Source organism: Rhinopithecus roxellana, chromosome 1 (genome assembly GCF_007565055.1).
Source record: "Rhinopithecus roxellana isolate Shanxi Qingling chromosome 1, ASM756505v1, whole genome shotgun sequence".
Taxonomy (NCBI): domain Eukaryota; kingdom Metazoa; phylum Chordata; class Mammalia; order Primates; family Cercopithecidae; genus Rhinopithecus; species Rhinopithecus roxellana.
The window spans coordinates 137413041-137485129 of NC_044549.1; the positions used below are offsets into that span (position 1 = coordinate 137413041).

Below are 72089 nucleotides of genomic sequence, written 5' to 3' on the forward strand. Positions count from 1 at the left end.
TTTTTAGTAGAGACGGGTTTCTCCATGTTGGTCAGGCTGCAGTCCCCCACATTTTGAACCTGAAGTTCCCAATAAATTCTGCCTTTACTCTAAAAATTTGCCAGTGGTCACAGTAATAATTACTTTCTATTTCTCTTGGATACCTACCACAGTTTATGTATAACTCTATTCTTATTATATCACACCGCATTGTAATTATCTATATGTTTTTCTCCGAAAGAAAAACAGAACTATGAAGTTTTTAAGGGTAGTGACAATTTTATTCATGTTCACATTTCCAGAACCTAATACAATTTCTGGTATAAAGTAGATTCGTAATAGTTACTTACCAAACTGTTGAAGGAATGCATATTTCTGACAGGAAAAATGCTAGAATGCGATGGCTAGGATTTGTTTTGGAAGACTGTGGCTACTGCAGAGAGTAGAATTCAATTTTCCTAAACCTGTTTATGTCATTATTCCTTATAATTTTAAATATTTATGAAACAGTGTCTGCTGCAGTTACCCAACTTTTTAGAATGAGGGATGATTGCCTCAAGCCCTTTCCCTACTGATGCCCTGAGGAAAGAACAGTGTACCATCAAAGATTTCTGCAAATTTCTAGGGAGCATGAGAACTGTTTCTCATGCTCACCTCTGAGTCTACATGTTCCTACAGAATTATATTTTAAAAAGTTAGGATGTCTTCTGCATGTTGTGCCTTTTCTTCTCTGTATCAACACAAACATGGCACTCAGTTATGGTCATTAGTTAAAATGTAAGCCAACAGCAGATGGCATGATCTTACATATAAAAAAAAAAAAAACCGAAAGACTCTACCAAAAAACACTTAGAACTCCATAAACAAGTTTAATAAAGTTTCAGGATACAAAATTAATATACAGAAGCATTTCTATATGCAAACAATGAACTAGCTGAAAAAGAAATTAAGAGGGCAATCTGATTTACAATAATTATAAAAAAATACTTACGAATAAATTTAACCAAGGAGGTAAAACACCTCTACAAGGAAAACTACAAAACACTGATTAAAGAAAATTGAAGAGGATACAAATAAATGGAAACAAAATCTCATGCTCATGGATCAGAATAATTAATACTGTTAATATGACAATATTACTCCAAGCAATCTACAGACTTAATGCAACCCCTATCAAAATACCAATAACATTTTTCACAGAAATAGAAAACAAATTCTAAAATTTCTATGGAACTGCAAAAGACCCTAAATAACCAAAGCATCCCTGAGCAGAGAACACAGTAGGTCACCTTACCAGACCTCCAAATACTATAATGCTGTCGTAACCAAAACATCATGGTACTAGCATAAAAACAGACACTTAGGCTAATGGAACAAAACAGAGAACCCAGAAATTAATCTATATGTCTATAGCCAACTGATACACTCATTGAGGAAAGGATAGCCTCTAATAAATGGTGCTGGGAAAACTGGATATGCAGAGGAATGAAACTAGACTTCCACCTCTCTCCATATACAAAAATCAACCCGAAAGAGCTTAAAGACCTAAATCTAAGACCTGAAACCCTAAACACTACTAGAAAAAAACATGGGAAACACGTCTAGACATTGATCTTGAAAAAGATGTTATGAATAGGACCTCAAAAACGTGGCCACAAAAGCAAAAACAGACATATGGGAGCATATCAAACTTAAAATCTTCTGAAAAACAAAGAAAATAATCAACAAAGTAAAAACACAACCTACAGAATGGGAGAAAATATTTGCAAACTACTCGTCTGACTATTAACATACAGAATATATAAGGAAATCTAACATCTCAACAGCATAAAAATGAACAATCCAATTTTAAATGGTCAAATGATCTGAACAGGCATTTCTCAAAAGACATACAAATGGCAGACAAATATAAGAAATAATACTGGGGGGGGGGGGTGGAAACCAATGCTGGCGAGTATGCAGAGAAAAGGAAACTCTTACACACTGTTAGCGGAAAGGTAAACTAGTACAGCCACTATGGGAAGAGTATGCAGGCTCCTCAAAAAACTACAAGTAGAATTACCATATTATCCAGGAATCCCACTACTGGGCATTTATCCAAAGGAGAGGAAATGAGTATACTGAAGAGACAGCTATACCCCCATGTTTATTGCAGGACTATTCACAAGACCCAAGATATGGAATCAGCCTAGGTGTCCAAAAACAGATAAATGCATTTAAAATTTTTGGTATATATACACAATGGAATACTATTCAGTCACAAAAAATTAAATTTTGTGGTTCAAGGCAACATGCATAGAATTGGAGGACATGATGTTAAGTGAAATAATCCAGAAACAAAACGTTCAATGTCAGATGTTCTCACTTATATGTGGAAACTAAAACAAGTGGATCTCATGGGAGTGAAAAATATAGAACAGAGGATACTAGAGGCTGGGAAGAATGGGGGAAGGAAAGGATAGGGAGAGATTTGTTAAAAGATACAAAATTATAGCTAGATAGAAGGAATAAATTCTAGTGTTCTATATTAATGTACAATCGATGAGTATAGGTAATAATAATATATGATATGGTTTCAAATAGCTAGAAATAGGATATGATAGGTGTAAAGAAAATGATAAATATCAATGAAATGATCAATTTTTGAGATGATGTATATGCAGAGTACCTAGATCTGATCCCTATACATTATATGTGTTGAAACATCACTAAACACTCCATGAATATGTATAATTATTTGTCAACAAAAAATAAATGAGAAATTACAAAAAGATGGAAGCCAATAAAGAAAGGCACTGACAGAAAGCTTTTATATCAATGTAAGTCATCATTAAATGTTAGAAATCAACATGGGATTTATATACACAAGGCCAAGAACTGAAAGTTGAACATTGGATTTTCCTGTTTCTGAGCCCTTTTGTTTAGCCTGCAACTGGGTTTTCACCAAATATGTGAACCCATGGAGCATCCAGTTTTGGTGATATTGCTGACTCTCTTCTCCCTAAGCCCTCATTTTTTTCCTCCTTTGCCCAATCCATCCTTCTCAGACTATTCCTAACTTCAGCTTCTCACTATAATATCCAGCTCTCTTTAGCTCCCACCTTAAGAACTCAGCCCCAGAAATATCTTTGAATATACAAAACCGATCCAAATGTTTAGATGAAGGAGCCCTATTAGATGCTCAGGATTAGCAATGATTTTTAGATTTTATTTTGGGGTTTCAGCTTGCTTAAAAGGAAGATGTGCTTTTCAATAATAAAATTTAGAAAAATCAGCAGGCAGCTGGTAATATTTATTTCCAAAAATTAGAATCTTTACTCAGAACATGGCCCTTAACAATCAGCCACTAAAAAACCAGACTGTTAACATTAATTCACATGGCACAATACATAAATAAAAACCCTAAGAAATATTAGAATAATCCATACATAAGAATAGTAGCTATTAGAACATTTATGTTTAATCTTTCCGTAAGCTAATCCGCATGTAAATGCCATGCATCCAAATAATTACAGAGGAAAAGTAAAAATCACATTATTAAGTCTTTAGTTGACCAAGATAATACTCTGGGATGCCAATATGCAGAGGAAGAATCAGAAGAGCCATTTTATTTATTCACAACATATATTCGTTGGTAATATTTTTCTGCCTAAAAATATAAAATAACATGCTTATTCTGCTAAACACTATAAAACAAAAATTTCATCAATGATATTTGCTTCAGTGTTTCAAATTTTGATACAGGTCGATCCTGTACATTGTTCTATAAAGCAAACCATTACTTAAATAAAATTTGGAATAAATATTTTCTGTATTTTTCACAATAAAAACTATTATAAAACAAGTGTTTGCTTTCTGTCCATGGATCATTTGCTATCTCTAGGGAAAATACCAAATGGCATATTATTTCGCTGCAGCACAGGGGAAAAGAAAGTTCAGCTAGCCTGTGCTTACAGGTCTTATATTTTTCCATCAAGCAGCAATTATTCTTATGTCTCCATTCCTCTTTCATCCTGTCCAGCCGCTCGAGAAAATTCTAGGACCCAGTGAAAGAATGATAATGGAGTGCCTATATTATTGTCTCTCTTTTCATACTATCTTCAATTTTGTGATATTCTTCACATTTGATAAACCCAGTTTCAACTAGTGCTTCTGAGAATTATACTTTGCATACATTATATGCATAGTAATAAAATTTCATTCTTATGAACACTGTTGCCTTCTATGACGTTGCATTGGGATTTGGCCATATTTTTATTTGTTTCATTCATTAAATTTGGGGGATCATTTTCAAGTAATTTTTTGTTAAATAATCAAGTAATTATCAATTAATTAATTGGTACTGGTTGATTTTTTTAATTGTAACATTACGCAAAACATAAACAAATCCTGGGCTGTTTTCCTTAATAAAGTCTATAAGTAAAACAATAGTTTATTTAGTGAGTGACAAATTAAATTCTAGAATTTAGAAAATAAAATATCATTTATTGTCATATCTATTTAACTATTCAACTATAGTTGTGACAATTTGTATCAGGTGAGTAGAAAATACATATTTTTATTCATCTTATGGTAACATAAACATATAGACAATTTATACAAACAAGTGAGTAGGCAATTAGTGGGATGAACATGGAGAGGATCTATTTAGTTGATCAGTTATAATGAATAGGCAATTAAAATGCAAAACTCTGGTCTACAATATGCACAAAATTAAGTATGAAGCAAGAATACATATCCACTTTATGCAAACAAACCAGATTTTGTTTTGAAAAAGATTTGTCAAGTATAACTAGCTAAAAGATGATGCTAAAAGATTTCTGGGATCTAGTAACTGAGAATAATTCAAATCTATCTTCTTTATATCATGCATGGTGAATCTTTTAGGATTCATATGTCAGAAAATAATACTGGTAACCACAAGTGGCAATTCATTGATTGTGATGGTAATAACCCATTTCATTTTATTTTCTTCATGTCTAGATATTCAGCCCCAAATAAGAAAATGTGTGAATCTTTAAATAGAAGGATGAACAACAAATGACATCGAAAATTTCTGGGAAAATATGTAATTGTGATTAAACAAACCAATTATGCTAACGATTCTATTTTATTAAGGTGAGTGTGAACAAATCTTCCTTGAAGGCTTTTTATAGATAGGTACCAATATTTGATTAGACTGATATTAAATTGAGAGCAAATGAGGATCTGCCAGAGAAGAACCAATCTGTTCACTAATAAAGCATCCAATGTAGAAAACAGCCCTGACCTACATAAGTAGAAACAACTCTTTTGCCCGAATTTGAAGTCAGTCATGTTTTAATCACATTCAAGTAATATTTTCTTCTTTAAAGGGTCTCAGGTTATTTTTTCAACTTCTAGATGCATACTTCTATTCTAGGTCCATAGGGAGTAAAAATATACCTTTTAAAATCACGCAAGGCAACTGGACTCATTTATTTCATTTTTCATGGAGAAACTCAATGTCTACCAGCTGCTTTTACCAACAACGCCTTCCAAATTCTTTCTTTCCATTACCATGATAGCTCTCTGTTAAGCAACAGGGTGTGTAGACCATATTCTAATAAATAAGTTGAATGCCACTACAGTCATCTCCTTTGTAAAGGAGACTTTATTCAGAGGCTGAATTCACTACTTGATAAGGTGTGGAGGAGTTTAGCAAGAATACAATTTGTGAAAGAATGAATTCTGGATTATATGTAAAGTTAATAAAATCTATTGGAGAGGTAGGATAAGGAACGTTGCACCATAGAACATTTGCATTTGCAAAAGCGGGATACTCTCAGCACATAGATTTTATGTAATAAAGAGGAAAGCCTGACTGAGCATGAAACGCTGGTGTTATCTTCCTAGTGACAATGGGGATCCTTATCCATTATAATGATAGCATGTTTGGATATTATAATGAGAAAAAACATATACAAATAGAAACAATGAATTCGAGGCCATAAAATACTTGGCTTCATAAACTTCTTCATGAAAGGTCGGAGGAAAGGTATAGAAGGGATCTGTGCCACAGGGAATAACATCATGAAAGGTAAGAATTTGGTGTATGTATAAAAGGGTTGAGGTGAGAGTTCAGCTCTGGGTACTGCTGACCTCCTGCTTTTTCCACTGATAGTGTCAAAATGGTATAGGAAATAAATTGTGAAGGTGTTTAGCTAACATGTCTGGTATATTCTACTCACCCAGTTGGCTGCCCAGGAATTGAGGACTGGGGGAAACAGCTGTTCACTTCCACCTCTGGCCCCCTGGGTAAGTCAGTCTGGGATAGTCACAGCTCTTGATATTGTTCTCAGTATTGTTCAGAAGGTGCATCCATAGGGGTAATCAAACATATGGTCAACAGAAAATAATTCAGAAAGTTATCTTTTCCAAATTAATTAAATGCTGAAATTTTTGCTGAGAATATGAAGTTTGATTTGTTTATCACCCAGACTCTCCTGAAGCACACAACTCTGACCACAGAGCTTTGCAGAGCATATGGCACCTATGAGGGACTCAGTCAAGGCATCTTACACAAAAGAATATCATTGTATTTCCCAAACTGTCACTGGCTTCCTATTGCTTATGAAATAAAATCAATGTGCTTTATCCCCGTGGATTAAATTAAGCACTAAATTGACTTTCGAACATTGTCTCTCTCACTTTTTGGTCTTGAAATTTTTTTCACAACTCTCCTAAAATAATGTTTAAAAGCCATGTATAACCTCATCCATTTTTAAGTTGGTATTGAACAAATTTTACTGTGGGTTTAAAAAGTTACAAAAATGTAATTCTAAATATTTATGACTTTAATAAACATGATAATAATTTACCATATTTTATATTACTTTATAAGTACCCAACGAAATTTAAATAGTATAGTAGTTTGATAACCACTATAACTTATTTTAAATGTTCTTAAACGTTTATTATCTTAACAGTCAGAATTTTTACATAACTCATTTTTCTTCTTCAACTCACATTTTCATTATTCTCCCTCCGAATTTTGTCTTAATGTAGTTTTCTACTTGAAAGTCTTTTATTGATCATTTCATATGCTTCTGAAACAACTATCCATCCAGATGTATTTTTCCCTGTGGTCACAAGAGAAAAAGCATTAAATATTAAAGTAGTCAATAATCTGAAATTTTTTGGCAAAAGTAAATGGCAATAATCTTCTAGAAGTTTGAGTAACTTTTCAGTGAAATAGAATAGGCTAAATTGCCTCTCATATGTGTTTCTTTTACTCAAATATGTAATAAGCTATTGGAAGTAAAGTTTCAGTTAGTTCTCCCTTTTTTTGAAATCATGTAAAATGTGTCCCTGAGATACAGAGAGAAACACAGGTGGCTGAAATCATCTACCAAGTTCTCAAGACAGATTGTCAAAAGTGTGAAGAAAGCACTTTAAAGAGACTGGTATTTACCAGCATGTTTCTTATGAATCTTAATTATTCTAACTCAAAAGTAGAGAAATATATTGAGCATTGTCATGACTTTTTTGTCTAGATAAAATAAGATGTCACAACTTTCAGTACTTCTTACCATCAGAACCAATCCTCAGGAGAAATGCAGTATTTAACAACATTTAAGATGAAAGAAGCTTGCTTATTAAACAAAATGTGCCATCACCAACTCTGTTGGCCAATTCCACAACATTTTTGAATTCCTATCATCTTCATCCAAGTCATAACATCCTGCTTCCAATGCCAAGCTTTGCCTCAACCCAAATATGTATAAGATGGGAAGAAGATATGGAGCCCAACCACAGACTGAAGATACCTTGATTACTGGAGGCTTTGCAGACTTTGGTTATTTCGAACATTTTTGTTTTCTGCTTGGTATCGCAGAATATTTTTACCCCAGGGCAGCATACTAGTAAATCAGAATGAAAGAGACGTGACCTTTCTTGTCAAAATGGAAGAAGGGTGATTGTTCAAGAGGAGGTAAGAAAGGAGAACCAACACATTTTCAGGCCAATTTCAGGAAAGACATTAAGTGTTAGGTATCTGAGAAATAATTCCATAAAATCTGTGGCTGTGAACCCTTGGAAAGCCTCAGTCTACAGCAGGAGCACATGTATTTCAGTTTAAAGGCCGTGACATAATCTATATTTGAGTGTATTTTTTGTTGTTGCTGTGTAACAATTTAATACATACTTAGAAGCTTACAACACCACCCACTTATTATCTCACAGCTTCTGTGGGTCAAGAGTCTGGTGGACACACTTTAGTTGAGTTTTCTTTTCAGGGTCTCTGGTCAGAGCTGCAGCTCATCTAAGATTCAGAGTCCTCTTTTGAATCCACATGGATATTGGCAGAACATATTTCCCCTCAGTTGAAATATTTATGGTGATTTGCTTTTCCTAGGTCAGCAAGAATGCTTCTGTACTGCTCTGTTTCAGATTGTTAGACCCACTTTTATGGGACTCACTTGATTAGGTAAGACCCACCCAGCATAATCTCTTTTGATTAACTAAAAGTGAACTAATTGGGGACCTTAATTATGCCTGCAAAAATCCCTTCACTCTCTCCATATAATAGAAACCAATCACAGAATGGCATCCATCATAGTTGCTAAGTCTCCGCCAATACTCAAGGGATAGGATTACATAGGGTATGAACCCTAGTAAGCAAAAATTTTGGTGCCCAGTTTGGAAATCTGTTTACCATGCACAACAAAACAGAACTTTCTAAACTCCAAAAATTTTCTCTTCATTTACAAACAGGTTTCACATATGCTCTCTTTAAGTAAGTGCCACTTTTCTATTTGCTTTTAGGACCTACTTCAAGTCCCTTCTTTACAAAGCATTGCAAAACTCTCTACCCAACACAGGGAGATAGAAGTCATTTTTCCCTTTTAGAAAATTAAAATACTAGTTTTGTTATTTGTATGACTATTTAATTTCATTTTTAAACAAGTAACTCCTTGAATCATGTCTAATTTATCTTTGCATTGTTTACAAGATCAATACATTGTCCTGACATAAAATGCACACAAATATTTGATTGAGTAAAGGGATAAATTAAAATGTGCCATTGTTTTAACTTGATGATGTTTCTAGCTTTGGCTTCTCAGCCTTTCTCTCTTCTTATATCCAGCTGTGCGTATGAGTAGGTTATAAATGAATAGAATATAGAGCCAGTGTCTTCTTTATCTTTTCTCAAACATTTTGTTACAAATCTCTACATGTATGCATGCTCATAACCAAACAGTCTTATCTCACTGGTACAAACTGACCCTAAGATCAACCAAGCATTTGTTTGGTGTAGTTTATGGTAACATGCTTTTTCATTGTTTCATTTTGAAATGGAGAAAACGCATACTGGTCAAGTTTCTGAAGGAAAAGTTAAAGGTGGCTGGGATTCCGTGTCTCTAATATTTAGTAAGTGTCTTTCCACTACCAGATTTTCAAGGGAAATCTGAATATCAGGCATGCTACTACAAAATATCATTCTCTGTGTTGCTGTGGCCACAAACCCTTCCCTAAATTTCCCAGCTCTGGTGAGATGGATCAAATCACTTGCAAGCGACAATAAAAATATTAGGCCTTTAGTCTAAAACCTAGAATAAAAGGAAAAAAAAAACCTTTCTTAAACACTTTATGACAGATCCACATCTTAATTTTGGCCCTCAAGATCTTGCCAATGGGATGGCCAAAAGTAATCCCCGGTGGGGGAAAGCATCAAAGGAAAGAAAGAATTTTCCCTTTGGGCTTAGAACAGAATTCACCTAATAAACACACTGCTGAGCCTTCCTAATGCAATAAGGTCCCCTCTTTTGGGGAGTAGCCCAAAATTTATATGTCATACAAAACGAGAAGCCAACAATCAGATCAAGTAATTCCAAAAGGAAGATTCCAAGGGGAACGAGTGATGCAGACATATATACTTTGAGACTCTTTTTCAGGAGAGAAAGGTAACCTACTTGCCCTGAATTTATGGGTTAATATAAACTTGAACTTGCCCCATAGCATACCTCACATTCTGAGGCAGAAAGCGGGTTTGAGGGACGTTTCTGAGAGGTCTCCTACTTGCCTACTGGCCTGGAATAGCAGGAAATCTTTCTAGCTACTTTGTGGATCATGCTTCATTAGAATACCTACTGATTTTGGTGATTGGTTCCCTCTCTTTTCTCTTTTCTGAAATACCTGTCAGATATACATAAAAAAGTGAATACATCTGGCATTTAAAAAGCCTAAATTGAGATGCTTTAAATTTAAAAGGCCACTCTGCTAAAGGAAGGAAGTTGCATTACAAGTAACACTCCTTGAGGAAAAAAAAAAAAAAGGCATGCATGCAGAATTTAATTTCCAGAGTCTAATTAGTTTTAGACTAGTGCTACAAAACTTAGAGAGGAGCAAAGATAAATATTTCAGCTAATTTCCCTATGTACTGTGAATAAAAGAGTGAAAATGATTCTCAAATTTGAATGTTATAAAGTTATTTGCAAAGTATATTAAGTCAGTTCTTCCATGTAATGAAGTGTCCTTTACAGTTTAAGAGACTTTCTAGGAGCTGACATTTCTGTCATAAAAAACAAGGCTCTTGTGGATTCATTATGACTTCTTGAAACAATCTGAACTATAGACCTTGCTGTCTGCCAGCTGAGGACACATCTACACATTAACTGTGTCTAAGAGCAGCACAGTGCACCAAGGCTCAAAGTTATTTCCACTGTCATGACCTAAATCTCTGACTAGGTGATACCATGTTGAAAAACCTCCTTGATAATACCTAATTTCTTTTTTCTCTTCACATTCACCTAAAGAATTGCATTTTTTTTTTTTTTAAAAAAGAGATCATATTGCATGATAGAAGGTCACTAGATATATGAATGTCATTATGAAACCAATCAATGTATCATTTTCCCTCCTTTGATCAGCTTGAATCCCTTCATGGGAAGCCCCATAACTCCTTCAAAAGTGGTCTCCTGTGCATGATTACTTTGATAGAATCTAGATGATGCTGTATTAGGGAGGTGAGAAAGAGCAAGTATCAAAACCAAAATTACTATGTGTAAGTTTCCAAATGAGTTGATGATGCCCGCTTTGCCACTTTCACTAAGAAGGGAAATATATTGATTTGGAGTTGCAGAGATTCTGTTGCTCCTACTTTTACTTTACTGGCTGGTAAATCTATCCAAAACATAATTTCATTTTAAATAATAGCTATTTTTTAAATTGGATCTTTATAGCTTTTATATTAGTTTGTAGGGTTTATCCCTATTTTTTTTTTTAGCAAAAAACTGTTTTCTCCTCTAATTCAAAAGGCATCCATGGTTTATTTTATCCTAGAATAATATGTTTGCTTCATAATGAAAGCATTTTTAAATTATGTATTTTTACATTAATCATTGGTTGAGACCATCTTTCTTCCAATGCACAATTCACTATTTTTGTCTGAAGAAGAAAACAGAAGCACCTCCTACTAGGCTACAAGTTCCTTGAGGGGCAGGAATCTAGTTCCTAGCACAGTGCTGGGACATAGCAAGATCTGAGTAAATTTTTGTGAATAAATAAGTGAATTAGTATAATAGAAATACTTAAGATAGCATATATGAATATATACACAATGTTAACAAAGTGAGTTTCTTCTACTTAGGAATTCACTACATAGATTAACACTGACAGTAAGTGACCCAAGATTAAGCCCTCATATATTTGGAAATACGAAATGCAGTTTAGAGACAATCATATGCTATTTTCTATGATTTTTTAAAAATAGAGAAAATGTTAAGAAAAATACGCATAACTTCCAATAATGGAAGTGTATAAAGTCATGGCATTTACTTCCTAATACATATACAATTTCATTTTTATAATTTCATACATATGGCTGTTTTAGACAAGTATTAATATAAAAATTACCATCAATCCTGAGATAATATAATTAAAAGATTTCATGTTAACAGCATTCATTCATTCATACAACATTTGTTTAAATTATATCAAATTGATTAAATCATATTAAAACAAGTTGTTTAGAACTGCCCTTCAATCTTGAGTGACTGTAATTCCAGGGTTCTGTGATTACTTTTCTCTCTGAAAGAGATTCTATCATAAAATAATGAACTTTTAAAGACCTGGAAACACATGTCATTCATCTTGGTCTTGTTTTCATCTTCCACCGAAATGTTTACGGAATGAAAAACTGTGAAATGTTAATTTCTAAGAATCAATAAAAGTACTCTAGCCTTGGGATATGAATGTGAAATTAGAATTTTTTTAGCAATTTGTAAATATGAAATCCATGTATCATTATTTATTGGTTACCCAGAGCAGTTATGGTAACCAATAAATAAGGGTTATGACCACTGTTATTTCATTGTTATGGAAACCATTCCATGGAAGGCAGCCTGTGGGTCAATGGGAAGAGTACTAGCATGGGGGCCTAGGGTCCTGCAATCTGGTTAGAGATTTGACAGTAACTGTGTGACTTTTGCTTTCTTGTAATCTTATCCACTTAATCTCTTTGAGCCTCTGTTTCCTCAAGTGAAGAATGATGAATTGAACAGATCCACGATTGTCAATATTTTAAAAATCACAGGTCGTTTTTGTTCAAACAAAATCTTTCTTGGAACTTACATAAGCAAAACAGGTAATGGCTGAGATTCTGCTGCTTAAACAGGGTGAGTGTTCTTTCACTTCTTCCAACTCACTCCATCTTTACTCATCCATCTTTCTCCTACCCCAACTTCCTATGGTAGCCCCTTGAGGAGTCAGGGATCTCAAGGAACCCTCATGAACCAAACATTAGACTAGTTCACTGAGTCACTAAAATTCTTCTTGTTCTAAAAGCCTGATTTTAGGAATTAGTGTTAATATTAGGATAGACTATATCTTCATTAAATAGAATACAGCCAATAATACTACCTGATTATCCAAGCAGTTTTTTTCTAAACCATTTATTCTTACACACTACATTTTGAGTGTTGTTAGTGGAATAATGAAGGAGTATTTAGTAGAGACAAGTGATAAAACTTAGTTTCCTTTTATTAATTCAATTCACTGGTCAGCAATGACTGAATATCTTCTCACTTTTACTATTGTAAGAATAGCTAAAACTCTCCAAGTCAGGTCACCATTAGCGGATGTTCTGTTGTAATAATAAGCAGAGTCTGGCATCCACACCAAGAAATAAGAGCACTGAAGCCAAAGGAATAAATAAGTATAACTGCAATAGTTCCAAGGTCCAAGGTGACAAGAGAGCAGGTCAAAGAGATCAATTAACTTTGTGAGACCAGAGGCTGAAATCCAAGAGTAAATTATGAAGGCAACATTCAGGACAATAGAGAAAGGAGTAAAACAAAATAATTCAGAAATAAAAGAATCAGAAGTTTTTGAGTTATTCCAAAGTCGTGATCTAGCATTTGTGTTACAGCAGACTGGGCATGCCTGAAAAGGACTGGTTTGAAGAACCAGGAATGGAAGAAACAGATTAATTTTTTTCTATGGCTAAAATGATTATCAAGGGATTCTAAGTGTCTTAATTTTCCCCTTTCCCTGTTCCCACTGATCCTCAAGAATTAGTACTCATTAAATATGCCAGTTTAAAGCTCAGCCAAAACGAAGCCATTACCAGCAGACTTACAAGTGGAAAAGGGGAGCCTGTGGCTTCAATGTTCTTTCAGAGGTCTTAAAAGGCAAAAACGCACATGGTTCTCTGGAAATTCTGTCTCTGGGATTTGGAGAACGAAAGTAGCTCAGTACTGATTCTAAATTAGGAAACGCAAAATCTGGATACTCTGAACTTTTGCAATGGATTCAAACCTAACTTTTCACTCTTTTGTTAATAATAACTCCATAAAATGCACATAGGACTTCACCACTCCTCAGACATCCCTTAACATTGCAGAAATTTGACCAGCTCTGTTAAAAGTGTATATTTTAGACTGGAATATATATTTCACCCCTCAAGTTATAATAATGTATTTGAGATTCAAAAGAAATAAAAGTGGATTGCACAAAATATAGCTCATTTCCCCAGAAGGTAAATGTTAAGGGATTTATTTTTTAAGCAGACCAAGTCGTCCTATATATATATATATATGCTCTGCAAGAGCTTTTAATCTCTTCAAGCCCGAATTTTCCTGGTTGAAAAATCCAAAATCAAAATTAAAGTAGTAAAATCTTTGCCTCAATAAGATGTGGAGGTTTCTGGCTTAATCTGGTACCAGGCTAGCATGATAACTGCCTTTGCCTGATTCAGTCTAGGCACACACCCACACACAGTCTGCGATGGTATCCAAATGCAGACACCTACAGGCAACCACCAGAGTCATTCTTTCCAAGAATAAGGCAAATGTCAATGGAGAAAAAAATTAGTGCCTATTTTCTTTTTTTTTTTTTAACTTTCTAAAAACAGAGCATTCTCATATTCCTGAAAGAAGGTAGAAAAAAACACCCATTTCTCTCTTCCTAGATAAAAAGTCCAAGGTCTCTCCTAGTGGCTCTCCATCCTAGCTACATATTGGAAGCCCATGGGGCTGACCTGAGGTCGATAGACTATTCTAAAATTGCCTCCCCCTCCACAACATTGCCATGCCTGGTCACCTGATCAAACATTAATCTACATACTACTGTGAAAGGATTTTGTAGATACAATTAAGGATAGTTACTAATCAACTAATTTCAAAGCAGAGTGATTATCCTGGATTATCCAGGTGTGCCAGTGTAATGACATGGGCCCTGAGAAGCAGAAGATTCAAAGATAATATGGTAGAAGAAAAGACAGGAGAAGTAGGGCAGAAAAGGAGGTCAAGGAAACCTGAAGCACTGGAAGAACTCAACCCATCATTGCTGGCTTTGGAGACCAAGTGGCCACGATCCAAGGAGGCCCCAGAAGTCAAATATGATTCTCAGCCACAGTCAGGAAAGAAACAGGGACCTCCCTTCTACAGCTGCATGAAAACGAATTCCACCAACAACCTGAATGAGCTTGGAAGCAGATTGCCTCTGAGAGCCTCCAGAAAAGAACACAGCACTGCCAACAATGTCATATGGACCTTGAGAATGAGCAGAGAAACCAGTTGAGTCCACTGGACTTCTTGACTTCCGACGGACAGAGACATGATATAATACATTTGTATAGTTTTAAGCCATTAAGTGTGTGGTAATATGTTACAGTAGCAATCCAACACTAATATGTAGCTTAACTAAAAAAAAAAAAAAAAAAACAACAACACCACCTTGGTATAAGGCCAGGCATCAATGTTTTTTCAAAAGTTCCCTAGGTCAGTGCTTATCAGATTAATGTGCATAAGAATCACATTAATTTGATAAGAATCTGCATCTCTGACATTTTGTGAAAATGCAGATTCTGATCAGCAGATCTGAGATGAGGCCTGAGAGTTCAAAGAAACTACAGGTGAATGCTGATGTTTCTTGTGGACAGACCACACACGAGTAGAAAGAAGCTAGATGATTGTAAATTAGCCAAGCTTCTCACTACTTTGTGAATATCACATTCGGAAGTGACCAAGGTACTATTATCGCAGTATTCCCATCTTTCTACATCCATGTCAAGACTGCAAGTTGATAGAGTGGATCTGAAAGCTGACTGATATAGAAAATGCAGACAGAATATACCTCAGTGGCTGTGGCTTCAACAAGCAAACCATAGCAGGTAGGACTTTAAAAACTGACTTATAGCAGGGTGCAGATAATTTTTTTTTATTTTTTAAGTCTATAAATTGGTATATAACATCACAGAAAGAGAGAGTAGAAGTTGTGAAAAAATCTCACCACTGCAGAGCAAGATAACAATAGACGAACAGTTAAATTCTTTAGATAATCAGCTGAAGACCTGAGAAATGGATTCAGGTAGCAGGTGCTTATGAGAACCACAGGAAATCTGCCTAACCTATCTGAGCAAACTGACTTTAGATGATTGTTGCCTCGTTTTCTCAAAACAAGGCAGGGTGGGAGCTGAGGCTATGATAAATTACAGATGAAAGAAAGAAAGGAAGAATCATGAAAATTTAGTAAAAGAGTATAACTCTGAAGAAAAGAGGCTGCAGGACTCTGGAGAAAATTCAGGAAAAATATTCTATATGCCCCCCAGGATATGATAGACATGGCACCTATATTTTTAAAAAATGATATAGGAAAATATTATGATATGTAAAACAATAAGGTAACTTTTGAGGGGAGCAGTGATTGGAAAGGAACATAAAGGGTGTTTCTGAAAGATGGTGATATTCTGAGTGTTGATTTCGGAGCTGATTACACAGGTGTGGGCAGAATATAAAAATTGATCAGAATGTATATTTTGATAAAAACACTTTTCTGTACTTATATTTTAGTTCAATATGAAAATACAAAGGGACAAAAATGACTAAAAGAGACAAAAATGAATCAGCAGACAAAAAATAATAGGGAGAGGTACACAGAGGACTCAATGTGGGAATGAAAAATTGCAATGACATGAACTACAACAGCAAAGATAAAACCTGAAAATAAAATATTGGATAGTAAAATTAATATTCAGAACTCTAGTGAGTTTTATAAAGTAATTTTTAGAGCCCTCTCAGAATGCAAAAACAAATGAAAACCTTACGGTTTCTACAAATTTTCTTAGGAAAACTGATACATAAAATAAAAACACACCTAAGGATCATAGGTTCTCTCAGGGAGAAAGTTTGAAAAATTTAGGCATAAGTAAAAAGCACAGATCAAAGCTGAAAATACATTTGCTTTTATCATTTTAAGCAAATGACCTCCACCTTACTCTAGGCAAAATTTATGAACAAATAGCTCAAACAAGTCATGTTCAAGAAGAAAATAAATATAATAATCAAATTTAAAATCATGTAAGCATTTAAGAGAAAAACAAATGTAACCCCTTGAGGACTGAAATGTTTGTATGTTTTTTTCCTTCCATGTCTCCAGTGACAAGATTAGAGCTTGGCCTAAGGCTTACACTAATCATTCAGTAAATGCTTGTTGAGTAAAAGTTATTGATTTGTTTTTTTAAGACCAGCCGAGCGGGCACAAAAGAACCAGCGAGTAGGCAAGGGTAGGAGCAAAACTGCAAATTTATTTTGGTCACCTAGCTTCAGGGGAAGAAGGTGGGTAGGGAGAGGTCTGTTGGCCTCCGGCAAAGGAGGCCGACCGAGTCCCCGGTGGGGCTCTGGGGCGGAGTTCCTAACACAGTCCCGACATCCCGACAGGAGTGGGGCTGGGAAGTCCGCGTGGCGCACGGGCCAGCAGCGGCTTTTCTAGGAGTGGGAGGGCAATAGGCGGGGAACGGGCGTGTCGGGGGGGGGGGGGGGGGGGGGGGGGGGGGCATTCCGCAGGTGCCACCAGGTAAATCTTGGTCTCTTCGGATTGACGTCACCTGGCGCATGCCCGGTTGGTCTGCACCTTCCCAGGTCGCCGGCTGCATTTGCGCGCGCGCGGGAAAAGTCGGTGAAGAAGAACCCAGAAGTGCACCATCTTGCCTCTGTTCCTCCAAACAGTTATATTTTAAAAATTGCCTATTATTTTTAAAAATCAAAAAGGAACAAAGCTTCCAATTTTTTCTTTGCATAATAAATATAGAAGAAAATAAAGTTATATATACTCATATTTGAAGGAGGGAATCTCTTTGCAAAGAATTTCATTTGCAGTTAAGTTTTTCATCATAGATGAAGTCAATAGAGACATACTTTCAGATGCAGAATGACTCAGGAAATAGATCACTCGACTCTTCTTGAAAAAAATTATTGAAGGTGTATTCAACTCACTGAAAGGTGATCAACATAAGAATGCGAGGCTATGTTTCTGTTCAAAAAGACTGTGATAAACACTCAAGCATGTTAAACATAGAGCTGAATCTAGTTACAATTTTAATATATGGTATAAAGCAAATATCAACGGATTTCTTAAAATAAAAGATGGGTAATATAAGAGTGATATTCTATGATAATTATCTGTGTCCTAATTATAACACATAAACATGTTATAAAGTGAAGCAAGGGAACCATCAGGAGAGGGATGGTAGAGAGAGGAAGAAGGAATTAAAGTAAAATAAATTTCTTGTTTTAATTATATAACATTTTTAAAAGTATCATTTAATTCTTGAGTTTGAGAATTTCAGAAATATAGGATATCTGTAATACCAAAAGGTGACTTGTTTCAAAATTATAAAACATGAAACTTACAAGTCAAAAATCACAAAAGAAAGTAAAACTATACAAAATGTAATCCATGTATAAAAAGAAAGTAATAAGGAAAGAATATAAATTATACAGCATTTAGAAAAATGAACAAATTAACCAAAATATCAGCTAGACAATAATGGTTGTGAGTCGACTGAACCACCTGTATAAGAGATAGAACTTTCCCCACTGGAAAAAAAATCAAAGCCTCTTACAAAATGATATGTAAAAATTAGAGTGAGAAAACAGAAGGAAGGCTGAACACGGTGGCTCACTCCTATAATCCCAACACTTTGGGAGGCCAAGGCGGGTGGATCACAAGGTCAGGAGTTCGAGACTAGCCTGACCAACATGGTGAAACCCCATTTCAACTAAAAATACAAAAAGTAGCTGGGCATGGTGGTGCACACCTATAATCCCAGGTACTCAGGAGGCTGAGGCAGGAGAATCGCTTGAACCCAGGAGGCGGAGGTTGCAGTGAGCCAAGATCGCACCACTACACTCCAGCCTGGGCGACAGAGCAAGACTCCATCACAAAAAAAAAAAAAAAAAAAAAAAGAGATAGAAGAAGAAATAATAAAATATTTATCAACAAACTTAGGAAAAAAAAAAAGGTATAGGGAGGAGATATTAATTGAGACAACATGCAATTCAAGACCAAAAGATAATTACATTTGAAAACAGATTTGATAAATACAGTAACTGTGAATATTTTAAAAGCAAATAAAATAGCAACAAATTTTATAATTTAGAAACTCAAGACCATGTTGAAAAGAAACAATTGTACCAAACATTAAGTTGAAAACAAGTAAAATAAATTTTGGTTTACTTTGCACACTACAAATTGAACTCAATCCCACACCAAATTTATGGTTGCTTATGGCCTAGATCTTAAAGCAAACTATCTCTCCACTTCAGACTGATAATTTGCCTTGAAACATGTTGCTATTACTGCCATAATGGGGTTTGACATTCTAGAACCTTCTTCAATGCATACTAATTTTAAGGCTGAATTTGCTACCCTTATTAATCATTGGACATTCATTGAGGGCCTGGCCTAAAACCCAGAGCTATGACACTTTCCTCAAACACGGTTCCCTTAGGGCTTTTCTTTCCTATTGGCTTATGCAGAGAGCTCCATTATATCTCCAGCCTGTGTCTGCCTGTGTCACAATCAAGATATAAGAGGCTAGGGTTGTATATTTCTCCAAAGCAGACATTGAAAGATGGGAAAAGCCAGTATAAGAATAAGTCTGAAGAGGTGCAGTTGCCTCAAAAAGAGAGTATACTTAACAAGAAGACACTAGAATTGCCAAAAATAAGTTTACTTATAACAACAACAAAATCTACTTCATATTGAATAAAACACAACTCCTACCCTCAAATAACTTCCAGGAGAAAAATAAAACCACTTAACCTTATCACTTAAGGTTTATAAAGCATTCTTTTTGTTTTTGTTTTTGTTCTTTCATTTATTTAGAAGTTGCCAGCACAGGAAACACTGGAAGATCTCAGAGTGTCTGTTATCATTATTTAATATTTTATCATAGCATTATTCTCAGTGAAGTGAAAAATATTTTTAGGAAACAGAATGCCAGTGAATTAATTGAAAGTAAGAACTATACCTAAGACTGCAGAGTTATATTTTAACTTCATTCCTTTAACTATTAATTTTAATTATTTCTCATCAGAATTTATATGTCATGTCTATGTACAAATTGTAGTATTGACCATTTTTCATCTTCCTTTCATCATTCTATATACCTCATTTTCATATGGCTCATAATAATTGTATATTATGTGTTCCATAATATAAAATAGGATACATTTACTATTATTACAATATTTACATTGAAATACCGTAGGAGAAACTACATCGCATTGTGTATGTCTCTGTTTCTTTCAAGTTACAAATTTCATTTCTGGGAACCATAAAGCATTCTTAAGTTCATGATAGGTAGGTCAATAGCTATTGTTGTTCCCATCTTATAGATGAGGAAAACTGAGGCGCATGATGGTCGAGCGACTTATTCTGATCATATAGCTAAGTGCAGAGACAAGAATTGAACTGAAGTCTTCCAAATCTAATTTCACTGCCGTTTTAATTTCTTCATGTTGCCTCCTAAAGTATACCTCAGGTACATTGGTTGCCTCATTCATTCCTCTTTGGTTTGCATTGTGGTGAATCAACTTTTGGAGGGAATTCAGTGTGGCTGCTGCAGATGATTGCTATAGCAGCAATTGGTCATAGACTGTTAGCTTTGTGACAGCTCAAGTCAATGACAGGCACAATACCATGAAATAATTTCCGCAATCTTTTAGAATAAGTAACCTTCCCCTGAACTTCAGGGACGACAAGGGATCCCCCAAAGATTCATTCCAGGTTGAGATTAGTCTGCTGGCCTCTGGAGCAGCAGAACCAATAGTTATTACCTGCCTCTCTGCTTCAGTTGAGAGGACTAGCTGTGCTTGTTGCTTGTTCTGTCTACTACCGTGACAGTAATATTAACTCCAGGTTACATTTCTGTCTCAATCCCCGGCTCTCAATCCAGCAGGAGTCTGGGCACATGAATACTGATTTTCAGAACACATTGGATTCTGAGTATTCTTAACTTTTTCAAATTAGAAATAATATTATAAATTTAAAATAATATATGTATCGGCGACTGAGCCACCCAGTGAGTCTGCAGCATGGAAAAAGGTAGAAATGGCAGATCTCTTGGAGACTTGATTCCCAATCAACATCAGTCAATCCTTTTAAGCAGTGACTCATTTATAAATATCACCAAAAGTGGAAACTGTTTAATTAACAGTTCTAGATAGAAGAGAAAGATTTGAAAGATGTAAGTCCCAGCCAGGTGTTTGAACCCAAATCAATGACTGCACTGTGTAAAGGTCCTAAGAAATAATGAACTGCCTTTAATCTTGCCTTTCAGGTTGTTGTCCTGAATATATCTTAAGTAAAAAAGGCATTTTAATTTTTTAATTTTTCTCTTTTCATAGTTCTTCAGAAGAGTAAAGTGGTTCAGTTTTTATATAAAGTCTCAGGGAATTTTGAAAGAGAGAAAATATCAATACATTCTTTGTTTTTATTCCTAAGCAAAGTAAGTTGCCTAGTTGATACACCTTTTAGATCAAGGGCATGAAAGTAGCTCAGATTAGCTAATAAAATATACCACAAAATATTTGTTTCCAAACTACTGTGTTAATTATCGGAAAAAAAAGAAACATTGATTGTTGAATATGATTTCTTTCTCCCAATATTCAAAGCAAATGTACTCACATTTGCTACAGGAATGTAATCTAGTGAACGAAGATGGCCAGATGGGACTAATCCTGCTGCTACATTAAAGGGGGCTTGGGTAAAATGGGAAGAACAATTATTCAAGATTCACTGTGATAAACATATGGTATTAATAAAGTATATGGAGTCAAAATAATCCTGTTAATATTCTTTTCCCTTTATACTTCAAGATGAGGCTTTGATCCAAGTGAGAGGGGCCCTTCTCAGGGTCCCACACTTCAGGGAGCACTGCGACATACAACAGAAATGTACTAACCTGTAACACTAAGGCTAAAGATCTGCTCCTGTAATGCTGCTCGGCCCCAGAGAATGCTTCTCTAGGGCTCTTCACCTTGGCCTCAAAACAAAAGCAACTGGGCTTAAATTCCATGAATGTTTGCTGTGAGGCAGAGGTAGGGAACAGACCCTGCTGGGGAATACCAGGAAGAGTTGAGTGGTGGCAGCACTCAGATAAAAGACAATAAAAATTCATTCTTCCCCTCAGATAATGTGAATAAAATAGATTCTGGTAGAATGTGAAATAGTTTCCAACTAGCGCCAAGTGTCATTTATCAATCTCTCATGTTTTTCTGAATCACGTTTCTGTAATTGCCATCAAATCATCATGGTATTTGCAACAGGTGCATATAGTGTCTGAGAAATAGTGAAATATTTTACAATATTAAATAATTTATATTTTTATAAATTTGTGAAAATATATGTATATAAAAACAAGTTACTAATTCTTTATATGGGCAAATAGAATTGCAGATAGTTTTATTTTATAAAAATATTTTATAAGGTTAAATTTTAAAATTCAGGTGTTAATCATTTTGACTTAAAATTCTAACATATATTAAATATGAATTTTATTTTACTTTAATGGAAATTTGAAATATTTTTGAAAGACCAATTTTGATAACAAGAAACTCCTTTTACAATTTCAACTTCTTGCATTTGCTTTAATTTACATTTTGAAGAATATATATTCACATTCTATATACTTTGAATGAAACCATATTACTATTTTCTAACTTTTGCGATCAATGTGAATTAATACATCGAATCATAATTGAAATAGAAAATACCTCTGAGCTGAGAGAAGGAAAAAAACTAAAAGGAAAATACTTAAAATCCCAAAGAAATTACCTGCTTAATTGTTTAAAAACTGAAAACAATAAATTTAAGAGGCTTCTGATGAACATAAATTATATAACATTTTAAAAGCAAAATATTACAAAATATTTTTAAATGAAAAATAAGGATCAAAATAATGACAGTGAGAAGGAATATTGTTTTCGTCAAACACAAAACTTGAATTGGTCATGTAATTTCTTTACTAAATGAAGATTTTGACTACTGAGCAAAACAGCAGGAATAAAGAAAAACATTATTCATATCCATTTCCCAACTCAGAAGCAACAAATACAACCATGGCCTGCCCATTAGGACAAACTGCATTCATGAAATCAGAAAATTTTACTTTTAAAAAACTTGGGATATTTACTATTTTTTTAGAATATTATCCCAGATAACTACCATTGCATCATTCTGATGATATGAACATTTTCTAGAAAAACACAATATGATTCACATCATTTATCTTGATTTTCTACTGGATGAACATTGCAGAAAATTTTGTTTGGCACTACCGTTTCTTCAAATGGAAAAAGAGACTATGAAAACTGCCCTTTCTCTTTCTTTTTTTTTTTGAATGACAACAAGATATGTATTCTTTTGGCTGCATACTAATACCATGGGAGCATAGTATTCCATGCTGTATATGTGCCACATTCTCTTTATCCAGTCTATCATTGATGTGCATTTAGCTTAATTCCATGTCTTTGCTATTGTGAATAGTGCTGCAACAAACATATGCATGCATGTGTCTTTATAATAGAATGATTCATATTCCTTTGGGTATGTAACCAGTAATGGGATTGTGGGGTCAAATGGTATTTCTGTACATGGATGGAGCTAGAGGTTATTATCCTTAGCAAACTAACACAGGAACAGAAAACCAAATACTGCATATTCTCACTTGGAAGTGGGAGCTACATGATGAGAACACATACAGAGGGGGAACAACACACACTGGGGCCTTTTGAGGGGTGAAGGTTGGGAGGAGGGAGAGGATCAGGAAAACTAACTAATGAGTACTAGGCTTAATACCTGGGTGATGGAATAACCTGTACAATAAACCCCCATGACACAAGCTACCCATGTAGCAAATCTGCACTTGTACCCCTGAACTTAAAAGTGTAAAATAAAATAAGATAAAATTGCCCTTTCGATTCTAATTTCACAAACAAAACATTTTGCTATTATTCTTATCCGCTTCACAACCAATCTTCTCAGATCGGTTTGGAACAATGTAATATTTGTGACTGAAAACATTTAGGTTGTTGATAATACAAACACACACACACACCACAAAAACATGAAACATCATTTGCATCATTTGCACATAAGTATTTGTGCAACTACTAGAATGGAAATATTTGAATAAATAGCAAACAATTGATAGTTTTAAATAAAAACAAGTAAATGCTGATATAGAACACTGAAATGATGTTTGAGGCATATTTTCGTGTCCCTTTTAGCACAACATGACATGAAATAGTGGAACATTTCTAGATTTTGTAAAAATTATTTCAAACAGTGATACTAGAATGGCCAAACACAGCAATGTAAGAAATAATGTAACAAATGTCACTACAGTTGCCCATGCCTATTGACGGAATTGGCTCAATTTATTTTCCTCCTCTAAGGCTCGCTATGAATTGTGGAAGTTAAGATATATACCTTTAAGATGTATCATTCAATAACAAACAACAAGTCATTATTCACAGTTCAATTATATAATTACTGTCTTTACAATAACTGTGAAATGTATTTTATGGAGGTAGAAATCAGCATATAGAATTTTGCAGTATATTTATCACACCTGGGAGGAAAACCCTGGAATATTTCAGTTCTTTATTTTAAAAGATATCAATTCACAAGACAGCTATAAAAATAACCTTTAAGCATATGAATAGATGTTCAACCTCACCAAGGATATGAGAAAAGAGAAATGCGAATTAAAACAAAACTGAGATGCCAACTCTCACCTACCAGATCAGTAAAAATTAAAAAGAATAACAATGCTCTTGCTAGACTGTGGAAACACAGGCACCCTCATATATTGCTGGTGGGAAAGAAAATTGGTGCAAACCTTAGGGGATAAAATTTGACAATATCCAAATGATTACATATATATTCACATTATGACCCAATGATCCCACTTTTAGGATTTTTTCTGAAGTTGCACATCCAATGCTATGAAGATACATACACACACACACACACACACGATCATTCATTGTCATCAAAACATATTAGAAGCAATGTAAATGCCCACTTATAAGACAGCAGTTGAATAAACTATGGTAGATCTACACAATGGACAGTCTTTCCTTTAACAGAATAAGGAAGTTATTTGTTGAATAATGTGGAGCAATTTCTAGGATATTGTGAAGCACAGTGTTGCGTTAGGCAATTAATAATGTTTGTGGTAGGTTTAAGCTTCTTTAAAATGTATAATTTGTGGTGATTACTTTTCTCACTCTTAGTAAATATTATTTTTTAAAAACTAATTTCATCTTCATAATTATGTTCTCTTTTTCTTAATAAAAAGAAAAAAAAAGGTTCCCTGATTGGTATAAACTTCTGGCTACACAAAACCTACACTTTCTTCAGAACTGTGGACTATGGTATGTAAATACATTATGTACTGTCTTCTATTTGATTTTTCTAATAGGTTTTCCACCAAAATTACTCTAAAATATTTTTCTTTTTTTTTTGAGACTGAGTCTTGCTCTGTCGCCCAGGCTGGAGTGCAGTGGCCGGATCTCAGCTCACTGCAAGCTCCGCCTCCCGGGTTCACGCCATTCTCCTGCCTCAGCCTCCGGAGTAGCTGGGACTACAGGCGCCCGCCACGTCGCCCCGCTAGTTTTTTGTATTTTTAGTAGAGACGAGGTTTCACCGTGTTAGCCAGGATGGTCTCGATCTACTGACCTCGTGATCCGCCCATCTCGGCCTCCCAAAGTGCTGGGATTACAGGCTTGAGCCACCGCGCCCGGCCTCTAAAATATTTTTCTAAAGCAGCAGTTCTCAAACGTAGCTAAGCATCAGAATCAGCTGTGGACCTTTACAAAAACAGAGATTCCTGGGCAATACTTCCGAAAGTCTGGGGTGCCGCCCAGAAATCACTGTCTTCCAAAAGCCCTGAAGTTGATTCTGAGCATCATCCAAGTTTGAAATCTCTACTGAGAGTAGGTTTGCAAAATAGGGAGAGAATAAAGTTATTATTATCTGCATTTTTTAAGAAATTTGTGATTATAATCAATAATTTCTTTCTTTCTTAAACTCTTCATGATTTGGGCAAGAGCATCTCATTCTGAAACTGGAAGAACTTTAAGGAAAACTAAACCTTAGGGAAGAATTCTACTTGTCTCATGAAACACAGTCTAGCAGGATAACATCTGGACTTGGAGCCATTCCACAGAAATCAGTTCCTGACTCCGATGTAACCACGGCCTGCAACTCAGCAAGGTTGTTAATGTTGGTACCTGGTTTCTCTTCTGTAAAATGTATATAGTTTGGTCTTTTTTCACAGAATCGTGGGGACGAATAAAGATACACAATGTAAAATGTTCTTACAGACTGCTAAGTGGTATAGTTCTGGACATAACTCTCAATATGTATTTAAAATCTAATTGTGTCTCCATTTACTATAATTTTTGAAGTTTTAATTCTATATTTAGGTGTTATTATTTTACATGTATTAACTATCTATCTATCTATCTATCTATCTATCTATCTATCTATCTATCTATCTATCTATTCAGCCATCCATGCCACTATTCTCTCTGTGAATTAACAGGAGACATAAACAACTTCAGTTATTTGGGAATATTATGGTCTTTTATTTTTAAGTAAGTTAATTTTAAGTTCTGGAATACACGTGCAGGACATGCAGGGTGTTACATAGGTAACATGTGCCATGGTGGTTTGCTGCGCCTATTAACCCACCATTTATGCATTAAGCCCTGCATGCATCAACTATTTATCCTGAAACTCTCCCTTCCCTGGCCCCTCGGACAGGCCCCAGTGTATGTTGTTCCCCTCTCTGTGTCCAAGTGTTTTCGTTGTTTAGTTCCCACTTATAATTAAGAACATAGGGTGTTTAGTTTTCTGTTCCTGTGTTAGTTTGCTGAGGATAATGGCTTCCAGCTCCATACATGTCCCTGCAAAGGACATGATCTTGTTCCCTTTTATGGCTGCGTAATATTCCATGGTGTACATGTATCGTGCTTTCTTTATCCAGTCTATCATTGATGAGCATTTGGGTCAATTCTATGTCTTTGCTATTATGAATAGTGCTTCAGTGAACATATGTATGCATGTATCTTTATAATGGAATGATTTATGTATATACCCAGTAATGGGATTGCTGGGTCAAATGGTACAGCATGATGCAAATCATAGAGGATTTGAAGTGGAGTCATACACAAAAATCTAAGACACTTTGGAAATCACTCTTCTGAGGAAGAACAGGAATTCCGTAATTCTTTAAAAGGCATACGAGAATTATATTCCATATGATCTAATATAAACATTTACATATGTTAAACATATATCTTTCATAAAATCTGGCAGAATCAAATACAGTTCACAAACAGTTATCATATAATTGCCTTATTTTCTGATACATATTGTGTGCTATCATTTCAGAAAACATACTAAGTAAAATTATGTTTATCCTAGATAAATACATCCTGTATATTTTCAAAAGAGTGATAGAAGTCATCACAATAATTTTAAAACTACATATGGTTGAGAAAAATGCCAAAGGGGGAGGAAATTAGTTTTGATTGGGGTAGTATGTTTCCTGAGTTGGAACAGAATCTTGAATTGCTGGTGGCATTCACACCTCTCCATTACTGCTGTTAGCAATTCTTTATCTACTTCTGAAATCTATAAAAGCTTAGTGTATCAAAGTGATGCCAAATTTATATATAACTCCTAATACAATGTTATGAAAATGATTCATGAGTAAGCAATACACAGACTTCTATGATGAAGCATGGAGTCCACATCAGTCTATAGAAGGCTGTTCTCAATCTTATTTTTAAGTATCTTAAAAGTAAAATCATGACTGTAGTACCTCTACACATTTTGAGCTGAGAGCATTATGTTAATTTACATATCATCCAACTAGATTCTATATTCTAGTTCTCTAGACAGGTGGCCTTTATACTTTTTAAATCAAGAACAGCTAGTATGTCTTGATTTAGTGCACATAACCCCTCTCTCCCACAAAAACACACAAACAGAAATACAATACTTAAAATAATACATATCCCTATTATTACAATTTTTACCTATTTTATTTTTTTCTATTCCATGTCTTTAAAAAATACTGGTCACCAAATTAGATTGATTTAATGTCCCACCAATGTGCATCTGAAAAAATTGCCTTATCAGTGATTTCAAAAATAATTTGGAGTCCTTGGCTTTGGCAGTATGTGTACTCAAATTGGAATGATATAAAGAAAGTTAGCATGGCACCTGTGCAAAAATGATATGCAAATTTGTGAAGTATTTCATAGTTTAAAAATGACTTGGGGAAGAGTAATCACTAGATAAATGGATAAATCACATGTGATCCATACATACAATGAAATATCATTCAGCCTTTAAAAGAAAGGAAATTCTGACACATGCTACAACATGGATGAACCTTGAATTCATGACGTTCAGTGAAATAAGCCAGTCACAAAAAGACAAATAATGTATGCTTCCACTTATATGAGGAACCAAGCATAGCTAAATTCATAGAAATGGAAAATAAAATAGTGGTCGTCAGTGGCTGGGGAGAGAGGTAAATAGAGAGTTATTGTGCAATGTAAATAGAGGTTCTGTTTTGCAAGGTAAGTGTTCTGGAAATGGATGGTAGTGGTTGCACAGCAATGAGAATTTACTTAACATTGACTGCACACTTAAAAATGGTTAAGATGGCAAATTTTGTGCTAAGTTATTTTACCATGATTACAGAGAATTTTTTAAATCACTTAGGGAAATACAAATTTTAGTAATGTACTTCAGATTTACTGAATCAGGAATGGGGACCTTAAATCTGGGATTATTTAAAAGTCTTGCAGGTAATCAAAACCACAATAAGATACCATCTCACACCAGTTAGAACAGCAATCATTAAAAAGTCAGGAAGACACTTTTCCTGCTCTGTTCTGTGCTGCAGGGGCTGACTCTTCAGCTACATTTCTGAGGCTTCTTTTTGCCCACTGGCTCTGAGCCACAAGAATGGTCATATCTTGAGCGCGAGCGACACAGAAGACCGGTGATTTCTGCATTTTCAACTGAGGTACTGGGGTCATCTCACTAGGGAGTGCCGGACAATCGGTGCTGGTCAGCTGCTGCAGCCTGACCAGCGAGAGCTGAAGCAGGGCGAGGCATCGCCTCACCTGGAAGCGCAAGGGGGAAGGGGATCCGTTTTCCTAGCCAGGGGAACTGAGACACACAACACCTGGAAAATCGGGTAACTCCCACCCCAATACTGCGCTGTAAACATACAGGCATTCCAGGAGAATATATCCCACACCTGGCCGGGAGGGTCCCACGCCCACGAAGCCTCCCTCACTGCTAACACAGCAGTCTGCCGCGATCTATCCGCAAGGCAGCAGCGAGGCTGGGGGAGGGGCGCCCGCCATTGCTGAGGCTTAAGTAGGTAAACAAAGCCGCTGGGAAGCTCGAACTGGGTGGAGCTCACAGCAGCTCAAGGAAGCCTGCCTGTCTCTGTAGTCTCCACCTCTGGGGACAGCGCACAGCTGAAGACCAACAGGGGAAGTAGCGGGAGCCGGTGCAGACGCGAACGACTCTGTCTGACAGCTTTGGGGAGAGCCGCGGATCTCCCAACGCGGAGGTTGAGATCTGAGAACGGACAGACTGCCTGCTCAGGTGTGTCCCTGACCCCTGAGTAGCCTAGCTGGGAGAAATCCCCCACTAGGGGCAGTCTGACACCCCACACCTCACAGGGTGGAGTACACCCCTGAGAGGACACTTCCAAAGGAAGAATCAGACAGGTACACTCGCTGTTCAGCAATATTCTATCTTCGGCAACCTCTGCTGCTGATACCCAGGCAAACAGGGTCTGGAGTGGACCTCAAGCAATCTCCAACAGACCAACAGAGAGTCCTTCTGACTGTCAGAAGGAAAACTATCAAACAGGAAGGACACCTATACCAAAACCCCATCAGTTCGTCACCACCATCAAAGACCAGAGACAGATAAAACCACAAAGATGGGGAAGAAGCAGGGCAGAAAAGCTGGAAATTCAAAAAATAAGAGCGCATCTCCCCCTGCAAAGGAGCGCAGCCCATCACCAGCAACGGATCAAAGCTGGTCAGAGAATGACTTGGACGAGAGGAGAGAAGAAGGCTTCAGTCCATCAAACTTATCAGAGCTAAAGGAGGAATTACGTACCCAGCGCAAAGAAACTAAAAATCTTGAAAAAAGAGTGGAAGAATTGACAGCTAGACTCATTAATGCAGAGAAGATCATAAACGAAATGACAGAGATGAAAACCATGACACGAGAAATACGTGACAAATGCACAAGCTTCAGTAACCGACTCGATCAACTGGAAGAAAGAGTATCAGCGATTGAAGATCAAATGAATGAAATGAAGCGAGAAGAGAAACCAAAAGAAAAAAGAAGAAAAAGAAATGAGCAAAGCCTGCAAGAAGTATGGGATTACGTAAAAAGACCAAATCTACGTCTGATTGGGGTGCCTGAAAGTGAGGGGGAAAATGGAACCAAGTTGGAAAACACTCTTCAGGATATCATCCAGGAGAACTTCCCCAACCTAGTAGGGCAGGCCAACATTCAAATTCAGGAAATACAGAGAACGCCACAAAGATACTCCTCCAGAAGAGCAACTCCAAGACACATAATTGCCAGATTCACCAAAATTGAAATGAAGGAAAAAATCTTAAGGGCAGCCAGAGAGAAAGGTCGGGTCACCCACAAAGGGAAGCCCATCAGACTAACAGCAGATCTCTCGGCAGAAACTCTACAAGCCAGAAGAGAGTGGGGGCCAATATTCAACGTTCTTAAAGAAAAGAATTTTAAACCCAGAATTTCATATCCAGCCAAACTAAGTTTCATAAGTGAAGGAGAAATAAAATCCTTTACAGATAAGCAAATGCTTAGAGATTTTGTCACCACCAGGCCTGCCTTACAAGAGACCCTGAAGGAAGCCCTAAACATGGAAAGGAACAACCGGTACCAGCCATCACAAAAACTTGGCAAAATGTAAAGACCATCGAGGCTAGGAAGAAACTGCATCAACTAACGAGCAAAATAACCAGTTAATATCATAATGGCAGGATCAAGTTCACACATAACAATATTAACCTTAAATGTTAATGGACTAAATGCTCCAATTAAAAGACACAGACTGGCAAACTGGATAAAGAGTCAAGACCCATCAGTCTGCTGTATTCAGGAGACCCATCTCACATGCAGAGACATACATAGGCTCAAAATAAAGGGATGGAGGAAGATCTACCAAGCAAATGGAGAACAAAAAAAAGCAGGGGTTGCAATCCTAGTCTCTGATAAAACAGACTTTAAACCATCAAAGATCAAAAGAGACAAAGAAGGCCATTACATAATGGTAAAGGGATCAATTCAACAGGAAGAGCTAACTCTCCTAAATATATATGCACCCAATACAGGAGCACCCAGATTCATAAAGCAAGTCCTTAGAGACTTACAAAGAGACTTAGACTCCCATACAATAATAATGGGGGACTTCAACACTCCGCTGTCAACATTAGACAGATCAACGAGACAGAAAGTTAACAAGGATATCCAGGAATTGAACTCATCTCTGCACCAAGCGGACCTAATAGACATCTATAGAACTCTCCACCCCAAATCAACAGAATATACATTCTTCTCAGCACCACATCGCACTTATTCCAAAATTGACCACATAATTGGAAGTAAAGTACTCCTCAGCAAATGTAAAAGAACAGAAATTATAACAAACTGTCTCTCAGACCACAGTGCAATCAAACTAGAACTCAGGACTAAGAAACTCAATCAAAACCGCTCAACTACATGGAAACTGAACAACCTGCTCCTGAATGACTACTGGGTACATAACGAAATGAAAGCGGAAATAAAGATGTTCTTTGAAACCAATGAGAACAAAGATACAACATACCAGAATCTCTGGGACACATTTAAAGCAGTGTGTAGAGGGAAATTTATAGCACTAAATGCCCACAAGAGAAAGCAGGAAAGATCTAAAATTGACACTCTAACATCACAATTAAAAGAACTAGAGAGGCAAGAGCAATCACATTCAAAAGCTAGCAGAAGGCAAGAAATAACTAAGATCAGAGCAGAACTGAAGGAGATAGAGACACAAAAAACCCTCCAAAAAATCAATGAATCCAGGAGTTGGTTTTTTGAAAAGATCAACAAAATTGACAGACCGCTAGCAAGGCTAATAAAGAAAAAAAGAGAGAGGAATCAAATAGATGCAATAAAAAATGATAAAGGGGATATCACCACTGACCCCACAGAAATACAAACTACCATCAGAGAATACTATAAACGCCTCTACGCAAATCAACTAGAAAATCTAGAAGAAATGGATAATTTCCTGGACACTTACACTCTCCCAAGGCTAAACCAGGAAGAAGTTGAATCCCTGAATAGACCAATAGCAGGCTCTGAAATTGAGGCAACAATTAATAGCCTACCCACCAAAAAAAGTCCAGGACCAGATGGATTCACAGCTGAATTCTACCAGAGGTACAAGGAGGAGCTGGTACCATTCCTTCTGAAACTATTCCAATCAATAGAAAAAGAGGGAATCCTCCCTAACTCATTTTATGAGGCCAACATCATCCTGATACCAAAGCCTGGCAGAGACAGAACAAAAAAAGAGAATTTTAGACCAATATCCCTGATGAACATTGATGCAAAAATCCTCAATAAAATACTGGCAAACCGGATTCAGCAGCACATCAAAAAGCTTATCCACCATGATCAAGTGGGCTTCATCCCTGGGATGCAAGGCTGGTTCAACATTCGCAAATCAATAAACGTAATCCAGCATATAAACAGAACCAAAGACAAGAACCACATGATTGTCTCAATAGATGCAGAAAAGGCTTTTGACAAAATTCAACAGCCCTTCATGCTAAAAACGCTCAATAAATTCGGTATTGATGGAACGTACCTCAAAATAATAAGAGCTATTTATGACAAACCCACAGCTAATATCATACTGAATGGGCAAAAACTGGAAAAATTCCCTTTGAAAACTGGCACAAGACAGGGATGCCCTCTCTCACCACTCCTATTCAACATAGTGTTGGAAGTTCTGGCTAGGGCAATCAGGCAAGAGAAAGAAATCAAGGGTATCCAGTTAGGAAAAGAAGAAGTCAAATTGTCCCTGTTTGCAGATGACATGATTGTATATTTAGAAAACCCCATCGTCTCAGCCCAAAATCTCCTTAAGCTGATAAGCAACTTCAGCAAAGTCTCAGGATACAAAATTAATGTGCAAAAATCACAAGCATTCTTATACACCAGCAACAGACAAGCAGAGAGCCAAATCAGGAATGAACTTCCATTCACAATTGCTTCAAAGAGAATAAAATACCTAGGAATCCAGCTTACAAGGGATGTAAAGGACCTCTTCAAGGAGAACTACAAACCACTGCTCAGTGAAATCAAAGAGGACACAAACAAATGGAAGAACATACCATGCTCATGGATAGGAAGAATCAATATCGTGAAAATGGCCATACTCCCCAAGGTTATTTATAGATTCAATGCCATCCCCATCAAGCTACCAATGACTTTCTTCACGGAATTGGAAAAAAACTGCTTTAAAGTTCATATGGAACCAAAAAAGAGCCCGCATTGCCAAGACAATCCTAAGTCAAAAGGACAAAGCTGGAGGCGTCACGCTACCTGACTTCAAACTATACTACAAGGCTACAGTAACCAAAACAGCATGGTACTGGTACCAAAACAGAGATATAGACCAATGGAACAGAACAGAGTCCTCAGAAATAATACCGCACATCTACAGCCATCTGATCTTTGACAAACCTGAGAGAAACAAGAAATGGGGAAAGGATTCCCTATTTAATAAATGGTGCTGGGAAAATTGGCTAGCCATAAGTAGAAAGCTGAAACTGGATCCTTTCCTTACCCCTTATACGAAGATTAATTCAAGATGGATTAGAGACTTAAATGTTAGACCTAATACCATAAAAACCCTAGAAGAAAATCTAGGTAGTACCATTCAGGACATAGGCATGGGCAAGGACTTCATGTCTAAAACACCAAAAGCAACGGCAGCAAAAGCCATAATTGACAAATGGGATCTAATTAAACTAAAGAGCTTTTGCACAGCAAAAGAAACTACCATCAGAGTGAACAGGCAACCTACAGAATGGGAGAAAATTTTTGCAACCTACTCATCTGACAAAGGGCTAATATCCAGAATCTACAAAGAACTCAAACAAATATACGAGAAAAAACAAACAACCCCATCAAAAAGTGGGGAAAGGATATGAACAGACATTTCTCAAAAGAAGATATTCATACAGCCAACAGACACATGAAAAAATGCTCATCATCACTGGCCATCAGAGAAATGCAAATCAAAACCACAATGAGATACCATCTCACACCAGTTAGAATGGCAATCATTAAGAAGTCAGGAAACAACAGGTGTTGGAGAGGATGTGGAGAAATAGGAACACTTTTACACTGTTGGTGGGATTGTAAACTAGTTCAACCATTATGGAAAACAGTATGGCAATTCCTCAAGGATCTAGAACTAGATGTACCATATGACCCAGCCATCCCACTACTGGGTATATACCCAAAGGATTATAAATTAGTCTACTACAAAGACACATGTACACGTATGTTTATTGCGGCACTATTCACAATAGCAAAGACTTGGAATCAACCCAAATGTCCATCTGTGACAGACTGGATTAAGAAAATGTGGCACATATACACCATGGAATACTATGCAGCCATAAAAAAGGATGAGTTTGCGTCCTTTGTAGGGACATGGATGCAGCTGGAAACCATCATTCTTAGCAAACTATCACAAGAAGAGAAAACCAAACACCGCATGTTCTCACTCATAGGTGGGAACTGAACAATGAGATCACTTGGACTCGGGAAGGGGAACATCACACACTGGGGTCTATCATGGGGAGGGGGGAGGGGGAGGAGGGAGGGATTGCATTGGGGAGTTATACATGATATAAATGATGAATTGATGGGTGCTGACGAGTTGATGGGTGCAGCACACCAACATGGCATAAGTATACATATGTAACAAACCTGCACGTTATGCACATGTACCCTAGAACTTAAAGTATAATAAAAAAAAAAAAAAAAAAAAAAAAAAAAAAAAAAAAAAGTCAGGAAACAACAGGTGTTGGAGAGGATGTGGAGAAATAGGAACACTTTTACACTGTTGGTGGGACTGTAAACTAGTTCAACCATTATGGAAAAACAGTATGGCAATTCCTCAAGGATCTAGAATTAGATGTACCATATGACCCAGCCATCCCACTACTGGGTGTATACCCAAAGGAGTATAAATTATTCTACTACAAAGACACATGCACACGTATGTTTATTGTGGCACTATTCACAATAGCAAAGTCTTGGAATCAACCCAAATGTCCATCTGTGACAGACTGGATTAAGAAAACGTGACACATATACACCATGGAATACTATGCAGCCATAAAAAAGGATGAGTTTGCGTCCTTTGTAGGGACATGGATGCAGCTGGAAACCATCATTCTTAGCAAACTATCACAAGAACAGAAAACCAAACACCACATGTTCTCACTCATAGGTGGGAACTGAACAATGAGATTACCTGGACTCGGGAAGGGGAACATCACACACTGGGGCCTATCATGGGGAGGGGGGAGGGGGAAGGGATTGCATTGGGGAGTTATACATGATATAAATGATGAATTGATGGGTGCTGACGAGTTGATGGGTGCAGCACACCACCATGGCACAAGTATACATATGTAACAAACCTGCACGTTATGCACATGTACCCTAGAACTTAAAGTATAAAAAAAAAAAAAAAAAAAAAAAGTCTTGCAGGAAATCTGATTCAAAGTGACTTAAGAACCACTGCTTTAAAATACAACTATGACTTTTCCTCCCAGCACCTAAATTCTTTTGCTACTTTGAAAGGAACAAAATTGTGAGACAAGAACTCACAGAAGCCTAGCCTTATCCTTAATCAGGATTTAAAAGAAAACAAAAATAGGCTAAGAACTTTTCAAGAGGGAAACTAGTCATACAATACATGTTTATGATATGGATATTGACTACAGAGAAAGAAACATTTCCAGATAGACACAAGATAATATTAAAACACATAAGGTCTAACACTGGTTCTCATACTTTTTTGTAGTCATATTCAGGGTCTTCTCTCAATTGAAAAAAAAAAAAAAGCTACCTTATTTTGCCTTTATATGCTAAGATCTTTGCAAATATTACTTCATCTAACATGGAAATGTCCCACTGAGGATTAATGTTTTTATTTTATTCATAAGGAAACCGAGGCTTATAAATGTCAATTCCTTGCCCAATGTCACGTAGCTCATATGTGGTGAAAACTACATCTACCTGACTCCAAAACCATTAGTCTTTCCAATGCTACCTTGCCTCTCTGAATGATTTCATTCCATTCTTACACAGCACACTGGAGTAGACCTCATTATTGTCATTTTAAAAATAAGAAAAGAACCTCAGGGAGATGACTTTATGAAGGTCACAGTAAGCCTTCCACATTTTGATTTGATTTTCATCCATAAAATAGAGCTATTTCACCTCTGAGAAATATATTGAAGAAACCAAATAAAATTGGATGCCATAAAAATAATGCAAGAAGGAGTAAAATCTTGATTAATAGAAAGTACCAAGCAGCTATGGTTAATTGAAGGTTAACTAGAGGCTTCTTTTTGTTTTAATCTTTAATGCTGAAAATCCTTTCAAAATAGGTTGAGCCACATCCTGGTTTATGTAAGTTTACTGTGATGAACACAATTAAATCTTTCTTTGAGAGTTTTTTTTTCTAACTTCTTTATATCCTTGTTGATGTAGATTATACAGGAAATTAATTTGAATTTTTATGGAGGCCAGGAAAAAACTTAAATGCAATTCTTTTGACCAAATCTTTAATAGGAGTTTGTATGGTCTCTTTCATTAAAATAATGCACCAAAAATAGTTCCAGGTCTGCTTTTATGACACGAATTCAAAGAGGCTGGATTGCAGAAGGTACAGATCAATATTTTATGCCCATCCTTCTCCAAGTGGGATTTTAGGCTGGAGAACTATTAGTATTTTTTGCTTTTAGTATTCACTTACATCAAGGAAGAAGATGTATTTATGACTTATATAGATTGTTCAAAAGTAATAAAGTCCCTAAACTTCCTCATTTATTAGGGAAATATGAAAAGTGCAGGTTCCTCAGAGGATCCAGTGAAATCCCCACTCTAAAGAGCTGACCTCAACCTACCTTTGCCCAGACTGTTACCTGCAAGCCTTCCTTTTATCCACCACTCATTACCTTCACTATTTTCAAAGACAGACATTTGCTGAAACAAAGAGATGAATAATTTGAAATGAGCATAAATCAAGGCATAATTTAAGGGATACATGCTAGAGGTGGCTACTACAAGTGCTTTAAGTATCTTTACTGGCCAGTCAACACCATAGCCTTTGTAGGTTAACAAAATATTAGAAATAGATTTCCATTGTTGAAATTAGTGATTAGTGATTTTTTCAAATAAGGGCAAAAACTATGTTAGAGGCATTTAGTCTGTTGTAAGACTATATTTTAAGAATCTAACTAGCCTTTCAAAATTTAGCTGTAAGATTTGCACCCTAGATTTGATTTCTATAGAGACCTCTGTCCAGACATTAGATTGGGGGATGGTTGGCCACCCAAGTCTAACTAGAACATCAGCTGAGTCCTACTGCTATAATCGTATTGCACTTGCTACATTTGCTTTCAGGGGAATCTACCATCCTTGGTACAGTCTTAGCACACACACACAAAAAAGTTAAAGCCGAGAATTGGTAGAGCTTACCAATAAAGCCAAGAATTGGTAGAACTTATGTTGTGTATACTTGCTATTAAATGTCTATATTTGAAGAAGAATTTTATTTTCAGTTACTTAGAAAGATGGTATAAGAGCAGGTAAAAACTATTGGCTATTAATTTCTACTCAAAGGAGGCTAATATTTTTACATCTAATTTTTTTAGGTCAGTTCACAACAGTAGATATCAAAATAGAGCTTTCATGGTCATTCCTAAAGGCTAGATGATCAATAAAAATCCCTTCCATTCTACAGACACAAACCTCTCCATATGAGCTCACATTTAGAACATTCCTAGAGAAGTAATCACTTATCCGGAACATTTTGATAATTAGAAATGACTTGCCAAGGAGAATTTGCTTGCTCCCACAGTCTTGGATTGATGATCCCTTTAGAGAATTGATTTGCTATAACTCAGGCAGAATGTATGTGAAACACAGAAGCTGTGATGATAACCCAAGCCCAGCATTTCACATGGCAGCTCTTGTAAGAAGAAAGTCCACCCGGCCAGGTGCGGTGGCTCAAGCCTGTAATCCCAGCACTTTGGGAGGCCGAGGCGGGCGAATCACGAGGTCAGGAGATCGAGACCATCCTGGCTAACATGGTGAAACCCCGTCTCTACTAAAAATATATAAAAAACAAAAACTAGCTGGGCGAGGTGGTGGGCTCCTGTAGTCCCAGCTACTCGGGAGGCTGAGGCAGGAGAATGGCGTAAACCCAGGAGGCGGAGCTTGCAGTGAGCCGAGATCGCGCCACTGCACTCCAGCCTGGGTGACAGAGCAAGACTGTCTCAAAAAAAAAAAAAAAAAGTCCACCCAATGAGGCAGTGATAGAGCATGTCTCCCTAAAGACAAGCTGAAGAGCTTCCCCAGGCAGGGTGAAAAGAGACCTGAAGTTCTGATGTATAAAACCCTTTTAGATAAGGAAATAAGTCTGACCTCATTTTGCCTCTTGACATTGCTCTCAGTCTCCCTGGCTGCCCTTTCAATATTTCTTCTTTCAGACTAAGTTCAACATTTACATGAATCTCTCATTTATAAGATTAAAAAATTGTGGATGAGATGCCAAATAATCTAGTAGAGATTCACAACAAGGCAACAAGTTCAAATAGGTTTGGCAGACATAGGATTCTCATTCCCAACACATTGTCTGGGAAACCAAGTGCCCTCCACGTCTAGTTGCAAAGAGTTAACAAATTCATGTAAAACTTAAAGCTTATCTTTTCCAGGAGAAAATCCAGCTCCATGTGTGAGTGTTATTCATGTTATTAAGAGGGCTAAATGTCACTTATATTTATTACCACATTTGTGGAGTTGAATATCAGATATCTTATTCTGCAAAACTGTCAAATTTTGTGGTTGAAGACATATTTTACCAAATCACCCCTTTCTCTAACACACGTGAAAGTGATGACAGAGAGAGAGAGGTTGCCTAACCTAATGGCAATTTCCCAAATTATTCTGCATCATATAAGTGAGGCTGAGTCAACACCTACCTTTCCTGTTGTCTTCCACCTGTTCTTCTTTGGCACTTGCCCTATTTGTAATTTTACTGATATGCTAGCTACCTACTACATTGTCCAAAATAGAAAGAAAATATTTTATATTTACATTTTAAATAAAATAGATTTAAGTAAGTAAAACTCAGTGTCTTTACAAGTTTATAGCTCTGGCTATATGAGGCACAGAGCCTTCCTCTACATTTTCCACTCACCATCTGGGCAGTCTTTCTTCTGGCAAGACTTTAAAAATGAAGGGGAGCAAAAGCTTTATGGGAGGAGTTGGGGGGGTAATTGGGCTAGAGAAACAGTGAAAACATGGTTTCAGAAGTTTGTTAAGCACCTGCCAAAGTACTGGCATTCACTTCAAGATTACTTTTCTTTAAAGATGTTGAAAGATGCAAAATATTGCTCTTTTCCTCAAAAAGGAAAGCCATATAATCTACAAAATGTTGACTTTTCTTGGGTCCATCAGAAAACTGAGATCGCAAGGTATCTTAAGTCCATTAGGACTGTTATAACAAAATACCATAGATTAGACAGCTTATAAAACAAGCATTTATTGTTCACAGGTCGGGAGGCAGATAAGTCCAAGACCAAGGTGCTGGCACATCCAGTCTACAGTGAGAATACTTTTCCCGGTTTGCATATGGCCCTCATTTCATTGTATCCTCATGTGGTGGAGAATAGAGGAAGAGCAAGGTGTCATGTCTCTTCATGTAAGGGCACTAATCCTACTCATGAGGACTACACCCTCATTACCTAATCACCTCCCAAAGTACTTACCTCTGATACCATCATGTTGAGGGTTAGGATTTCAAAGTATGAAATTTTGGGAGATGCCAACACTCAATTCATGATATAAGACAATCAAATAAATGCAATTCCAAAGAAGGGCAAGCCTTAAAAAAAACAAAACAAAACAAAAAGCAGATACACAAACTTACTCACCTACATCAGAGCAACAACATAAAGCAGATAAAAACAACTTAGCAAAAGCTTAATAAATTCGTCAATACCAAGTGTGATCAAGCATGTAAGTTTAGAAGAGCTGGTAGAATCAGATGTAGGGAAGCCAACACTCACACTGTCTATTCCACAGACTTCTATCAGATGCTTACAAGAAAGACTGGAGGATGAGTAAGTTACAGGGCAGGGTACCACTTAGTGGCACAGGCATAAAGGAGATGATTGGCAGTTACTAGTGACCAGGCCAGAGCTGTGCCTACTTCCCTGAACTGTTCTTTCCTACAAAACAAAAGCCTTACTATTCTAGAGAAGGGCAATGAATTCTCTCGCTCTCGGCTAATAGGTAAAGATGCATTGCTTCTGGTATAGGAGTAGAATAAAACCAACATTTTATTGGGAAAGGAGTAGAAAAGCTTATCATCCTTAGGATACAGCCTCCATTCTTGCTGAGATGGAAGTAAAAGAAAAAGTCCTTCCAGTTGGGTGCCATACACTGAACGTTTGTATCTCCTCAAAATTCGTATGTTGAAACTTAATCTTCAGCATGATGGTGCCTTTGGGAGATAATCAGATCATGAGCGTAAAGCACTCAGAAATGGAATTAGTGTCCTCATAATGAAACCCCAGAGAGATCACTCAACCCTTCTACAGTGTGGGGATGCAGAAAGGAGATGACCTTCTAGGAACTAGGAAGAGGACCCTCCCCAGACACTGAATCTGATGCGACCTTGATTTTGTACTTCCCAGCCTCCAGAACTGTGAGAAATAAATTGTTGTTTGTAAGTCACCCAGTCTATAGCATTCTGTTATAGCTCCCCAAACGGACTAAGATATTGGGGAAAGGCAAGAAATTGTCTTGAACCTAGCATCCTACACTCATAACAAAGAGATCTGTCATTACTGGAAGAAGAACAGGAAACTCCTGCCTAAGACCACCAAAAAATAACAAGCAGTGTTTGGCTGGGATGAAAAAGAGGAACAGGGATGTAGAGAAATCTCCACCCCTGAGGCTCAGGCACACAAATCCTGCCTAAAACTGACCAGGAAAGTAAAACAAAACAAAAATGCCATCATTTCATTACAAACCTAGCACTGACTAACATGCAACAGTGTCAAGAGCTAGGAGAGAAACTCCCTGTGTGGCACAGCCATGCAGGGTCGTTCTACCAAAACTGGAGAGTACAACTCAAGCCCTGAGAAAGATCCTCCAGGACCCCAGGCACCACACTAAGCACAAGCTAATGGAAGCCAGATGCTGGAAGATTTAAAGCCAGTGCTACATTAGGACAACATTACCAAGGAAAATAATCCAAGCCTAGATCAACAACTAACTATATTAAATCCACTCACCATGCTAAGAACTTCACCAAAGAAGACGCACATCCTTTTCCAGACATAAATACTATTAACCTCAGACCCTATAATTCCTTTTCACACAATGGAATCATTCAATTGAAACTGCAAGGCACACAAATGAAACCCAAAAAAAGCTATCAATTGTTAATAGTAAAAGCAATCCACAAAACCAAAGAAATGACCCAGATTTTAAAGCAATCAGATGAATAAAATAGCCATTATTAGTATGTTGAGGAATCTAGTAGGAAAGACAGATTATATATAGGAACAAATAGTAATTACAACAGATAGAAACTACCTTTAAAAAATCAAGTATAGGCCAGGTAGTGGTGTAATTCCAGCATTTTGGGAGGCCAAAGTGGAAAGATCGCTTGAAACCAGGAGTTTGAGACCAGCCTGGACAAGATAGTGAGACCTCGTTTCTACAAAAAATTAAAATAATTAGCCAGTCATACTGGCATGCACCTGTAGTCCGAGCTACTCAGGAGACTAAGGTGGGAAGATTGCTTGAGTTCAGGAGTTTGAGGCTACAGTGAGCTATGATTGTGCCACTGCACCCCAGCCTGGGAGGCAGTACATTCTTGCACTGCTATAAAGAAAAGAGGCTTGGCCGGGCGCGATGGCTCACGCTTGTAATCCCAGCACTTTGGGAGGCTGAGGCAGGCAGATCATGAGGTCAGGAGATCGAGACCATCCTGGCTAACACGGTGAAACCCTGTCTCTACTAAAAATACAGAAAAATTAGCCAGGCATGGTGGCAGGTGCCTGTAGTCCGAGCTACTTGGGAGGTTGAGGCAGGAGAATGGTGTGAACCCGGGAGGCGGAGCTTGCAGTGAGCGGAGATGGTTCCACTGCACTCCAGCCTGGGTGACAGACTGAGACTCTGTCTCAAAAAAAAAAAAAAAGAAAGAAAGAAAAAAAGAGGCTTAATTGGCTTACAATTCTGCAGGCTATACAGACTTCTGCTTCCGAGGAGGCCTCAGGAAAGTTATAATCATGGCAGAAGGGGAAGGAGTTGCATTTTTTTTTTTTTTTAAAGGAGTTTTGCTCTTTCACCCAGACTGGAGGGCAGTGGTGCGATCTTGGCTCACAGCAACCTCCACCTCCCGGGTTCAAGTAATTCTCCTGCCTCAACCTCCCAAGTAGCTGGGATTACAGGTGCCCGCTACCACACATGGCTAATTTGTGTATTTTTAGTAGAGACAGAGTTTTGCCACGTTGGCCAGGCTGGTCTCAAACACCAGACCTCAGGCAATCCACCTGCCTCAGCCTACCAAAGTGCTGGGATTACAGACGTGAGCCACCCTGCCCCACCAAGAGACACATCTTACATGGCAGAATCAGGAGTAAGAGAGTGAAGGGGGAGGTGCTTTACACTTTTAAACAACCAGATCTCCTGAGAACTCACTCACCATCATGAGAACAGCAAGGGGGAAATCAGCCCACATGATCCAATCACTTTCCTGCAGGCTCCTTCTCCAAAACTGGGGATTACAATTTGACGTGAGATTTGGGTGGGGACACAAATCCAAACTACATCACACAGTGAGACCTAGTATTTTTTTAAGTCAAATACACATGCTAGTAAAAGGAGAAAATGCTATCAAAGATGAAGATTTCCTTTACTGAGCTTACCAGCAGACCATATACTACTGAAAAACCAATCAGTTAGTTAGAACATAGGTAAATAAAAATTGCCCAAAATGAAACAGAAAAGAAAGAAAACAAACAAAGAAAAACAAGAACAGAGCACCCAAAAGCTGTGAGATAGTATCAATTGGCCTAAGGTACGTGTGATTGGGGTCCCAATAAAAGAAAGACAGAACGAGGTAGAAGACATATTTCAAAAGGTAAAGACTGAGAACTCTTCAAATTAAATGAACAAAGCAAACCATAGGTCCAAGAAGCTCAGAGGATACACACACCTAGATATTATATCAAAAATGCTTAAAATTAAAGGAAAAATATCTTGAAGGCAAACAGAGGAAAGAGAAGCATTACATGCAAAGAAACAAAGATAGGAATGCAGCAAACCAGAAGACAAGACAGAAGAGTGACATCTTTAAAGTGTTTTAAGAAAAAATTGTCAACCCAGAACTGTATACCCAATAAAACTACCTTTCGAAATGAAGACAAAACAAATATTCTTCTTACATACCAAAATGAAGACAAAACAAGGATTCTTCTTACACACCAACAAACACAGAGAGGAATCTTTGCCAGCCAGCCTGTGCTAGAAAAAGCATTAAAGGAAGTTCTTCAGGCAGAAACTTTGATACTAAATAAAAACTTAGATTTCCAAAGTAAAGAGAATCATTAAAAACAGTAAAAATGAACACAAATATAAGATACTTTTTCCTTCAAAATTCACTTTAGAGGATAGTTGATTGCTTAAGGCAAAAAGTGAAACAACATATTGTACCATGTGTAGAAGCAAAATATGCTAACAATAATTCATAGGATCAAAGAGAAGAACTAGAATTCGATTATGGTAAAGTTCTTACATTAAATAATGTGAGGTTATTTGAATGTAGAGAATGATAACATAAAATGTATAATATAAACCTTAGAGCAATCGTGAAAAATACATGTAACTATTAAGCCTTCTTATAAATGAAGGTAAGATGGAATTAAAATAATCCAAAAGAAGACAAAGAAAGGAAGAACAAAGAATGGACGAGACCAGCAGAAAACAATTATCAAAGTAGTAGATTTGAATCCAACTGCATACATAATTATGTCAAATAAAACATTCCAAAAATCACATTTAAAAAGCAGATATCATCAGACTGAATACAAAGGTATACTCAGCTTCTTGCTCTACAGAAGTTATCTTTAATATGAATGCATATATAGGTTAAAAGTGAAGGTTTAAAAGTAATTTCATAAAAATATCAATAAAAATAATACTAGAGTGGCTATATTAATACTAAAAAAGTAGACTTCAAATCTAGAAAGATTACAAGAGACAACAAGGGACATACATATGAATAAATAATTAATTAACAATCCATCCAGAAGATATGACAATCTTACATGCAGATATACCCAGAAACAGAGAATATAAATTTCTAAAATAAAACCAGTAGAACTGAAGGATAAACAGACAAATCAATTATGCTTGGAGACTTCAGTGCTTCCTTCTCAGAAATCAATAGATCAAGTTGATTTTTAAAAAATCAGTAAGGTTATAAAAGACCTGAACAATACTATCAACTAATTTGATCTAATTTATAGAATATTTCCATGCAAAAGTAGTGTACATAATTTTTTCAGTGCACATGCAATATTGAGAAAGGCCATCTTTTGTGTCATAAAATAAACTTCAACATATTTAAATGAATTGAAATCAAACACAGTATGTTCTCAGGCCACAGAAGTTTTAACCTAACAACGAGTAATAGAAAGATATATGGAAAATTCTCAAATATTGGGACTTAACATAATGTCATGTGAGCCAAAAAGAAAACCACAAAGGAAATTAGAAAAGATTTTAATTTAAATAAAAATGAAAATCTAACTTACAAAAATGTGTTAGATTCAGCTAAAGCAATGCTTAGATGAAAATTTATATTATTAAATGTGAACATTAGAAAATAACAGAGATTTTGGATCAAATTTTTCAAACTAGAAAAAGAGGAGCAAATTAAATCTAACACAAAAAAAAGAAAAGAAATTTTACAATTTTTTCAAATAATACAAACAAGAGCAGAAATAATTAGAATCTAGAACATAAAAACAATCAATAAATCAATAAAACCACACTGATTTCTTGAAAAGATCAATGACACTTAAAAATATAGCCAAACTTATCAGAACCATGGGAAAAAGAATGAGAGAAGAAAAATAAAATCAATATAGGAAATAAAGAGGGGACATCACTACATATTCTACAGAAACTGAAAGGATAATAACAGAATACTATGAATAACTTTGTACCAGTGTATTAGTCAGGATCTCTAGAGGGGCAGAACTAATAGGATAGATGTGTATAAAGGGGGGTTTATTAAGGAGTATTGACTCACACAATCACAAGGTAAAGTCCCACAACAGGCCATCTGCAAGCTGAGGAGTCAGGAAGCCAGTCTGAGTCCTAAAACCTCAAAAGAGGGAAGTCAACAGTGCAGCTCTCAGTTGGTGGCCCAAGGTTCAAGAGTAGAACTTGGAGTCTGATGTTCAAGGGCAGGAAGCATCCAGCATGGCAGAAAGATGTAGGCCAGGAGACTAAGCCAGTCTAATCCTTCCACGTTCCTCTGCCTGCTTTTATTCTAGTAGTGCTGGCAGCTAATTAGATGGTGCCCACCCAGATTGAGTGTGGGTCTGCCTCTCCCAGTCCACTGATTCAAAGTTAATCTCTTTTACCAATACCCTCACAGACACACCCAGGAACAATACTTTGCATCCTTTAATCCAATCAAGTTGACTCTCAATGTTAACCATCACATCCAGTAAATTTGATAACTTAGATAAACTAGCAAATTCCTTGAAAGACAAAAATTATCAAAACATTCTCAAGAAGAAATTGATAAATTGAATAGTTCCATATATCTTAAAGACCTTGAATTCAGAGTTAAACTCTTTCAGTAAATAAACTGCTGGGCCCAGATGGTTTAATTGGTCAGTCTTACCAAATATTTGTTCCAAAACTTAACAACTTTTTCAGAGTATAGAAGAAGAGGAAACATTTTGATATTCATTTTATGAGGCCAGTATTAGTCTGATGTCAAAACTTAACAACTTCAAACTATTAAATATTTTATTTAAAATTAGCAAAGCGGCTTAAAAATAAATCTAACCATAAACCAACATAAGACAGTTAAATGGCAAGCAGAAGTGAAAAATGCTAAGAAAAAGTAAATTAGGAAAAGACTATAAAGAGTGCTGAAGGAGCACGTGTTATTTGGATACGGTTTTAGGGGAAGCTTTTCTGTGAAGGTGAATTTAAGCACAGACCTTAAGTCAGATTTGAGGATCTGAGGAAATCACCCAGAATGTCATAGAGAGAGATGGAGAACAGAATCAGAAGTCCAAAATGTATCTAATAGGAATTACAGAGAGAATAAAGAGATGGATGTAAGATAATATTCAATTAGATTTTGGCTGAGAATATTCCATAACTGATTAAATAACTTATATCCATGTATGAGAAAAATGCAAGCTCTACGATACATCATATAAACAGAATATATAAAAATAAGGCCCTAGCTAAGCACATTTTGATGAAATTACAGGACACAAAAGACAAACTTTTAAAACAGTAAATGATATATAAAGCATTGGAAAGAGCATATAATGTACTCTTTCAAAAAACTTAGCTGCAAAAGAAAGGAGAAAGTTAGGTGAACTAGAATGGGAAAAGGAATTAGTTGCCCTTTTTGGCTTTAATTGAGAAATTAGAATTGGTTAAAGGCAGTTGGGGAAAATATTGGTAAGAAGAAATGCTTAAAGATGGGTGAGAGAATGTAATAGGGCTAATTTTAGTGGAAAGAAATGTGATTCAGACCCACAGTGACTGAACTAATCTAATGGTGGTGAACAGGCACTTTTTCTGTCTTTATTGAAGTAAAGAAGTAAGTATGGGAATACATACAGATGATAGTAGGTGAGTATTGTAAGCTTTCACATAGCTCAATATTAATATCTGCCCCTCAAACCTTATTTTTCATTGCTTTTATGTTTCATTGTTTCATTGCTTTTATAAAATAAAAATGTTTCATTGCTTTTATAAAATAAGTTATGAAGAACTGAAACCAAAATAGAAAAGTTGCTCAGTAACAGCACATAATAATAACAAGCACTCCATCCTTTATAAGGCAAAGATCTGAGAGAGACTGATACTCTTTATGTTAACTGACACCCATCAGAACCAGAAACATGATGTTTCCTGGTATTCGGAGAAGTATATTTTTATAATCTTAAAAATACATATTTCTTGAAAAAGATAAATGGTTTTATGTACTTTGTGGGTCAACATCACAATGTAAAAAATTTTGCATTTTACTTTTAGCTTTTAAAGCCCACTCACCCAATCAAATAAGATACTTGTGGCTAAGCTGTGTTCATAAAAACCTCCAAAGAGTCTACTATACTATGTAATGGATATTTTTAATTCCTTTCTTCAGATAACCTGATTTCTTTTTCAGATTTTCCAAATGAAGAATGACACATCATTGTTATGACACAATGAGGTAAGGCTTCAGAGTGTGAGTGGGTGTTAGGCAGAAGAATACTGCTAACAAATAAAAAAAAAATGTAGGTTGGAGTCCCACATACCATTTTTTTTAAAAAGCCATGTCTGTTGCTCTCAATCACTTATTGCTAAAAATGAAATATCACAGGATATAAAGTGTCAGAGAGGCAGTCAAGAGACTTCCTTCAGATTTTTCATTGCATAAAATTAATTGGTTCAATTGAAGTTGGAGGATTGTCTAGGGGTTTCTGAAAAATGCTCTTTAAAAATCATGTAGCAGTAGGTTTTGAAGTGAAAGGGAGATTTATCTATTAGTATAAGCTGTTCTATTAGAGGCATTTTTAATTTGCTCAAACTAATCCTAGAAATAAATGTTTCCATCAGAAGTTGCATGCAATTGCCAATAAAATAATGCACAGAGAATATTGTCCTTGGTAGAAATACAATTTTTAAGGTAATATCAGAAATTCTAAGTAAATCTACTTTTTCTCTTATGGCACAGAGTAAATATAAGACTTGCACCCTGGTCACAGAGTCCCCATTAAGAGTAAATTAATGACTGGGCATGGTGGCTCATGCCTGTAATCGCAGCACTTTGGGAGGTCAAGGTGGGAGGATCACCTGAGGTCAGGAGTTCAAGATCAGCCTGGCCAATATGGTGAAACCCCCTCTCTACTGAAAATACAAAAATTAGATAGGTGTGGTGGTGCATGCCTGTTATCGCAGCTGCTCGGGAGGCTGAGATAGGAGAATCGCTTGAACCTGGGAGGCAGAGGTTGCAGTGAGCCGAGATCGCCTCACTGCACTTCAGCCTGGGACACAGAGCGGGACTCCATCTCAAAAAAAAAAAAAAAAAAAAAAAGAGTAAAGTACGCCCCTAGTGTCATGTGGTTCTCCTTCTTGTGGCAGAGTTTGATAGATGCATGTTGTTTGTCTTCAACTCTTATGCCAATGACAGGTTGAACATTCCAAGACATGTCACAGGAGCAAGAAATTTTAGGAGTCATGATTTTACCCTCTCACCAATACTACAGTATTTAAAATTTAAACAGTCCTTTGGAGTTTGACCACCACTGCCACAGCATGAATCGCTTGGTTTCAGTGTTGATTCATGGAAAAGTGCCCTCTTTCTGGAATCACCTGTCTTAGTTTGCACCTCAACACTAAAGATTTTGAGTCATGTGGGCCAAGCTATCTTCTGGAGACCTTAACCTGTTCCTGTACAAAAGGGGAATGATTAAAACGACCTCCACCAAAGAGGTGTTGAGTGAGTTACCCAAGAGAATGTATTTTAGAGCAATCTGTAAACTGTCAAGATCTGTATCACTTTAAGGAATTTTTATTATTGGGTAAGAGCAGGCAAAGGTCAAAGCTACTCTAGATAGCAGGGCCAAAGATAAATGTGAGAAAAATCCCTCTTGGTCTTGTTTTGGGAAACTTTTTCCATCAATCAGAACAGTTATTTATTTAATCGCTTTAATTCTGTGTGCTTCTCCTGAGTGCTTGACCAAATAATATGAATTCTTTTAAGAAGCAGATTTCCCATGTTAATGACTTGCTAAGACTTAATGAACCACAGTGATCAAATATGACTGATCATTATTATGCTCGTATGTTATTGTGGGTGAGTGTCTAACAAAAAGCTTATTCAATGGGACAAAGAGAATTGCACAAGCTTACTTATCAGACCTTTACACCTTGGTTAGGAATGAAGCAGGAAGCACAACCAATCAGGCCCAGTAACTGAGGCTGATAGCCAGGAAATTACAAGGGTGCTGTTGTAGTTGTTTTTCTAATAAACATTAGGTACATGTCATCAAATATTAACAACTTTTAAATACATTTTGTAATTCTTTTTTGCACTTTTTCTTTTTTAACTTTTATAAAGTTACATCCTCTATATATATATATTTTTAACGTTTGTCAAGACTTTGCTAGGACATGACAGAAAAAAAAGAAAACTCCACAATTTTGTAGTGTAAAGACAAAGAGGTATATTCTTTCATTTCCCTCTGTTGAGAAGTTATGTATTGGCATGTGACCGTATTCCTACACAAAGATTTAGTTGCAATAAAATAGTTAACTAACTTAAAAGAATGTGCTTCAGTCTCCCTCTGAGGGAAAGATAGAGCAGGTACATTAAATAAACATTTGGCATTACCAAAGATCACTAGCAAGGACCCAATATCGTAGAGTTTGGAGCATGCCCCGGGCGGTTCAGACAAGCGCTCAGGGAAAAAAATGAATTTACTTCTGACTATTTTGTGTTAAATGGGTTACTCCAATTTAATAAGCCTCTGTTGTGCCTTGGCTATATGTCTGCACTATTCTGGGCACTGGGACCTCACTGTTAAACATGACTCAATTCCTGCCCTCCAAGAACTGATATCAACCCTGATAGAGGTTAATAATATATTATGATCTGGACACTACTACAGAAGATGGAGTGATGGAGAGAGAGAAAATGGATGTCATTCTCAACCTGGGTGTGAGGAATGCGTAACTCAAGCTAACAACAACTGAACTTGCTATTAAATGGTAAGTGGTCATTAGCTATAATATAGTCTCCAGACATATCTAGTAAGCACTGATAAAAGAAAAGTATTTAGACAGACAGCGTGGCATAAACAAATGCAATTAGCATTAGCATTGCAGGAACCCAAAACATGAGAGGGAATATGACTAGTTAAAACTATGTAACAAGATGTGCATATCCAGAGATAGGCTTGTAGAAATAAGCAGGAGACTTTATGAAGGGATTGTTTTTTCTGTTAAGGAATAAGAAGAGTATTGAACGTTTTTGTCTTTTGTGTTCTGTGATTTCATCAAAATGTGTCCAACAAAGGCTTTATTTTTATCATTGACTTTCACTGGAGAGGTTTTTTTCTGAATACAAATTTCTGCCAGGTCGGCTTTGAAGCTCTTTTTTTTTTTTTTTTTTTTTTTTTTTTTTGAGCTGGAGTCTCGCTCTGTCGCCCAGGCTGGTGTACAGTGGCGCCATCTCAGCTCACTGCAAGCTCTCCTTCCCGAGTTCACGCCATTCTCCTGCCTCAGCCTCCGGAGTGGCTGGGACTACAGGTGCCCGCCACCACGCCCGGCAAATTTTTTGTGTTTTTAGTAGAGGTGGGGCTTCACCGTGTTGGTCAGGATGGTCTCGATCTGCTGACCTCGTGATCTGCCCTCCTCGGCCTCCCAAAGTGCTGGGATTACAGACGTGAGCCACCGCGCCGGGCCTTGAAGCTCTCATTTTAACATCACCACTACTTCGTTCCACAGCTAGTGCCTTTATCTCGTAACACTTCTTTCCTAGTTTTATCCTCTATTTTACTGATGTACCCTCCTCAAATAACTTTCTCATAAAGGGTAAAGGAAAAGTAAAATGTATGGATTCTTACAAGTCTAAAAATATCTATTTTGCTTTCACTCTTGATCAATACTTAAGTCTCAAAAATTGTGCTTAAAACTGTTTTTCCAAATGAATGATTTTTTAAATTTATCAACATTATCAACAATGATGCTACTGGTAAGCATGATGCCAGTTTGTGTCTTTTTTCATTTATAGAAGAGTTAAAAGTAGATGTGCAGGGGAGCAACTGTCCAAAAGACAGCATCAATTAGCCGCATGCTTTTAATCTCTCTTGCCTTTACCCTCAAAGGTAACTCTTGCCTCTGCTGAAATTTCATTGTGCATGTTGGGAAATATAGTTTGGTTGGCTTCATTTTGCCTTTAAACATGTCAATATATTTCCAACTGCTTTCAGCCTTCCAGAAATGTATTTCTCTCTCTCCTTTCTCATGCCGCAATTTTGTCTCCTGGTTCATGTTGTTATTTAGGGTTTATACTTTAAAAATCTCAATGCTTATTTCTACGCAGAATCAGAAGGAATGGAAAGTGAATGAGTTTTCTCCACTTACTCTCTGAAGTAAGAACTCCATGCCACTTTTTAAATGAATAAATAAACAGATAAGTAAAGGACATTTCATTATAGTCACCTACTTATTTTAGGTATCAGTTGCAACATCATCATAATATGTCCCAACTTTGCCTTAAGATTTCTCCCTCTGCTTTTTATGAAGCTATTTTGGTTTTGGGTTTTGGATATATAATGAATGCAGGTTTAAAAAAAAATGGTTTTGTCCTGATGCTTTCTATACCTACATTTATTAAATATAATCCACACCAGAAGCTTGTTGTTTTTCAAAGAAGTTGTACTAAAAGGTATTGACAGGAGACTCGGCAGCGTAATTTTAATTTTTTTGAATCTCCATAAATTCTTCAATAGAGATGGATTTCTAATGCCTTTAATGATTGGCATCACAGGATTGAAAGAACTTCAGAAAACCTACTGTCATCAATCATGCATGGCAGTTCTTTATCCAGGCACATGTTAAAGGACTTTACAGATTCTTATGATGTGTGCACCTTGAAAGTTCTAAGTTTGATTTAAAAGAATGCACTAGGATATAATTAACTCAGAACTTAAAACCTTGTGCATAATTTAGAGGCAATTACAGTTCAAGGAAATAATAAGCTAACTTTTCAAATTCAAACAAAAAACAATCTGGGAAAAAAATAGAATTAATCACTGGCAATTACTGAGTTAAAATATCCAACTTATTACCTGAAATACTCCCACATAATCATGCATTCAACTTTAACTGAGCCCATAATTGTAATCGTAATTAGGAATGTGCTGGCATTAAAAATCCAAAAGATCATTAAACACATGAAGCTACTATTAAAAAAAAAAACTACTTAAACTTTCCACCTACAAAATTAGTTTAAAGCTTTTAATTATACCTTACAAATATGAAACTTAGGAAAATTTGAAATGGTTCTTTGACAAAATATAATTTTGTGTGATATTGAAAAATAGGTTTGAAAAATCAATAGTAGGAATTCTATTTGTTTCTATAACTATTTTAACACATCTTCTGAGCTCGTGTTTAGATATTAATGGCATTTTAAGGCAATCAATATGCTAACTACAAATCCTTTGCTATATCTCGTTAATAGGGCGTGGAGTTAGCCTGATTTAGTCACCACTACATTCGGAAATAATAAAAATTATTTCGGACTCTTATTAAATTCAAACTAGCTTCCTCTCCTTGTTTAGTCCAAATAGATGGAAATTTTACTATACCTAACACTAGTTTTAAAGCCACCTCTCAAATAAATGAATACTCATTAATGATATGAAATGCCATTTCTTCCTATTATCTAATGGCAAGGAAAATTAAAAGGTTTAAGTTAATTTGTGAAGGTTTATTCATAACAAGGCAACATTCATTTTATTTTTTTAAAAAATTCAATTCTGTGACTGACCATAAATTAAAGAAAGTAGCATCCGTGCTTTTCTCTGAGGTTCTGTGCAAGTAAATCTCCAGTTTAGGTATATCTGAAATGCTGCCACTAAGTCAGTACATTGTTTCTTGTGTTTCTCAGTTATTCTACAAACCTCCCAAAATTGAATTTTGAAGGGTTTCTTTGATTGTCATAATTAGTAAAAATTAAAAACAACAGTGACGCCAACACCTAAGTAATGCTTTCTACATAAAAATTAGCCCAAAATTGAAATGAGAAGGTGTTTTTAAAATATCAGGTTTTTTGAGCATTAGGGTAACATTTAGCATATTGTGGGCATCAGTAAATGACTCCAGAATGCTCAGGTGAGAGTAGTAAAACCTTAACATAAAGGATGAAACTAACTCTTGGTTAAAATCAATTAAAAAACAAACAAAATAACAACAACAAAGCCAAACTGAAACAAATCAGTAGAACTGTGAGAAATTTGGGAAATGCCTAAGTCTATTACAAAATGATTAAGCTGTTTCCTTAGGATTTAAATCTAGCCATAGCGAGTAGAATCTAAATAATAGTTTAGGGGAAAAAAAAAGAAAGAAGATGTGAATACCAACAAGTGGCCTACATATTGTCCAGCAAAACATGTGCGATCACCAAGATGAAGACTGAGTCGGAACAATCCAGAAAGAGATGGTCTATTCATTGGTTGCTGTATCCCTAAAGTGAAGAGAGATAGATCACAATTTCATAAGCCTGATGTCATTAATTATAAAGGCCATCCAACTGCTCCCTTTGCTTTTATTCCAGGATCAATGAATACATTTCTTATAATAATTTGGTTTTACATATACTTTCCTAGAAAGGAAAGGATGTGATAACCAAAATATGAATTGTTTTTCACATTGTATAAATATCTCTGCCAGGTGCAGTGGCTCAGGCCTGTAATCTCAGCACTTTGGGAGGACTAGGTGGGCGAATCACCTGAGGTCAGCTGTCGGCGACCAGCCTGGCCAGCTGGTGAATCCTGTCTCTACTAAAAATACAAAAACTAACCGGGTGTGTTGGTAGGCACCTGTAATCCCAGCTACTCGGGAGGCTGAGGCAGGAGAATCGCTTGAACCCAGGAGGTGGAGGTTGCAGTAAGCAGAGACCGTGCCACTGCACTCCAGTCTGGGTGACAGAGCAAGACTCTGTCTCAAAAAAATAAAATAAAATAATAAATATCTAATTTTAAAGAAAAACAAATATTGTTTTAATAACCATCTCTTGTGACGCTAATTGTGGAAAACCATCACCAAATCAGCTTAATCGGAATACTGCCAAAATTTGTGTTTCTTGGCCTGCGGGTTAAGGATTTACACCTAGATCATCATCTTGTAAGGCTCCAGAACAGAAATTAGCTGGACTCCCTTGTCAATATTTCAGATATCTACACTATAGCTTTAATTTCATAAGTATTACATGGTGTAATCAAATGTTCACTTTTACGTTTGTGTTCCTTATTTATTTAATCAACAAAGCGTTATTGAGGAATTAAACAACTGTGTTAGGCATTATGCAAAGCATTGATGTGCCAAACAAATTTTGATACATGTATTGATAGAATTTACATTCTACAACTAGTAGTTTTTTCATCTATTGAGCATGTACTACGTGTCAGGCACAGTTTTAAGAATTCTTGCAGGTATTAGTCCATGTAATCTGCAACCACTCAATGAGAACTTCTTTTTTTCTTCTCCTCCTTTCAGATCTTAAAACTAGCGATAATGTTTAAATAACTCTGAGAATCACACCATTGGGACACAAATCAGAGTTCACAGAGTATGTATATGGATTCCCCTGGTAAGAAAGGGAGAAATTGGTCATACAAAAATATACAAATGTAAATGGTGATTAGTCCTGTGAAAGAAATCATATAATGATATAGGAAAATGGTGTAAAGTAAGACCAGATTTATAGGCAGGGAATAAATCCTGGAGGAGTTTTATACCATATTAAGGAGGAGCCTCTTGCAAGTTTTAGCAAAAAAAAAAAAAAAAAAAAAAAAAAAAAAAAAAATCAGCTATTTTAAAATATCACTTTGGTTGCAATGTGGAAAACATAATTGAAAGAGCATGGGTGGATGTGGAAGAAGGAATTTTAAAAAGTCAAAGTGAGAAAAGACTGCATTGGAGGTGGTAAAGATGCAAAAGAGTGGATTGTTTAGCAGCATTAGGACATAATATCAACAGAGCTCATGGAAGCCTGGAAAAGAGGGGCCAGGGGCCATTTCTAGGAATCCCACTTGCACAGCTGAATGGACGGTAAAACCATCCCCTGACACAGAGAAAGAAAATAATCGTATCTTCTAAATTATGTCTACAAATCCTTCTGAACACCACATTTCTTCAGTGTATCAAATAACAGCCAATTGTTTCTTCATTAGCTGACCATCAAAACATGTATTTCAATTAAGCTTTCTTGACAGTCTCACTACAGGTGTAAGTTCTTACTAGAAGGAGTGAGTGAGCAGCGAAGGATCTGTCTCAGTCTGAAATACTATCCCCATTTGTCATTTCCTGAACCCTGAAACCTTCTCCTTTCTTTTATTCCCCACTAGATTTTTAACTTCATTCATATAGCTAATATTTCCTGGGGACTTAATATTTGCCAGATATTATACAATTGAAGTCCAGATCGTTATTCAAGATTCTACTCAATAGCATCTCCTTCAGGAAATCCTTATGCTTCTTAACCTTACCTTCTTTGCAGCCTCACAGATTTTTCTTTCAACATATTTTATAAGCATTACTTCATTTGTTTTGAATTATATTTCTTGGTCTACTTGCTCTCTGCCATTAAGGATCTGTTGTCTCTATTTTTCTTGTACCAAGCACTTGTTTTGCACATAATAGAGGCTATGTTTGTTGATAAAATTATATTGATTAGAGGTCCATAGTGAATACCATGATACTTGGGTAAGAATGCAGGAATCTTACCCAAGTATCATGGTATTCACTATGGACCTCTAATCAATATATTGGTTATGGGTTCAAATGTATAAGAATTCTCTACCAAAAAAATGTAATTGGGAAAATTGTAATTGTAGAAATGAAAGACAGACATTTTTCTAGGTGCTGATGCCCCTTGTAATATGTTTCCTTTTTGAAGATTCTAAATATTTCCACGTCATTAAGTGGCTCAATTTCACAATGACTCAGGGAAGCATTCAACCAATGCACAAAATTATGATTTAAAAAGGAAGAGAAGAGCTTGATCTTTATTTCAGATTTATGCTCTACATTTCCTAATAGAATGACTGCTTTCATGGCAGCTATTTTCCACAGTTTCATCAGTTGATCTTAAGTAGTACAATTTTCTTGGGAAAAAAAGCTACATTTCCTGAAAACTATAAAAATAGGATTAAACATCAGTCAAAACTAAAACAATCACATGTAAGAGTTGTATCATCTGCCTGGCACTGGAACTATTACTGGTCTTTGAAATACACAATTACATTAGTAATTCATCATTATCCCTGAGGAGCTATCCATGTTGCCACAACTGATTGAAGTGGAGTGGAAGCAAATCAGAGAGGGCTGTGAAGGACACAGTTTTCGGCAGTTGTACATTATATTTAACTATAGTCTTATCCAGGCTCTCTTGCTAATGAAGCTGTGTGACTTCAAAAAATCAACCCATTGAGGGGGCGGAGCAAGATGGCCGAATAGGAACAGCTCCAGTCTCCAACTCCCAGCGCGAGCGACACAGCAGACCGGTGATTTCTGCATCTTCAACTGAGGTACTGGGGTCATCTCACTAGGGAGTGCCAGACAATCGGTGCTGGTCAGTTGCTGCAGCCTGACCAGCGAGAGCTGAAGCAGGGCGAGGCATCGCCTCACCTGGGAAGTGCAAGGGGGAAGGGTATCCCTTTTCCTAGCCAGGGGAACTGAGACACACAACACCTGGAAAATCAGGTAACTCCCACCCCAATACCGCGCTCTAAGCTAACGGGCACACCAGAAGAATATATCCCTCACCTGGCCGGGAGGGTCCCATGCCCACGGAGCCTCCCTCATTGTTAACACAGCAGTCTGCAGCGATCTAACCCCAAGGCAGCAGCGAGGCTGGGGGAGGGGCGCCCGCCATTGCTGAGGGTTAAGTAGGTAAACAAAGCCGCTGGGAAGCTCGAACTGGGTGGAGCTCACAGCAGCTCAAGGAAACCTGCCTGTCTCTATAGACTCCAACTCTGGGGGCAGGGCTCAGCTAAAAAAACAACAGGTGAAGCAGCAGAGGCCTGAGCAGACGCGAACAACTCTGTCTGACAGCTTTGAAGAGAGCAGTGGATCTCCCAACATGGAGGTTGAGATCTGAGATCGGACAGACTGCCTGCTCAAGTGGGTCACTGACCCCTGAGTAGCCTCACTGGGAGACATCCCCCACTAGGGGCAGTCTGACACCCCACACCTCACAGGGTGGAGTACACCCCTGAGAGGAAGCTTCCAAAGTAAGAATCAGACAGGTACACTCGCTGTTCAGCAATATTCTATCTTCTGCAACCTCTGCTGCTGATACCCAGGCAAACAGGGTCTGGAGTGGACCTCAAGCAATCTCCAACAGACCTCTAGCTGAGGGTCCTGACTGTCAGAAGGAAAACTGTCAAACAGGAAGGACACCTATACCAAAATCCCATCAGTACGTCACCATCATCAAAGACCAGAGACAGATAAAACCACAAAGATGGGGAAAAAGCAGGGCAGAAAAGCTGGAAATTCAAAAAATAAGAGCGCATCTCCCCCTGCAAAGGGGCGCCGCCCATCGCCAGCAACTGATCAAAGCTGGTCAGAGAATGACTTTGACGAGATGAGAGAAGAAGGCTTTAGTCCATCAAACTTCTCAGAGCTAAAGGAGGAATTACGTACCCAGCGCAAAGAAACTAAAAATCTTGAAAAAAGAGTGGAAGAATTGACAGCTAGACTAATTAATGCAGAGAAGGTCATAAACGAAATGACAGAGATGAAAACCATGACATGAGAAATACGTGACAAATGCACAAGCTTCAGTAACCGACTCGATCAACTGGAAGAAAGAGTATCAGCGATTGAGGATCAAATGAATGAAATGAAGCAAGAAGAGAAACCCAAAGAAAAAAGAAGAAAAAGAAATGAGCAAAGCCTGCAAGAAGTATGGGATTATGTAAAAAGACCAAATCTACGTCTGATTGGGGTGCCTGAAAGTGAGGGGGAAAATGGATCCAAGTTGGAAAACACTCTTCAGGATATCATCCAGGAGAACTTCCCCAACCTAGTAGGGCAGGCCAACATTCAAATTCAGGAAATACAGAGAACGCCACAAAGATACTCCTCGAGAAGAGCAACTCCAAGACACATAATTGCCAGATTCACCAAAGTTGAAATGAAGGAAAAAATCTTAAGGGCAGCCAGAGAGAAAGGTCAGGTTACCCACAAAGGGAAGCCCATCAGAATAACAGCAGATCTCTCGGCAGAAACTCTACAAGCCAGAAGAGAGTGGGGGCCAATATTCAACGTTCTTAAAGAAAAGAATTTTCAACCCAGAATTTCATATCCAGCCAAACTAAGTTTCATAAGTGAAGGAGAAATAAAATCCTTTACAGATAAGCAAATGCTTAGAGATTTTGTCACCACCAGGCCTGCCTTACAAGAGACCCTGAAGGAAGCCCTAAACATGGAAAGGAACAACCGGTAGCAGCCATTGCAAAAACATGCCAAAATGTAAAGACCATCGAGGCTAGGAAGAAACTGCATCAACTAACGAGCAAAATAACCAGTTAATATCATAATGGCAGGATCAAGTTCACACATAACAATATTAACCTTAAATGTAAATGGACTAAATGCTCCAATTAAAAGACACAGACTGGCAAACTGGATAAAGAGTCAAGACCCATCAGTGTGCTGTATTCAGGAGACCCATCTCACATGCAGAGACATACACAGGCTCAAAATAAAGGGATGGAGGAAGATCTACCAAGCAAATGGAGAACAAAATAAAGCAGGGGTTGCAATCCTAGCCTCTGATAAAAGAGACTTTAAACCCTCAAAGATCAAAAGAGACAAAGAAGGCCATTACATAATGGTAAAGGGATCAATTCAACAGGAAGAGCTAACTATCCTAAATATATATGCTCCCAATACAGGATTCATAAAGCAAGTCCTTAGAGACTTACAAAGAGACTTAGACTCCCATACAATAATAATGGGAGACTTCAACACTCCACTGTCAACATTAGACAGATCGAGACAGAAAGTTAACAAGGATATCCAGGAATTGAACTCATCTCTGCACCAAGCGAACCTAATAGACATCTATAGAACTCTCCACCCCAAATCAACAGAATATACATTCTTCTCAGCACCACATCGCACTTATTCCAAAATTGACCACATAATTGGAAGTAAAGCACTCCTCAGCAAATGTACAAGAACAGAAATTATAACAAACTGTCTCTCAGACCACAGTGCAATCAAACTAGAACTCAGGACTAAGAAACTCAATCAAAACCGCTCAACTACATGGAAACTGAACAACCTGCTCCTGAATGACTACTGGGTACATAATGAAATGAAGGCAGAAATAAAGATGTTCTTTGAAACCAATGAGAACAAAGATACAACATACCAGAATCTCTGGGACACATTTAAAGCAGTGTGTAGAGGGAAATTTATAGCACTAAATGCCCACAAGAGAAAGCAGGAAAAATCTAAAATTGACACTCTAACATCACAATTAAAAGAACTAGAGAGGCAAGAGCAAACATATTCAAAAGCTAGCAGAAGGCAAGACATAACTAAGATCAGAGCAGAACTGAAGGAGATAGAGACACAAAAAACCCTCCAAAAAATCAATGAATCCAGGAGTTGGTTTTTTGAAAAGATCAACAAAAATGACAGACTGCTAGCAAGACTAATAAAGAAGAAAAGAAAGAGGAATCAAATAGATGCAATAAAAAATGATAAAGGGGTTATCACCACCGACCCCACAGAAATACAAACTACCATCAGAGAATACTATAAACACCTCTACGCAAATCAACTAGAAAATCTAGAAGAAATGGATAATTTCCTGGACACTTACACTCTCCCAAGACTAAACCAGGAAGAAGTTGAATCCCTGAATAGACCAATAGCAGGCTCTGAAATTGAGGCAACAATTAATAGCCTACCCACCAAAAAAAGTCCAGGACCAGATGGATTCACAGCTGAATTCTACCAGAGGTACAAGGAGGAGCTGGTACCATTCCTTCTGAAACTATTCCAATCAATAGAAAAAGAGGGAATCCTCCCTAGCTCGTTTTATGAGGCCAACATCATCCTGATACCAAAGCCTGGCAGAGACAGAACAAAAAAAGAGAATTTTAGACCAATATCCCTGATGAACATTGATGCAAAAATCCTCAATAAAATACTGGCAAACCGGATTCAGCAGCACATCAAAAAGCTTATCCACCATGATCAAGTGGGCTTCATCCCTGGGATGCAAAGCTGATCCAACATTCGCAAATCAATAAACATAATCCAGCATATAAACAGAACCAAAGTCAAGAACCACATGATTATCTGAATAGATGCAGAAAAGGCTTTTGACAAAATTCAACAGCCCTTCATGCTAAAAACGCTCAATAAATTTGGTATTGATGGAACGTACCTCAAAATAATAAGAGCTATTTATGAGAAACGCACAGCTAATATCATACTGAATGGGCAAAAACTGGAAAAATTCCCTTTGAAAACTGGTACAAGACAGGGATGCCCTCTCTCACCACTCCTCCTCAACATAGTGTTGGAAGTCCTGGCTAGGGCAATCAGGCAAGAGAAAGAAATCAAGGGTATTCAGTTAGGAAAAGAAGAAGTCAAATTGTCCCTGTTTGCAGATGACATGATTGTATATTTAGAAAACCCCATCGTCTCAGCCCAAAATCTCCTTAAGCTGATAAGCAACTTCAGCAAAGTCTCAGCATACAAAATTAATGTGCAAAAATCACAAGCATTCTTATACACCAGTAACAGACAAGCAGAGAGCCAAGTCAGGAATGAACTTCCATTCACAATTGCTTCAAAGAGAATAAAATACCTAGGAATCCAACTTACAAGGGATGTAAAGGACCTCTTCAAGGAGAACTACAAACCACTGCTCAGTGAAATCAAAGAGGACACAAACAAATGGAAGAACATACCATGCTCATGGATAGGAAGAATCAATATCGTGAAAATGGCCATACTGCCCAAGGTTATTTATAGATTCAATGCCATCCCCATCAAGCTATCAATGAGTTTCTTCACAGAATTGGAAAAAACTGCTTTAAAGTTCATATGGAACCAAAAAAGAGCCCGCATTGCCAAGACAATCCTAAGCCAAAAGGACAAAGCTGGAGGCATCACGCTACCTGACTTCAAACTATACTACAAGGCTACAGTAACCAAAACAACATGGTACTGGTACCAAAACAGAGCTATAGACCAATGGAACAGAACAGAGTCCTCAGAAATAATACCACACATCTACAGCCATCTGATCTTTGACAAACCTGAGAGAAACAAGAAATGGGGAAAGGATTCCCTATTTAATAAATGGTACTGGGAAAATTGGCTAGCCATAAGTAGAAAGCTGAAACTGGATCCTTTCCTTACTCCTTATACGAAGATTAATTCAAGATGGATTAGAGACTTAAATGTTAGACCTAATACCATAAAAACCCTAGAAGAAAATCTAGGTAGTACCATTCAGGACATAGGCATGGGCAAGGACTTCATGTCTAAAACACCAAAAGCAACGGCAGCAAAAGCCAAAATTGACAAATGGGATCTAATTAAACTAAAGAGCTTCTGCACAGCAAAAGAAACTACCATCAGAGTGAACAGGCAACCTACAGAATGGGAGAAAATTTTTGCAATCTACTCATCTGACAAAGGGCTAATATCCAGAATCTACAAAGAACTCAAACAAATATACAAGAAAAAAACAAACAACCCCATCAAAAAGTGGGCAAAGGATATGAACAGACATTTCTCAAAAGAAGACATTCATACAGCCAACAGACACATGAAAAAATGCTCATCATCACTCGCCATCAGAGAAATGCAAATCAAAACCACAATGAGATACCATCTCACACCAGTTAGAATGGCAATCATTAAAAAATCAGGAAACAACAGGTGTTGGAGAGGATGTGGAGAAATAGGAACACTTTTACACTGTTGGTGGGATTGTAAACTAGTTCAACCATTATGGAAAACAGTATGGCGATTCCTCAAGGATCTAGAACTAGATGTACCATATGACCCAGCCATCCCACTACTGGGTATACACCCAAAGGATTATAAATTATTCTACTACAAAGATACATGCACACGTATGTTTATTGCAGCACTATTCACAATAGCAAAGACTTGGAATCAACCCAAATGTCCATCTGTGACAGACTGGATTAAGAAAATGTGGCACATATACACCATGGAATACTATGCAGCCATAAAAAAGGATGAGTTTGCGTCCTTTGTAGGGACATGGATGCAGCTGGAAACCATCATTCTTAGCAAACTATCACAAGAAGAGAAAACCAAACACCGCATGTTCTCACTCATAGGTGGGAACTGAACAATGAGATCACTTGGACTCGGGAAGGGGAACATCACACATCGGGGCCTATCATGGGGAGGGGGGAGGGGGGAGGGATTGCATTGGGGAGTTATACATGATATAAATGATGAATTGATGGGTGCTGACGAGTTGATGGGTGCAGCACACCACCATGGCACAAGTATACATATGTAACAAACCTGCACGTTATGCACATGTACCCTAGAACTTAAAGTATAATAAAAAATAAATAAATAAATAAATAAAATAAAATTAAAGAAATAAAAAATAAAAAAAATAAAAGTTAAAAAAAAAATCAACCCATTAATGGACATTAAACCTGAAACTAAAAAGAGCAGGAAAAACTATAATGATGTTGCAAAGGGAATAGAAAGTATGATGTATACATAAACACCACTTTCTAATTTAGAGACCTTGGGCAAGTTCCCTAATCTCATTGTGCCTTTATTAACTCCTCTGTAAAAGGGACTCTAAGAGTCCCTACCTCACAGTATTGCTGTGAGTTTTAATGAGTTAATACGGGCAATTACTTTGGACATTGGCTAAATTTAGCAAAGTAATGATCAATACTGTAACATGAATAAGTGTTTCTGTTGTAGTTGCTATTACCTGAGAAGCCTTCAATTTAATTTAAATAATTGTCTTTTACTGTCATCCAATCCATGTAGGGTCTACAGTGAAGTAGAGGAGAATGGCTCCTCTACTCTTTCAACTCATCCTCCTCCATGGCTCCTCAGTAAGTGTGGGTGCTTTTGTCTCTGCTTTTCATGGCTGCTGTTCTGGGAGCATGTCTCCCATTCATTACAAAACAATCCTATTATGCATGTCTTCTCTTCCCTTTAATCCTTCCAATCCCCACTCTCCATGTTTGCTCTTCACTTCCTACTTTGAGGTGATCCTCATTTGGTTCTATGGGTTATTATCATCTATTAAAATAAGCCTGCTGGTTGGAAGTGGGGAGGGCAGGTGAACATCAATTAGAAGACTTTCCCTACTGTCAAGATGCACTTTCTTTTACTGTTCCTAGAAACATCTCTGGTTCTTCTTCAAAATAAAAATTATTTCTTAATTTTGTTGTCCTAACTTTAGGGCCTGCCAAGCCCCCCAAAAATGGCCCTAGGAAAAAGAATATCTTAAGGGAGCGAAAAACCCCTCTTCTAACAAATCCAAAGTAATCCTGAAAAACTCAAATCAAATTATGCCACTTACTGTTTAAAACGCACCCATAGCTTCTCTGCATTTAGAATAAAATTCAAACCCCAACTCTGCATGACCTGGCATCTACCTACTGGTCCTGCCACATGCCTCACCACTCTCCTCTGCATGTCACTGACCTTTCCTCAGTTCCTGGGAAGTTTAATCTCTTTGCTGCCTTACTGCATTTGCCTGAAATAATCTTTCCTTATTTCTTTTCTTGAATAACTTTGTCTTCATCGGGTTTCAACTTAATTGTCACTTCTGTTGCAAAGCCTTTCCTCTTATAACCTCTTCATATAAATTCTTTTATGCATTTTTATAACACACTTTGCATTTTCCTTTAGAGCATTGGTCATAATTTATGATTATATATTTACTAATTTGATAGATTTCTAAATGTTGTTACAGAAAACACCTAAGACTATGATTTTGAGAGTTCAACAGACCTTATCAGCAGTGGGATCTGGAACTATTGTTTCTCTGATCCTCAGTTTTCTCATCTGTAAAATGTAGTTGCATTCTTCAAAGTCTTATGATTGAATCTGATGCACAATCTACAGCATTGGATCAGGAGCTTAGTAAACCCTCAGTAACTCTCATCTGACACTCCTACTGCCACTTTTGTCTCCCATGGTCTAGTTTTACAGCCATCATGTTAAAAGGGAAGTTGGATCACATTATTCCTATACTTGAAACTCCCCAGTGTCTCTTCATTTCATTCCACATTCCTTGGAAACACACAGCCCTGTGAGCTGCCCTCTCTCCTCCTCTATCTCTTCCCTCCTTCATCTAGTCTCCTCTCCCACCACCCACTGCCTCCCTCTCTCTCCTCCAGCCACACCAATCCTCTTATTAATCTTCCATACTTGCCTCCATCATTTGCATTGGCCATTGCTTCCATTGGGAAAGCTCTTTTCAGTTATCAGAATGGTTGGCTCTCTTACCCTCTCCAGTGACTATTCTATGTAATTACAATCACTCCTTGCCCCCAGCACTCCAGACACTCCTAGCCCGCTCTACTTTTTGCCATCTCACTTATTCACCCCTCAAACCATGCTATAAATTACTCATTATGTTTATTGCCTGTCTCACCCCACTAGAATGTAGAACTCTGAGAGCAGACTTTTTTGTCTGTTATATTAACTGCTATATCCTCAACACCTAGAGCAGAACCTCACCTTATAGTAGGTGCTTAGTTAATACTTTTGAATACATAAACATAACTACCATATTAGGATTATTATCATTATATGGAGATGAAATCTATTTTCCTAAGATGCCTTCTTACTGGATTCTAATCATATTTTTGCAATAGGAAAAGTCCGATTACTTGTTATCATGATACTTTCAAAACAGTTCATCCCTCTCAAGAATTAATTAAGGGCAAATAGCAAAAAAAAAAAAAAAAAAAAAAATCGATGACCTTGCATTCTGAGACAACTCTGGCTTTTTGCCATTTGGTCACTCTTATTTGAAATATCCAATTTTGCAAAATATTTTTTGAATCCTCACTTTCTAATTTGGCATTCTATTCTTTCCCCCAATTTCTATATGTTATCAAAGCTAAATATTATTTGCATTAAACCATAATAAAGAAAGCATCTACACCTTTTCATTTTCCCCTGCCCACCAGTCCTCGTCCTCAAGTTCCATTCTGTGATTAAGGGGCTTCCTTCCTTTATCTGGGTGTCTGGTCCACTGTGCCTCACTAGATTTTGATTTCCAACTTTGCTTTACATAATCCTTGTTTCTTGGTTACTTTCACTGATTTAGTCACTTGACCTGATTAAGATTTTGATTGGCATCAATATTTGTCTTTTAGAACTCTATTTGTTCTAGCTTTCCCAATCTGGTTCTATTACATTTGATATAATATCTAATTCCTCTCTATAGATGTCTTGGGGCTTGTTATTGGGAGAAGGAGCCAAGAAGGAGTCATAATTGCAATGATGTGGGTGATAGGAAGATAACTTTTGTATCAAGGAATTAATTTAGGTCTTAAAGGACCTTAAACTCTTCCCTGATGGGATTGTCACATAAGAGAAATGAGACCCTTTTGTGATACAAATTTATAGAGCAGAGTAAATGTTGGTGACAAATGAAATGAAAGGTTGGTGTTTATTTTTTTCTATTAGTTCCTCCAGGTCAGGGAGACCGTATATTACTTTACTTTTTTATCCTAAGCACTTAGCATGCTGTCCAATACACAGCAGGCATTTGAACAAATGCTTTTTGTTGAAAAATACAATAGGGCAGCAGCACTTATAAATCTGCAGTATGTTATTATTCTCACTCTGTGGTTACTTTCCACAAGAATTATGTTCTGACTAAGCACTTACATATTCTTCGCATATGAGAAAAATGTGCAAACAATGTTCACAAGGTCACTTACCTTCTATGGCAAAGAGAAGTGGATATGAGTGAGATAGAGCAGACTACCTCACTGGTGGGTAAATCTTTAGAACGAATCTATCATGGTTCCAATGTTGTAAGGCAGATTAACTGTGTTAATCTATTCATAGCACTTAGAAAGGGGCTGCCAGAAGTGTTCGCTAAATGTTAGCTATTATAAATGTTATCATTTTTGTCACCTATAGAGATTTTGAAGCATACTCCTGATCCTGATACCCAAGTATCTCATTTAATAAGTTCAGACTCAGGCAGCCATAACTTGTAGAAGCTCCTTTGTTGGTTCTAAAGCCAATCTTTGACTTACACCTCTATCCTCAGTGAGGATTCCTCAGCCTGGTTCCTACCTGGTCATCTCTTGCATGAGTCCCAGGGCCAGAGAGAAGCAAGAGCTATATTCCTTTTCATGTTCTATGTCATTAGTCTTAAAACTCTCAATGATTTTTGTCCTTCATGTATTCCAAAGGTATACAATCCTAGTGTTTACAGGCATTTTTGTTCACCTCACTTCAGACATCGAGTTTAGAACTTGGAAATGTCTTTGCTTCAGACATCAAGTTTAGACCTTGGAAAATGAATCTAACAACACTTTCCTGATTCTGAGTAGGATGAGCCAGAAAGATAGTGAGCCTAAAAAAAAAAAGATATCCAAATGTTAACTGCCCCTGGTGCCTCATAGAAATTTCCGATTCAATGTATCCAAAATGAATTTTACTTCTTGCTTCTACTGCAGTGTTCCCTTTCTTGGCTAACTGTCCCCATAATCCATCTCCCAAAAACATAGGGTTTGTCCCCATCTGCTCTACCTTCCACCTTAATCACTCCCAATCAGTAGATTATTCATATATATGTGAATAATTCTTCCACATAAATTCAATCAAATTGTCACCCCTGCTCTTATGATTAACTATGATATATAATATGTCTCCAATTTATCTTTCTAGGCCTATATTTCTACCCCTACTTGACTGTGTCTCTCCACTTCTCTGCCTATCCTCCGTAGTCCATGTACAAGAAACTTCTCACCATTTACTGAACATGCCCTTCTCGATCTCAGTTCCAAGACTCTGCCTATGTCATTGTTTTTGCCTGGATTTTTCTTTTCTACATACTCTGGTTAGCAAATGCTAATTCATTGTAAAGACCTAGTTCAAATAGCACTTATATGAAGCTGTTTATTTTCTCCTTCTCTTTATAACTGTGGTCAGTTCACATTCCCATTGCAGGTATAAAGACAAAGTATGAGGCTGCACCAGGCATGGTGGCCAGTGCCTGTAATCCCAGCTACTTGGGAAACTGAGGCAGGAGAATCACTTGAACCCAGGAGGCAGAGGTTGCAGTGAGCCAAGATCACACCATGGCACTCCAGCCTGGGCGACAGTGTGAGACTCTGTCTCTAAATAAATAAATAAATAAATAAATAAATAAATAAATACAAAGTATGGTGTTGTCAGGGATGCTCTATTTTATCAAAGGTTATTTAACTTCTGAGGCTGGGTGTGGTGGCTCACGCCTGTAATCCTAGCACTTTGGGAGGCCAAGGCAGGCAGGTCCCCTGAGGTCAGGAATTCAAGAACAGCCTGGCCAACATGCTGAAACCCCGTCATTACTTAAAATACAAAAATTAGCGGGGCATGGTGACATGCACCTGTAATCTCAGCTACTCCGGAGGCTGAGGCAGGAGAATCGCTTGAACCCGGAGTCAGAGATCATGCCACTGCACTCCAGCCTGCATGACAGAGCGAGACTCCATCTGAATAGAAATAAATAATAAAATAAAATAAAATAACTTCCCTAAGTGGTAAGAAAAGTAAACATTTCAAAAATAAAATAGTCTATAGAATTACTATAATTTTGATTGCAGTTAAGGAGAGTAAAGACCTCTAAGAAAAATAATGATTGAATACAAATCCCATCATTTTTACTGAATCTCAAAAAGAAAATTATTCCATACCAACCCATTTCTTTTATATAAGAGGGTTTATGTGGATTTGTGGGCTATACAATATCTGGGAATCTGATTCATCAACAAATACTCTGCATGTATTATCTGCAGCACACTGTTCAAAGTTCTAGTTAGATCATTAAAAGTGCTATGCCTACTAAAACTGCATTCTGTCATATCACACTGACAGATGGTTTTCTCATAGGAAATGATGATTTTCAGTAGCATTCTTCATAGACACACATTTTGGATAACAGCAATGTGTCAGTATATCCATTAATGATTTTTTTCATTTGTTGGCATGATGTCATAATTTGGCATTCATAACAGATTGGATTCTATGAGGTATTCTCCAAAATCTTTGCTCATAAGTGATTGATGACAATTGTGAAGAAAACATTTCATTTGGTTGTTTGCCATTTGTAGCAGTGGATGAAACAAACTCACCTGTATATATTATTTTTGCTTCCTTCACCTGTACCTATGGACAAGGGATTGCCTTCAGGAAACCAGCAAAGGTGGGTGCTCATCAGTACAGTACAGAATCCCCAGTACAGACAGGACCTTCTCAGTTACCCAACAGGCAGAGTGATGGTTTAGGGAAGTTCCACTGTAGACAATTTTCCCTCAATCATCATCCTAATATAAGTGCTTACCCGCTTCTTCCCTCCCTCCCTCCCTCCCTCCCTCCCTCCCTTCCTTCCTTCCTTCCTTCCTTCCTTCCTTCCTTCCTTCCTTCCTTCCTTCCTTCCTTCCTTCAATAGAAAAGAAATATCTTCCTAAGGATTTTAAAAATAAATGATTTTCAAGATTACTAAAGGTCATTTTCTCATTTCTTGTCAATCTGTGGTAGAGGAAGACCATTTTAAGGAGTTTCCATGTGTTGAACTATTTTTCAATTGTCAAAGATTTAAAAATAATTTCTGATGTTTTAGTAGTATCCACCAGTAGCTGATTATTATTATGGCCTCAAGAACAAGCTTGGGCTTTCTGGGTTGTCAAATTTGCAGTGTAATAAAGTGACTCTGGAAAAGCTACTGACTCCATAACCCACTGTAATATGAGATTTTATGGCCAGCTTGCTTCAGAATGGTCCACAGCCATAATAGCATAAGTATCTGTTCTTCTGTTATATTTATTTAAAACAATAATAGCTTTTTTTCATTAAATACCTGTTTTGTGCTAAAAATTATATTATATACTTAATATGTCTAATATTTTCAAATATTTAATATAGCTCCATTGAATAGAAACTGAAGCTTCCCAACTTAGAAATTGGCTGAGGTCACACAGCTAGCTGGTAAGTGATGAAACTGAATTTAGAACCCAAGTATACTGGAGTCCAAATTCCCTACCTCTCTTCCTGGCTTCCTGCCTCCTAAGGTGAAGGGAATTTTACTCTATTCTAACAGAAATTATTTTATTTCATTTAAAAAATCTATTTTTTTATGTTTTGTTGTAGCCAATACTCATCCATTTCTTTCTCCATGAATATTTTTCTGACGTTAATTTCAGGGAAATAAAGATTAAGGACAGAATATACATCAAGCAGCTCTACTCCAGTAAAACAAATGTTTAAGATCTCTATTTTTTACAACTTTTGTTTATGAGAAAACAAGAGCTTATTTATTCGTAGTTTAGCTTCTGTGCTTTATATTGTGAAATGAGGTAGAAATCTAGGAACTTAAAACCCGAGTATGTTTCAAGTGGAGAGCTTTATGTAGTACAAAACTAACAAATGTTTGTGGATGATGATAATAATAATGTTTTGGTGCATGCTGCCAGAAAGGACATTTATTGAATAACACTATTTTAAAATGCCTTGATAAATACAATCTCTTTTAATATTGTAATAAATTTAAAAACAAGGTATTACTATTTCTGTTTTACGTATAAGAAAACTAACTCAGATCAGTAAAATGACTTGCCTCAGATCACATGGCTGATAAGAAGCAGAATTGGAATTTTAATTCAAGTATGTCTCACTCCAAAATCTCTTTTTCCACAATATTGAAATGTTGACCCAGACAAAATGAAAATTAGTTTATCAGTTATCAATGCCTTCAGTTAGTGGTAACAAAATTTATCCACAATGACTCAACTCATTAGGGGCTTATTATCTACATAGACTAAGAAGTCCAGAGTTGAGCAGTCCAGCACTCATATGGTGGATCAAGGAAGTCATCACAGAATGAAGCATAATCTCACTCTGATTCTTTCTCTTTAGAATGTGGCCTCAGCCCCCATGGTTCCAAGATATGACTCCCCTCACTGGTCATCAGTTCTTTTCTCCAGGCAAGAAGTAGTGAAAGGTGAAGGACAAAGGGAATGTACTTGTGAATCTGTATTTTATTGAGTAAATAACAGCTCTCTCAGCAGTGTCACCTACTGAGTTCCACTTCCTTTCCAGGACAGTGTCATATGAGCATCCTTTATTATAAGGGAACCTGGGAAATTGGTGTGGATTTTAGCTGCATACATTGAAACCACGGACAAAAAACTGGCATTCTGTTAAAACGGAGCAATAGAATTAGCAGACAGCAGTATCCAGCACAAAAACAGAGACAAGAAAGTGAGAGCTAAAGCTCAGTTAAAAATTAAGAGGAATTTATGAAGCCTAGGAAGAGATGGTTCATTATTTCTCATAGAAAATACATTGGACAACTAGATTAAAAGGATCATAAGGGAGTCATTTGCTCAACAACTTAAATATATTTTCTGTTAACCTCCCTATTGGTCTAATTACTTGAACACCAAAGAGTAGTATCCTACTGGTGTCTAGGCTATCTCATTTACTGTGAGGAAAGACACACTTAGGACACCCAAACAGCATAAAGATCCAATTGAAGTAATAGTGGCCTTCTGGGTGATTTTATAAGTAATCTATTGCTCTATCCATATCCAAGCCATCAATAAAGCAGAAACATCAGGGCTGTAGACCCTAGATATTTTTAGACAGAAGTGATTGCCACAGTGCTTTGGTGATCAAATATTTGCAATGCTGGACTTTGGAAAAAATAGAACTTTCAGATGACTGAGTTCATATAAACTCTTGCTAAACTGGACATGGTTACACTGACAAACATAAACTCCTGAGCCATCGACTTGAAACATGTTGGACTTTTCCTGTTCATAAAAATAAGTCGTTTTTTCCCCCTCTCAAGTATAGACTTAGAGATTTATTATAATTATTGTTTACCTGTTACAGACATAGGCATACATATATCTATATGCATATGGAATGTTATTAAGAGGAGTTAATGAGAAGAAATTACAATCCCTTTCTATCCCAGGATCAAACTTAACAACACAGAAAGAGCAGGCGTTATAACACATGTGCTAAAATTGGAGATTTACACAGTCCTGTGTATAGAGCCTGTGCAAATTCATGAAACTCTCTAAGTTTTTCCAAGATTACCTTCTGAAGCTTTGTCCGACCCTGTGCCCTCATGGCAATTGGTACATTCCTGTATTAGCATTTGTCTTGTTGTATTTAATTATTAGTCTATTTATTTAGCTTCTCTACCAAGCTGTGAGTTTCTAGAAGACAGAGCCACATCTTGTATATCTTTACAGCTGCATTTTCTGGCATATAGTGGCCTCTCTGGAACTGCTAAGTTAACTCAATAATGTTCTCTTCTCTTCCTCCTAATCTGTTTTTAACTGTGATTTCTCAAAGAGGCATTCCCTGTAGAAGTATTTTCCAACCATTCCCATCATCCCTAATATTTCCCTATCACTTCATTTCGAGCACTTTCTGCAAGCTTTATTTACCAGTACAATGCTTGGCAATGAAAACATTTTCTGGCTCAATGTAGGAACAATAAGTCAATGTTAAATGAATTTGTGAAAGACAATAATATATATAATATATTTACATTATGATTTAAATTATCATAAATTATGGTTCTGAAAAAAAGTTACCTTTTTGTAATC

General features: G+C 36.9%; 1 non-coding gene across 1 annotated transcript; it reads left to right on the plus strand.

Annotated features, from left to right (window-relative positions):
• The first annotated feature begins 27960 nt into the window (after positions 1-27960).
• LOC115892103 lies at positions 27961-28068 on the plus strand. Its single transcript, XR_004051992.1, has one exon. It is a non-coding gene; the product is annotated as a U6 spliceosomal RNA (small nuclear RNA).
• The last annotated feature ends 44021 nt before the right edge of the window (positions 28069-72089 follow it).